The sequence below is a fragment of the Tubulanus polymorphus genome, chromosome 9, assembly GCF_964204645.1.
Source record: "Tubulanus polymorphus chromosome 9, tnTubPoly1.2, whole genome shotgun sequence".
Classification (NCBI taxonomy): Eukaryota; Metazoa; Nemertea; class Palaeonemertea; order Tubulaniformes; family Tubulanidae; genus Tubulanus; species Tubulanus polymorphus.
In genome coordinates, this window is record NC_134033.1 from 4,613,989 (window position 1) to 4,686,077 (window position 72,089).

At 36.4% G+C, this 72,089-nt stretch overlaps 2 protein-coding genes across 5 annotated transcripts; one reads left to right on the top strand and one right to left on the bottom strand.

Moving 5' to 3' along the window:
- Positions 1 to 28,737: 28,737 nt before the first annotated feature.
- LOC141911272 (uncharacterized) lies at positions 28,738 to 50,619 on the bottom strand. Of its 4 annotated transcripts, none has more exons than XM_074802266.1 (3): positions 50,508 to 50,619; positions 33,308 to 33,349; positions 28,738 to 30,769 (listed from the first exon to the last, which is right to left on the bottom strand). In XM_074802266.1, exons 2-3 carry the CDS (start codon positions 33,343 to 33,345, stop codon positions 30,262 to 30,264), a joined length of 546 nt encoding a protein of 181 aa, XP_074658367.1. In that variant the 5' UTR covers positions 33,346 to 33,349; positions 50,508 to 50,619; the 3' UTR covers positions 28,738 to 30,261. The 4 variants fall into 4 exon arrangements, with proteins under 4 accessions (XP_074658367.1, XP_074658365.1, XP_074658364.1 ...); XM_074802264.1 differs by lacking the exon at positions 50,508 to 50,619 and adding an exon at positions 50,037 to 50,127; XM_074802263.1 differs by lacking the exon at positions 50,508 to 50,619 and adding an exon at positions 47,328 to 47,462.
- Positions 50,620 to 68,047: 17,428 nt separating this feature from the next.
- On the top strand, positions 68,048 to 69,082 carry LOC141911256 (mu-type opioid receptor-like). The gene has a single exon (XM_074802244.1). It carries the CDS (start codon positions 68,048 to 68,050, stop codon positions 69,080 to 69,082), a length of 1,035 nt encoding a protein of 344 aa, XP_074658345.1.
- Positions 69,083 to 72,089: the final 3,007 nt, after the last annotated feature.

Genomic DNA, 72,089 nt, shown 5'->3' on the forward strand with positions numbered 1-72,089 from the left:
ATTAATAACAGGTTTATACCACTCTGTGTAGCTCAATGGTTTACCGTCAGTCCACGTGTAATAACCATCATTCTGTTTCGTGAAGAAAATTAAATATATCACTTCTTTAAAAATCTTTCGATTATAATTCATATTGGAATACATTAGTCTTACCTTCCATTTTAATCCAATCATCATTATGAGCGCTTTTAATGAGTACGCCATTCGGAGAAGTTCTGTAGCGAATAATCTTTTGATGGAAATCATTTCCTGTTCTGTGTTGATACTGAGTAGATGTCCCGCGTACTTCTGTCTGCAGTATATTTCAGCGTTCTCCCAATTCAGACGTTCATCTCTGATGAATTTGATGCAGGAAATTCCGGAATCCAGAAATTTTTGTTTACAGTAGATATCATCGAAATGTTTAATCGGTAACGACTCGTGTAAAGTGTATTGTATTTGGAAAGTAGGGACCTCATTCTTTACCTCAAAATGCAAACCATTATCTGTTAAACTATAATATACAAGTCCAAGAACCGCGTTATTTTCACATATCTTAAATTCATGTTGGGTACTTACAATATTCAAAAGTGCCTCATTAAGAAAGAGGTTGTAACTTCTGGATTGTATAAGAATTATTGGATCCGACTTGAATACGTTATTTGTCTCGCATGAAACTGTTTAGCAACGCTATTTTCTGTCCTATTCTCGAAGAATGGTCGACGTCGGAAATCCGGAACAGAGCGAAAGAGTAACGAGCGAACTATCAGTTTGGAATACCAAAACTGGAACTGACTTTATTTTTACACATAGCTATTTATATAACACAGATTCAGACAGGTTGAGACATGGAAAATGATACAAAAACAAAGGTGACGAGTAGTGACATGACAGTGAGACAAACAACAATTAACACATTCTGACACAGACAAACAGTCTCAGAGGACAATGAGTAATAAGATGGAGACATAAACAATAAAGAAATACGAAATATAGATGAAATATGTATAACAATTATCAGTGACATTTAGTGTTGTTAAAACTGATCCAATGAATTTGACAAGAAATCTGTAGTAATGGAATATACTTTTCTGTATCGGGTTTTTGAATTTATAGGAAATAAAGTTCAATCTATTGGCTGTCCGACCCGGGTGGTTCGGTGACTGCACGAGTCCACATTTATCTTTAGTCGCACTTTGGATAAGGGAATCAAAATTAGTTTCACCTGTTTTGACTCCTAGACATTTACGACGTATTTTAACTATTAGTGGTTTCTGCCAGAATCCAAACTCATTAACTCTGAAATCTACAGTGTTTAATACGAGACTGTTATTAAGAAACTGATAACTTAAACTCAGAAACTGATCACATGACAATGACATCTTGAGAAAACATCGGTCAATTTGATATTCGTGTTCTGATAATATGTGAATATTTTTCGAGCGAAGGCGTCGATTTTCAGGTGTAATCACGAGACAGAGTGACGTCATATTGATCTGACGTTCTTCATCCTGTAGAACGTAACCGTCACAATCAGTAGGAGCAAATCGAAGAGATGATCTGAAAGGATCACCATCTGTTAACTGATTGTTATAGTAATAAGCGTATGCTACTACAGTAACCGGTCCACCTGATGTAATCAGGCTGACGACAGATCGACCGTAGTATGAACCAGGACAATACGGACCATAGCGTCTACCTGTGAAATTACTACCATCAAATATATAAAAACCAGCTCGATCACAGTTTTCTGATAGCACTGTTAGTTTCAACTGTTCTTCATAGATGTTCACTTTCCAGTTTAGTTGTAATGTAGTAACACGATACAATGTATTCTTTGATCTCGGGAACAATAGATAAGCTGTCAGTGAGTTTGCGGTTGAATGCTGAAATATAAGAATTGATAACAGCATTGAACGTTTACGATACGACAATTTTAAACCACTCATAACCTGAAATTATCCATAAATCATCATAATTACTCCACGTAAACCACATGTGTTTTTGGTCACACATAACGTTGTTATTCCAAGTTTCTCGGTAAAGTTTCACTGGTCAAAATCGCCATCAAAATCATAGACTTTTACAGTGATTCTATTACACGAACCTAATTTATACAAATCGTTGTAATAACTTACCCGTGTCCTTAACTTGTTGACATTAATTCAATTACACGAACCAAATTTACAAATCTCTGTAATAAACTTACCCATATCCATGGTTTGTTGACGTAGACGTCTGATGTTGTGATTGATTTCACTCCGAATTCTATTTTCAAATTCGATCTTAAAAAATCCGATGTTGTTAAAACGCACAGAATCACGAGAAATTCGTCTGATTTTACACTCAGAGATTTACGATGGTTAAAACTGAGTAAAATATCAGTTCTCACAATACGTAACCCTTCCTGTTTATATACACCAACGAAAACTGGTGACGAGACGAGATCACGTGTCCAGTTGAAGACGACGTACTGCAGAACATCGACTGTGATAGACCAGCAGTATAAGTGTTTAGACTGAGTTACTATATGTGGTATTCCATCAATTGTAGTGAGCAGTCCTGATTTATTATAGACTTGAATTAACGGGTTAGAGATGTTCCAATCTGATATTTTGTAAACTTGCACGAGTAACAGCGCCTTAACTCTACTTGAAAAAAAATCAATACGAGCTTTATTAGTTTTAGTATAAAACGATGAAGGTGGATGTCCGGTTTGTTCTCGTATAAGAGCTATAGGTTCACTGGTGTTGTTCCATCTGTCGTAAATTTGAGGACGAGTTTTCATCGGATCCTCACCTGGTCTTAATCTGAAATCTATCTGTATAAACGTTAAATTCATTGCAAACCCGTCTGGCATCCCGATCCATTCTAACAACAATTTACATCGCCGGGTAGAAATCATGAATTCATAACCTGTTTGAGTTGGTAATTCTTTTACTGCATGCTTGTGACATGTATGTAAGATATTCAAGCGACTCTGTTCTTCAAAACGATATATGATATAAACCCGACTACCTCGCGCTCCATCGACGTTACTCCTAAACAACAACGAAATCAAATTGTTACTGCCGATATCTAGTTGTTTTCTTCCGGTAGCGCGGAGTTTGTTGCCGGACTCACCGACGAGAAGGTAGTTTTCGTTACAAAATATCGACGGCTCGATATCGTAGTAAACTTGAACGAGAAAACTTCCCGGTAAAGAGCTGTTGACGAACCAACGACATTCAACACCGCGCACTAACGACGGATAGTTCGGTGAAACGATGTAACCAGACGTAGAATCGACGGAGTATTGAGTGTTGTTACAAGATGAACTGACTGTAACAGACTCGGCTTCCTCGACAGAGTTTGCGCGATCAGCCCGCGTAAATATACAGTCTCCGCAAGCGATCAGTAAAACTACGAATAACGCTTTCATTCGCTGCATATTGAACACAATTCACGCTTCAAAACTAACACATTTTTCACTATTTCCAAGTTCGCGCGACATTTCTCGAATAGCTGCAAAGTAATGACGAATTCGCAAATGTCTGTAGTTGACGAATTGATCGAGTCCAATTATTTTGTAAAAAATCCGCCAATCAAACTGGCGCCAGTCTCGTATTTGTGAAACTTTCATCTGTTCTCGGTTTCGCTGTAATAACCGCGGTTTTTAAATTTAGACGTGTTTAAATATATCGTGTTTATAATCAGTGCAATTATTTCTCTAAATATATTTACTGTCGCTGCCGAATTGCGTTCAGTTTGTGATAATATTCGATGACATTTTCTATCTTTACCTCAAAATATTCTGCGTCTCTGTAAAACACTTCGTCAATATCTGTTTTGACAATTTACTCTACAGTCCCCTAAAATAACTGGTTTGAAGCTAACTGAAGCGCATTGATATCTGATTGTGACGAGTGAGAACTTGTTCGGTACTGACTTTTCGGAGAACCAACACCAACCAAGTAACGACGATGACAGCGGTAGAATTGAAACTGTACTTATAACGAGCCAACAAATGCAGCAAATACCGATAACGTATTTCGGAGTTATAATCGGACTTCTAGAAAACGGGTTGACGATATTTGAATATCTCTGACGCGTTAGAATTAAGTGAACAGTTAAGGGAGCTCAAATTAAGAAACGGAGAATAATCCCGGCGCGACTCGCGCACTCTGATTCGGACCGTTCTAAATTTGCCCTGTTCCGGACACGGACCCGTTTAAAACGGTTTAACTGGTTCGTAGTGTGAATGCGGCTATAGGTTAAACCAATAATGAATGAGGTAAATTGATAATTCCGAAACACCCGATCTTCACTTTCAAACTTTAGATTTGACTCAATAGAATATGTACATCGTAGTCCGTTAGGCATTGCTTTTGATTACTTGAAGAACGAATCCGCGCCAAGAATTCAGCAAAGTTCCTTACACTGAATTGTATTTTATTCCCCCTACGTTATTTGCAAAAACTATTTAAAAAAAATTTTCCCATTATTTGTATCAAATTCATCACAATTTTCAATCATTTTCGGTTCTTTTTTCTGCGGTCCTTTGAGGTTTCGTTTGTGTTAAATAAATCCGTTTTTTCTCCTGCCTCCTTCCGTTTTGGAACGCCTGCATAAATGATCGAAAATGATGATGATCTGATACGATCGGTCACCGATATTGGGGAGATGTTAGTGTGTTTTATAGATATGTTTTAATGAGAATAAGGTGGCGCCAGCTGGCGAACAAACAATTAAACACATAAATAACCGAAAACCAGCGATCAGTAATCAGCAATTGGTAAATGACATTTGGCAACGAGCAACTGTCATGGTGATCTGGGAATTCCGTAGAAAAGGAACATATTTCAATAATCGTCAATTAATCGGTTTTTAAACCGCTTGTTGTTTCTGATGAGATTCGTCTTTACAATCGTAAGGAATCATTTGAAGCAATCTCAGCGTCGAAAATCATATAGATTGGAAAAGAGCTAGAAAAGACATTTCGAAACGATGAAATAATATCTTTGCGAATGTCACTGTGAGAAGAAAAACGAATGTCGAAATTTCCAAATCATGAAATTAACAACAATAAAGTAGATTCTACTTTTAAGAATTTGATATAATTTGTTCTTCTACTACGAAATGGAGTCGAACCAAAAACTACGGATTGTTACATATTGCCCGTTTATTGTAAAATGACCAGCTGACAGTTGCTTTTAAATCACTAAATCACCCTAATTTCACTTTGAAATTATGCTGAGGGAAATATAAAATCCAAGGTAACATCACCAGCTTGCATCGAAGACTTCGGTTGAAATTGTGTCGAGTCTGCACTCTCTGATTCTCATGATTTGTATGGTTCGAATTTAGGTCTGAGAGGAAGTCATTGTCTTTTCCACAGAAAATGGAAACAGAAAATGAAAATGGAAACTATTATGTATTTATTGATTTCTGTAGAGCCGCGCAGTTTATAGAGCGAAGATGGATTATGACCAGTGACCCCGATAGTTAGATGATATCAAATATGAAGCTTCATTGTGTTCGACAATTCTTGTCGATCGCACAGATTATTACATTTGGTTGTCCGTGTATGCTCACACATAGAGGTTATCGCGATGGTATATGGTTTACCAGTATGGACAAAGGTGCTCAAACTGTCTCCTGTAATAAAGTAGACACCTCTTGTGAACATAGTAGGATTTATTCTGAATGAACGGAATGGCGCTGAAACGAAATCCAAGATAAACTGTTCTCAAAAGCTGAGCTGTTACTGGAAATTAAATGGAATTTGAATTGGCTTCTCGTTCAGGATACATTTGGAATGGAATCGCGCTTAAAGTAATTCCGGATTGATATAAACTGTGAAAAAAACTGAACTGTTATCAAAAACACAAGGATTCAAATTGACTCAATGATTATCATTGGATTCAGACATTACACGCACAGGATTGGATAAACTGTAAGTTAGAGGACATTAACAGCTGAAATTATAGGTTTAATTAGTTTAGGAACTTACTCGGTGAGTTAGTAAGTTATAGAAATGCATGAATATTAATACAGTTTTAAATGAAATGCGTTAGTTAGGAAATAGGGTGTTATTTACGTCAGGGTCCTGCGGGTCTCTGGGTCTACAGATAGAAATAGCAGGTTGTTTATTACTTATGTCTAATATCTTTATTTCAGGATCCTGTATTTCATGCTTCTTTTATTCCAGGGTTTCTCTCTACTTTCAGGTTTTTTACTTTTTTCCGAATTTCCGTTTCTTTCAAATTTATTGTTTTATAAGACAACGCCTATTATGTAAATATTTAACTTGAAATAAACGTGACAATTTCTCAGGGTCATCGCTGAGAAAAGAGCCCAGAAGACTAGGCCACAGAGTACGTGTCTTCACCCCCAGCACACAACAGAGTGACCCGATTCAGGTATGACCTGTATGTTCTACTTCAGTGAAAAGAACAAGACCCCCTAGTCACAGAAGATTGAACCTGAAGTTGAATGATGAGTGACTGAAGAATTCCGGTGTGACCTGTATAACATGTCTCTCTATTTCAGTATCCACCTCCTTACCCCCAAACCCTAGCCTGAATGGGTAGACCGAAAATATAGGTTAGGTTAGAATAGTTAGTTGATAGATCTGGGAATTAGAACATAATTTCAGCTGTTGATATAAAAAAACAGTTGTAATTTCAAGTGGAACTTTTTAACAGGAAAAGTTGCATTTATTTAAAATTAAACTTGATTTAAAATGTTTGACAGTTTGTGAGTTAAGTGTGATTTGAGTAAGATGAAGAGTTGAAGAGTTGAACTCTACTTCTTATAAAATACAAATGACATTTACTTACGTACAACTGGTTTCAGGTTCAGACAGCCGGTTTCGGTCGGGTCCTATTCCTGTGGAACCTAGATTTCTGGTTTTTTTATGGTTGAATTATTTTATTGATATTTGAGCTGATTTCGGGCGCGCGCTGTTTGTTTTGCTGTCGATATTTCTCGGGTATATTTATAGAAGATGCGGTTTTTTGATTGAAGATTCAAATTACTCGTTTCATGTTATTTCGAGGTCTCCTCTCAATTATATATAATCTCGTAACAGAAACGGTTGTTTTTCGTACCAGTGAACGTCAGTGTTTTATTGCGAACATAGAAATTCATAATGTAAAACAGAATTAGATTCAACAATTTATTACAATTATTCTTTCTACATGTAGATTATATTGGCTACGAACTTTTAAAGTCATCATTTTGAAGCCATTTCGTGCCGTCAAATTTTTTACATGGCGACTAAAATAGCGGTTTATACATAAACCACTATTTGAAAGAGGTTTTGAAACTACTGGGACTTAATTCGTGCGACCTAACGATTTCGCTACTTGTATCGAAGCGATTTATGCGAGGTTGACTACGTATTATCTGGACACACACAGGATGCCGCACGCGGTTAGCTGGAATCTGTAACTGGTGATTAGTTCCATACGTAGAACAGTTCTTATGTTACGTGTAGCATATTTTCTCCACGACATGTTCGCTAAATTCATCCCGTTTATTTGTCTGATAGTCAGCGTCGCGTCCGAGTTTCAAGAGTTCTATACGATGACGGTCGACGCGTCTGCAAAACCGTACAAGTCGACAGTCGGGTCGCGCGGTGAATGCGCGCTGCGCTGTTTGGGCGAAAGGTCGAATTGTCGGGGTTTCGACGTCGATCCGACGAAATCTCACGGCGTCGACGAATGTTACCTGTTCAACAACGAGCTGGTGAAATACATTGCATCGGGAAAAACGAAAATTGTCCTGTACAAACACGATAAAGGTATTTTTCTCGAGAACTTACAACGTATTTTTAATTCATAAGTGAATAAATGATTCGAGCTGTAAAGAGAAGCTCTAGAATATTGGCATAAATCATGTTAATCGGGCTATTTGAAATCGTCTTTTTGAGAATATCGGATATGTATATATATTATATATTCCTCTGTTTGTAGAACACGGATCTTGAAGATTTGGATTTTTCGTCGCGAATGGAATTTGCTATCACGTATTCCGATGGAACAGTAGTAATAGGGGTAATAGGCTTTCAAGCCAAAGGTCGAACGGTCGAGCTCATTAAAAAACAAAACATTAAAAGTAATTTAAAACTATAATATATTTTCATAACCGTGTGTATTTTATATTATAACTAAATATTTATTCTAAGATATTAATAATTTGAATTTTAAAATCATATTGTATAAAATCAATTGGTCGCTCCACTTCGCTACCGCTCCGCTCCACGACCAATTGATTTATTTACAATACACAAATTCATATAATCAAATTTATTCAAATAATAATAATTATTCTATTATTCAACTGAAATACACACGGTTATGAAAATATATTATAGTTTTAAATTACTTTTAATGTTTTGTTTTTAATGAACTCGACCATTCAACCTTTAACCTGAAAGCTTATTACCCCTATTACTCTTGAAATATTCATGTAAATAAATAACATTTAAATTGACAGATTATTCAATATAAAAGTGTAAGCTCTTATAGAATAGATATATAAATAGTTATTTTATAAATTTATATTCATATGGAAATTGTAGTCTCAGTAATAATTTTGAACCTTTATTATTCTTTAATTTATTCATATATTCATCATGTAATTCAGTGGGTATAATTTGATTTTCTTCCAATGATTGTTGCAAAGATTTTTTATCTTTGTTATAAAATAAAACTAGAAATCTTATATTCCCCCTGAAGTCTTTAACAATTGAATTATATTTTTGATTTAAAACCCAAGTTGTTATCCCACAATGTCTCCCAGAGAAAGCTAAATAACATAACTCACTTTCTCTCACTTTTGAATCATGTAAATTTGCGCAATCATCTACAATGAATAATGTCTTTGATCCTTTATAAGTATCAATTGCTATTTTAATACAATTATCTAAATTTTCTTTTACTGTTTTAGGATTTAATATAATAAACTTTTTTATCTTAACTATATCTCTATTATATGTTTTATTCATTTCATAAGTAGGACAAAATAATATTATATTATCAAAATGATTCTTATAAATCATAGTTTCTAACAAATCTAATATGAAATGTGTTTTACCACAGTTTGTTACTCCAGTAACTAACATATTATGCGGTTCAAATATAAATAAATCTTTATTCATTTATTCTTTAAATTTTACTAGATAAAATCCATTCATTAAATTTATCATCGTATCCTTTATATTTCACCAAAGAATACTTTTTTCCTTTAAGAGTTTTTGTTTTCAATACTTTTTCTATTTTGTATTCTATTTCATCTGGGTTTGGTACAAGTGATAATTCTTGTTCATAGAAATAACCTAATATTTCTTCATCTTTTAGATCTTCTAGTTTATAAACAAAAGGTTTAGTTAATATTATCTTTTTAATCTTAAATATTTCTTCTGTAAAATTTGGGGTATAACCTTTATAAAAGGTTTTTCTATATTTAGATATTCTTACGTGTTGTCCTATTTTGAATTTAGGTTCACCGAAATCGTGTGTAACAAATGCTCCATATAAATTATTCCAAACTATTTCCGAATTATCTTCTTTTCTAGCTTGTATAGGTTTCATATTTATAGAACTATGTTTAGAATTATTATAACCTTTCACTAAATCATCTAATACATCGATATATTTATATGTTTCATTAGCAGTAAAATATTTCCACATTCTAGTTTTCAATGTTTTATTAACTCTTTCTTAAATCTTTCTATAATAGATGCTTTTTTATCTGAGTGTGTTGAGAAATAAACTACATCGTTATCAGATAATAGTTTTTTAAAATGTTTGTTATAAAATTCCTTACCTTCATCAAATTGTATCTTATCTGGAATAGCTTCTTTAAATATAGATTTAAAAGCATTTGTTACTTCTATTCCAGTTTTATTTTTGATTGGAATTGACCATGCGTATCTACTGAATATGTCTATAACATTCAATATCCAGAAATATCCTTTGTTGTATTCCTCTAAGTTCTTCATATCAATTAAATCTGCTTGCCATTGTTGATCGATATATGAAACCATAACTTTTCTTGTTAAATAAGTTTTATCCATTTTCTTGTGAATTTGATATGTTGGTTGATTTTGTAACCATGATTTTAATTCACTATATTTTATATCACCATTATCAGATTTAACTTTATCCCATAATTCTGAAACGTTAGAATAAGATACTTCACTTTCTGGGTTATAATATAAATCTCTTAAATATTGTTCTTTTTTCATCTTATTTTATTAATCCATTAATAATAATCTTGGTTTATTTTCAATGACTTTATCATTTGACTTATTTTCTGGTATGATAGGTTTATTGTCATTGGAATCATCTTTATCATCAGATTTGAATTTTGATTTATATATTACACCGGATAATATAATAACTGTTACTAATCCAATTGTAATATATAATTTATAATTACTTCCAGCATTAGAAGAATCAGATGGATTATTACTTGAATCAATATCAGATAAAGTCTGTGATTCATTTATATCAGTTAATTTCTTTTTCTTAGCTTTTTTTAATTCTGCAGATCTTTTACCTAATTCTCTTGCCCATTTAATTTGTTTTTCAGATCTAACCTTTTTCTTAACTCCATCACTCATTTATTTTAGTTAATTTGTGTTCTGATTCATTTTCTGTTTCGCTGTTTGGTTGTAGTACATCTGTTTCGTTCTTACCTGATTTATATTCCATAGGTTTGATGTTTGAAAATGTTATGACGCCAGTAGAAATTAATGTCATAACCGATCCTAATTGAAATGAAGCATATCCAACCCATTTTTGTAATTCAGTCATAACTAAATAGTCATTTTTCAAATCACTATATAATTTATTTTCATCATCAATTGGTATTAACCGGTTACATAACTTAGAATAACATTTGACAATGCCATCTGAAATAGAATCATTTATTCTAGCTAATCTAGCTTCTTCATAAATCTTAAAATATTTTATTACTTTATCGGGTTTCATAGCATCTAGTTCTTGATAAGTTAAAATTTTTCCTAAGAAATCCTTAGATTTCCCGCCAGCAATTAATAATTGAAGATGATGCTTACAATATAAATAGTATTCATAATCAATATTGTTATTAACTTGAATAGAATTAGAAACAACTGGATCCTTATTATCACTAATACCCAAATCATCTAATGTTTTTTCAATATCAATACTATTCTTACTCGATTTCTTTGACATTTATATTAGAGAAATTTAATAAGAAAAATATTATGAGTATTCTGATACTAGATAGTTAAAGTTAAAGAATTCTAGTATTGACTACTGATACTAGCTATTTGAATTTAAAGAATTTCTATTTGAATCTATTCAAAATATAAAGTATTCTCTTTTGAAAAGAAAGTATTAAAAATATAATAGAATTCACTAGCTAGTTGAAGTTATTGTTTTTTTAAATACTTTTTATTTAAATTAGGATTTAGATTATCTCACTACTATTGTTTATCTATAGGAGCAGTAATTATAACTGTCCAGATAAGTCATTTCGGATTCTCGATAATAAATCCTAAAACTAAAAATAAATTCAAAGAAACGACTGGTGGAAATACTATTTCATAAACACATATATTTTATTCTACAATCATTATCGATTTCCACATTCCACGGTAAGGTATGCGCGGAATGCGGAAATCAATAAAGTTTAATATAACATCTGTCACTGTGTGTGACATTAACAACAGCTTAATGACGCAATTGAAATGCCGGCAAACGTAATGCATTGAAAGCATATACAGTATGACTAAACTGCTACAGTCTCATGAGTTGAAATAACCATAATTTCTGATTCCGCATCCATCTATCTTCACTTTCTTGATTCATTGGTCTTCATTTTGTTATCTAAAAGATAAATATCTAACGTAGAATAAAACTAACTTGGAGTTGTAGTTGTAAAATATTAATTACAGCACTTAAACATGACCATTTGTGGCGCATCTTACCAGGATAAGTTTTACATGTTTACATATTTACATGTTTACATATTTCGTTTCCCGAAGTCATAATAACAACAAAAACAGTACTTACATTTATAACTGTAAACTCCTAAAATTGTGTTTATAGAGAGAATATCCTATGCGTTCCTATGCTTATGTGCCGCGCCCTTATAACTGCCAGTTATTCACTAGCTAACACTGTCTGAGCAACATATGTTTCTTCCTTTGTGATGTAATTGATTAATCCCTTTCAACTGAAATAGCACATCAATATTCAAATGAGATACACCCCATTCAACTGAAGATAACGTGCGACGGATGCTTTTGTAAACAACCTAATACAATTACATATAGGCGGTTTGACATAGATCGAGAGTAACCCGTTTTCTAAGCGCTCAAGCTTCAACGTCTTTTTCATTATGTGTTGAGTTCCATAATTCAACAAATGTCTTTGCTTTATCCAGTTGATCTTAATATAACTGTAAATCTAGTTTGTTAGATTTAATTATGTTTTCCTTCTTTTCTAAAGGTCTTAGATTCTTCCAACTCCAAATAAGTTTTTTATTGTATTCATCATTCATGTTAAATTTAGATATTGGTAACACATGATCAATATGAAAGTATTCACCATAATTATCTATATTCATTTTATCATCGAATTGATATATTATCCATGATATGAAAAATTCATCTGTATTACCCAATAAATTAGATAGTGTTTCTGAATGTGTTTCTTTGTTGAATAATTGTGTTAATCTAGATCTTAAGCATTGTTTCAATCTAAAATTAAGATCTGTTTGATATCTTTCTCTCATATATTCTGTCATATAATCATTATAAGCTTCTCTATTATCTTCTCTGTATTGTTTGGTATATAGTTTAGTACAAGTTTTACAGCAATATTGAAAACCATCTTTGCTAATCTTACGCTTATTAAATTCTGTTATAGCTAATTTATCTAATTCACATTTAGAACACTTCTTGTAATATATATTTATAACACCAGTGTTATTTGTAATATTGATAATTTGTGGTTGTTCTGGTTCCATTTATTATACATATTTTTTTACTAAATTGATTTTAGAAGTTATTCATTTATATGTTATTCATGAATATACATGAATTATTTCAATAAAACTTTACTAACACTTTTAATGTTTAAAAATCTAACTCATACAAATATAAATATTGAAATATGTTTAAAATATACCTATGTATTAGATACCCTATTAGATACCCTAATACCTGATACCCTATTAGATACCCTATTAGATACCTTAAATACTTAAAACCCCCTTTTTAAAAATAAATATTATTTATACAATTTTCAACCAATTTATTTTTATTATTTCAACTAATATATGAATAAGTTTGAAAATAATAAAGGTTATTTATTATTACTGAGGTTTCAATTTCCATATGAATATCAGTTTATAAGATAAGATATTTTATGTATTAGATTGTATTAGATATGTATTAGATACCTTAAATACCTTAAATACTTAAAACCCCCTTTTTATTTACTATTATTTTATACAATTTTCAAACAATATTATTATTTGTGTTAAATATAATTAATATTTTAATCACTTTCACTATCAGACCCTAACAATTTATTCAAATTCTCTACCGAATTTTCTTTCTCAAATTCTTTATTATTTTTATACTTATTCTTCATCCTTTTTACCGCATCATCAATAGTTTCTTCTTTATGTTTCATAGAATCTTTATTATCAATATCTGTAACTATATCACCATGTGGGTGCCGTATGGCACCATTTTCATTATTATCTTTATTAGTGTTTGCTCCTAATATTTCATTTACAGTGTTTGGTTTTAATATTTCATTAGCATCGGTTAGATCTAATTCATCTTTATTAGGTGTTGCTAATAATAAATCTTCATATATTTTTTCACCATTTACTTTTTGATTTGAAACAAACTTTGTAACATATCTAAATGGGTGTTCTATAAATTCTTTTAAACCAACACGTTCTATAACATTATTTATATGTACCCTTGTATTCATATGTTTATTCCAATTTGATGTAGCGTTTGAAAATTCACTTTTACAATATCCACAATAATTTCTATTTTCACTAACATTTAATATTATTTCATTATTAGATGTAGAAGGTATTACATTATTAGATGTAGAAGGTATTGCATTATTAGATGTAGAAGGTATTACATTATTAGATGTAGGAGGTGTTACATTATTATCAATTACATTACTTAAATTATCAACAACTTCACTTTTATTATTATCTATTTCTATTAGTTTAGTTTTATAATTATTGAAAATAGGATCAAATATCAAAGCTATATTACAAGGTATTACATAATATAAACCATCATTATTTTCATGTGTATCGATGTATGGAATATGTTTATACACTTTACCTCCTTCCATTTATTATATAAATTTTTATTAAAGTTAAAATTTTAATACATAACACTATTTAATTGAGAATTTACAATATTTAATTGCGCGTCAGATATAATATAAATGTGCATTTTAAAATTTTTGATTCCTTTATTCTTTGTCATGAATAATTGTATTCCATCTTTAGTGTTTTGTAGTTTTTTCCCAGAACCATGTAATGAATTATCCTCTGTTGTTCTAAAATCTAACCATAATGCATATTTATTATCGGTATAATAATCAATTTGATTAATATTACAATTTTCAGATGATTTCACTTTTTCATTCATAAAATGTTTTCTAATTTCTGGCCATTGATCAATCATTCTCATTCCTTGACAAAATATTTTATTTGCTATTCCTTCGATAGTTATTTCTACTTTTGTTATTTCAGGATTATAATAATTATCAACATTTATTGCGCCATTAGTATATGTTGCAATGGTAAAAAATATTAATATACCTTTAATAGATCTTCTTGGGAAGTTAATATTCTCATTAATAATTTCATCATTTGCATTAATAGTTACGGTTTTAAATTTATCAATATAATCATGTTAGGCATAAGCCGTATTTACTATATATTTGTTAAGCTTCTTATAGTCTTAGTATTATAGTCATGGAGATGGTCAAACAGATTATGCGCGATTAGCATGATCAGGCAGTCGTTGACCAACTCCATGACTACACAGTATTTGTTTATACTTTCATTGAAATGTATAAAATGGATTTGTAATATGGTTTCGGGGTCACTCTCGATCTGACTCTCGATTCGACACTTTCACTCTCGTCAATAAACTGGAATCATCATCATACTCGTAAACTAACGTGTCTCTTTGCGGATCGATCTTGGTTGTTTGGAGGATTCAGGAATCTTAAAGTTTTACACTGGTGGAGAACCCTACTTCGCAAAGGTACGACAATAAGTTTCATCTCTATTTTCATTCGGGTTTATTCCATAAGTTAAGTCGAAGCTGACCCAGCCAAGTGCTGTAAAAATTGTTGATAATTTTCTTTTGCGGGTTCTTATCTTGCATTTTCTTTTGCTATTTTGCTGTTTTCAACCTTGTTTTGTTATTTCATTTATTGCTTTGCTCTACCATTTCCCCGTTGCATTATATTTTCCCCGTTGCATTTTATTGTCATTTAATACATTATGAGTACCCAAGCCAAATCTGGTAAATCATCTACCACTAATGCTACTGCAAAAACCAGGTCTGGGTTTCAACTGCCTGAGCGTAGAACTACTCGGTCTAGCGATCAGCCACCGACCCCAGTGGATTTAACACCATCTAGGCCGCAATTCGATACGCCGATTGGTACATCGCAACAGTTGGAAACTTCTCCAACAGTTTCGCGTGCACTTCCTATGGACAGAACCCTAGAGAATCAGGAAGACAACGATTATGTTGCAATTGTTCCTGAAAGCAATGACGACCGTTCTGAAATTAATGCTGCGTTAAACGTTGAACTGATTAATACTATTTCCGATTTTCAAAATTCTATGGAATCAAAATTTCAGGACGTTCTTAATTCTATTGAATGTCATTCAAAAGACATCAGTAACATCTATGACCAACTACATGAATTTAATCAGTTTAGGCTTGCCACCGAAAGTACACTGTCGAAATTATCTACGCATAACGAAACCATGAACGTGATATCAGAACAGTTAAAGTCCTTAGGACAAGAAATGGCTTTGATTAAATCTGTAGTTTTTCAAAATTCACCATCGCAGGCCCCTTTGCATATATCTTCTGACGCTCGTCTTACGGACCCCGTTGCCGAAAATCGAGCCTCTGATAATGTCACCGATACCCATAGTTCGTCTCATTTTCATTCACCATCTCATTCACTTAGATATCCTGAAGCACCACATCAATCTTTTAATGCACTCGCACATCCACCCCGTTCACAGACACCTCAGTCGCAAGTAAGTCAAGCAAGCGAATTTGAGCGGGCTGTGCGCCAAATGGCGTTTAGTAACGTAGTTTCCGAAGTTCCCACATTTGAGGGGGATACCAAATTATCAGTTAAGAAATTTTTCATGTATTGGGAAGACCACTGCGAGAATTTTGGTGTTCCAATTCAAGAGCGTCTGACACTGTTGTCAAGTCGCCTTAAAGGAGAAGCGAAAAGTTTTTATTTTAAATTGAAAGATTCGGAGACAATCAAGGGTCAGTGGACTTACCAAAACGTGAAAACAAGATTTCTCACTCATTTCCATGATGAGCGTGACGATTGTTTGTCGGGGGTTGATGTCCTAAAAAGAACGCAAAAGCCGGGAGAATCCGTCGATTCTTACCTAAAAGATTTGAAACGGTTGGCCCAAGATGCAAATTTTCCGGACCATGTAATCCGTGTTAGTTTTATAAACGGTCTTGAGAGTTGCATACAGGAGCACGTTATGGCTGCAAACCCAAAAACTCTTTCAGAAGCTATACGGTTAGCTCGAAATAAAGACAAAAGTCTTATACATCAGGCAGAAAGCGAACGCTCTTGGTCTTCGCACCAACATCCACCAATTGCTGTTGTTTCAAAACGAAATGCACCACTAACAATTCCCAACAACAATAGTAACAACACTAACACTTCTACGGAAAATCAGCAGATAATCGAGTTACTTAAATCAGTAACATCAAAACTCGATAACATACAAACTAACAAATCCGGTGTCAAATGTTACAATTGCCAAAAGTATGGTCATAATCAATCAAAATGCACTAATGAACCATATTGTAATCACTGTCGTTCTCGGGGACACCGCTGGGATAAATGCACCGTAAGGCCTCGTGTAAATAGTCAAAACACTCAAGATTCGGAAAACTAAAGCTCGCTCAGAAACACGTGTCGCTTTCTGGGTTTAACAATCTAACTAATAATGATCAAAAAATGACACATGAAACTAATGTTAATGCTGATTGTTTTTCGTCTGACTCTACTATTACCAATGATAGTTTTCTTAATGATGTTTTGAGTGGTCAGTCGCAAACTGTCCCACAGGAATCTGGCCATGTCGTGTTTTTGTCATCGAACGATGATTTTGTAAAACGAACTTCTGAGGGTGTTATTGCTTCTAATGGTAGTTTTTCTAATAGTTTTACCGAAGAATGTAGTTTTAATGTTTTACCGTCAGATTCCAGTGTTACAGGAAAGACAGACCCATTGATTAAAGCTGATGTTTGTTTGCCTCATCAAATTGTGAAAAGTAGAGTCAGTCGGAAAGATACTATGCACCATAAATCCACCCATGAGCGTTGTCACAGCAATAAAAATTATCTAGGCCGCTGTCACAACAAATTGCCAACCCAACAGCCGACGGAGACCGACAATAAGTCTAATTCTGAACTTCATCCTCCGTCGAGTCAATTTCCAATAGTTCTTGCTTCGATAGGTAACATGGTTTATTCGAAGGTCAATGGTTCTCAGGTTGGTACTCTTATTGACAGTGGTGCTGCTATTTCGGTTATCAATAAGCGATTTTTGGATCATAACCCAGGTCTTCAGGCACTTCCTATCCAAAGCAGTGACTACGCCTATGCAAATACAGCAAACGGCGGTAAATTATCTATTTTAGGTCGCATTAATTTACCTATCTTGATTGGAGAAGTCAGTGTGTCTCATCCGGTTTACATTGCTGATCCGTTGGAGTATGAACTCATTCTCGGTATAGATTTTATGATGCTGAATGGTGCTATTCTCGATTATAGTCAGGGTACTTTATGCATTCAAGGTAGCAAGCCTATCAAACTCCGGCGACAGGTACCATTGAATGGAGCAAAAGCCGTCTGCACAGTAAACAATATTAGCATTCCTCCTATGTCCCAACAACTAATTTATGCAAACGTGCACGGAAAAATAAAGAACGGTACTACAGCCCTCATTGAACCATCTCCTGTGTTACCTCTACACACAGATGGCCTCATTGCAGGGAGAGCAGTAGTCACTGTCACTGATGGCAAGGTACCTGTCCCAGTTATTGTTTCCTCTGTTACTAAGTCCTCGTCTACAGAAATGGCAGTTGCACACATTCATACCATCTCACATCTTGGTAGTATCTCAGCGCTTTCCGGAGGTAAACGTTTTCCTCAACAGAAACCTATAACCCCAACTCCGCTTATTACCACACAACCAACACCTATCTCTGATACTATAGATTCTAACCAAGCTCTAGACGATAATCAAAAGCACCAACTACAAAATCTTTTACACCGATACTCGGATATATTCGCTAGCAAAAACTCGGATTTAGGCAAAACCTCGATAGTCAAACATGAAATTCATGTTAACAACCATCCACCAATAAAGCACAGCCCTTATCGTAAATCGCCTCCAATGAGGAAAATTGAGCAGGAATTAGTATCAGAGATGTTGGAAGCAAATATTATCAGGCCTAGCAATAGCGCATGGGCATCACCAACGGTTTTGATTCCTAAACCCGACGGTACATATAGGTTTTGCGTTGATTACAGAAAATTGAACAACGCAACCGTAAAGGATTCCTATCCTATCCCTAGGATCGATGATACCTTGGATTCATTGGGCCAGAAAAAGGCAAAATATTTCACTACGCTCGATTTGATGTCCGGATATTGGAACATTGAGATGCATGAAAATTCTAAGGACAAAACGGCATTTGTAACTCATTCTGGTCTATATGAATTTAACAAGTTAAGCTTCGGTCTGTGCAATGCCCCTAGTACTTTTCAGCGTTTGATGGAAACCCTGCTCCGGACACAACAGTGGGAAATTTGTTTAATTTATTTAGATGACGTAATCATATTTTCTCCAACATTTGAGCAACATTTATTGGACATTGAATCAATCTTTCGGAAAATGCGGGCAGCTGGATTGAAACTCAAAATTTCAAAATGCAAATTCGCCCAATTCTCAGTTAAATATCTAGGTCATATTGTATCTGCAGATGGTATTAGGCCCGATCCCTCAAAAACTGCTATTATTAATAATTACCCTGGTCCTCGGACACTCTCCGAGCTACGTACATTTATGGGAATCTGTACATACTATCGCCGTTTTGTAAATAATTTTGCCAAAATTGCCGTGCCCTTATATCGGCTCACGAAAAAGGACGTTCCTTTTGATTTCAATTTCGAGTGTGTATCTGCTTTTAATCGCTTGAAAGAGGCCTTGATGAAGGAACCAGTTTTAGCTTTTCCCCGGTTTGATATCCCTTTTTCTATACATACTGATGCAAGTAATACTGGAATTGGCATGGTCCTTTCACAAACAATAGATGGCGAAGAACACCCCATATGTTTTGACGGCAGACCTTTAAATAAAGCAGAGTTGAACTATTCAACTACAGAAAAAGAATGCCTCGCTATTGTTCAAGGAATTCGTAAATTCAGACCCTATATACATGGCAATCGTTTCGAGATAATTACAGACCACCACGCCCTCTCATGGCTCAGGAGTAACAAAAATGCTCCTGGTCGAATCGGGCGTTGGGCTCTGGAATTACAGGATCTGGACTTTACGGTCACATACCGCAAGGGAAAAATCCACAACAATGCAGACACCCTTTCACGCTGTCCTTTCAACTCTGTTTGCACCATATCATTATATAACGAGGTCTCCTTAAAACAACCGGGTCGTAACGCACTGTCCGATTCTGATCATTGCAGTTTCACTGAGGTCTGTACAATTTGTGATCCGATTGTCGACGTAACGGATATTCGGAGACAACAAGAAAAGGATGATTGGGCGGGAAAAATGTTATCGTATCTCGAGTCAAAAACCCTCCCCATCGATGAGAAAGAGGCTCGAGATATCGCCCTCCATTCTGACCATTATTTTGTCGGCAATGGAAAGCTGCTCTATCATGTGTGGAACCACAAAAAGACCAAGGAGCCAAAGGCTATTCAACTGTACCTTCCTGAGACCCTTATTCCGGATGTACTCACTGCATGTCACGATTCATCAATTGGTGGTCATTATTGTTTCAAGAAAACCTTGGGTGTCATTCAAAAACGATATTTCTGGTTAGGAATGACACGGGATATATGCAATTGGATTGAAACGTGCAGTGAGTGCAACAGCAAGAAGGTTCCCACTAGGTCCACGCGGCCACCACTCGTCCCTATGCCCATCGCCGAAAGACCTTTTGACCGATTAGGGGTTGATTGTGTCGGTCCGCTTCCAGAGACGTCATCAGGTCAAAAGTATATCGTCGTTTTCATGGATTATCTAACTCATTGGCCCGAAGCTTTCGCAACGAAATCCATCGAAGCCCCAGAGGTTGCAAATCTCCTATTTAACGAGATTCTTTGCAGGCATGGATGTCCACGAGTTTTGCATTCTGACCGAGGCACCAATTTTCTATCTGAAGTGGTTAAATCTGTTTGTAAACAAATGGGTACATCTCAAACCCATACTAGCAGTTTTCATCCCCAATGTGATGGTCTTGTGGAAAAGTTTAATGGTACACTGGTTACTCGGCTAGCATTTCAGGCTAATGTCCGTCAGACCGACTGGGACAAATTTATACCGGCAGCTTTATTTTCCTATCGAGTTAGCCCCAGTATGTCTACAAAAATTTCGCCGTTCCAGATGCTCTATGGCCGTAAACCAGTCCTACCTATCGATTCAGCCCTCTTACTCCCAGCTTCTAAACTCGTAGCGCACAGCCATGAAGAATATTTACAGACCTTACAACAAAAATTCCAATTAATCCACACAGAAGCCATTGCTAACCAACTTACTAGTCAGGATAAAATGAAAGCCCAGTATGACAAGAAATCACGTGATATCAGTTTTGAAATTGGCGAAAAAGTTTATTTGTATAAGCCTAAGATCAGTCGTAACGGCCTATCTAAAAAGTTAATGCACCCCTACACGGGACCGTACATTATACATGATAAAATTCCAGCCGGAAATTTAAAACCCGTTACGTATAAGTTACAAACATTGGACGGTAAACTCTTGTCATCGTCTGAGCATGCCAGTAAATTAAAGAAATTTTTAGGGCCTGAGTCAAGACTGATAAAAGATCATCCTAAACCTGCAACACTGGAACCAGATCAGTTTCTCGTGGAGAAAATACTAGCAAAAAGGAGTTATGCCAAGAAAACATACTATCTGATTCGCTGGCTGGGCTTTCCTCCGTCAGAAGATAGTTGGGAACCAGAAGAAAACATCGATGACCCCAACCTCATCAGGCAATTTAATGCTACTCACAATCCGCGGGCTCGATATATTCATTAGCTCTTTGTTTCGATATACTGTTCCGTTGAATTACACAACAACGCCCAGCTCGGACAAATCTACTCACGATCTGTTAATAGAGATAATTAAGACCGATCATTTCATCCTTGCATTTTCAATTGTATTATTTTTATTCGTAATAAGAACTGTTGCTTGCGACATAGCAAAATGTGTCGTGACGGTAAAAAGGCTTTGCAAAATCAAATTATTCGCGCATGGTACCGAGATCACGAGATTACGAGCATCAAAAATGGACCAACAAGTGCATGTGAAATTACAAACCTTGCCTGGTTGTGTCCATAGTTATAAGTTAGTCGGAGAAACTGCGCCAATCGAAATAAGTAATGTCGTCTATTGCCCACGTCCGAAGATCGATTGTAACTGGGGAAGTCTACGCGTCGTTCACGTGGAATCGGATCTAGAAATGGAGCTCCCACGACAAATACCCGTTTCCTGGATACAAGCGCTATCGTTTCGGTCCTTGACGGCCACACCAAAAATGGACGTTCAATTAGACATACGCGACATTAATACACGAGATATACAAGTGGTGTGACCGCGGTTTCAGTTATTTTTAATCACGCCATATTCAACTTACATATTATACGTTTTGTATTTTCATATTTTTCTTCTTATTGTGTATCATTAATAATTTTTTTGTTTCCTCGTAATCGGTTATTGTAACTTTAATAGTGTATGATTGGTAAAATTCAGTTTTAATTTAATAAAGGATATTCAATCTAGTATCGATCACCAGCCGTAAGTGGATGTAGAGGTTATGGACGTGAACGGCGAGAGTATAGGAATCGTTGAAAGGCATTTGGTATCAGTTATACTGGGTTATATTTTATTTATGCATTATTCTATTTGTTGATAATCTATGATAATTGTAATTTACTTATTTCGTTAATTTACTTCATCCGTCTTTGGGTACTCAGTTTCTTTTATATTTGGCATATTCGTTATCTTTATCTACATATGTATTTTATATTATTACCTTTTTTTGTTTATGTAAATTGTTTTTTTTTTTTGTATTTAAAATTCTTTTTTTAACCACCCTTTCCTCAACTATAAAACTTGTATAATGTATATTTCATTTTAATGTAATTTTTTTATTTGTAAGTTCGAGTCGAACTTTTAAGAAAGGGGAGGGCTATGTTAGGCATAAGCCGTATTTACTATATATTTGTTAAGCTTCTTATAGTCTTAGTATTATAGTCATGGAGATGGTCAAACAGATTATGCGCGATTAGCATGATCAGGCAGTCGTTGACCAACTCCATGACTACACAGTATTTGTTTATACTTTCATTGAAATGTATAAAATGGATTTGTAATATGGTTTCGGGGTCACTCTCGATCTGACTCTCGATTCGACACTTTCACTATCGTCAATAAACTGGAATCATCATCATACTCGTAAACTAACGTGTCTCTTTGCGGATCGATCTTGGTTGTTTGGAGGATTCAGGAATCTTAAAGTTTTACAATCATATAATAATTAAAATCCTTGATTGTATTGAGTTTGAATTATACTTGAAATATTTTCATCAGTTACTGTATCATATTCTAAACATATATTCGATAATTTATAACTCCTATCTTTATTAACGCTAGATATTACAATTTCATTTACAGGAGCAAATGTTATTTCGAATATAACATCTTCTTGAATTGCATATTTATATAAAGGTGCATTGTTATTTATCAATTCAAAGTCTAATGGAATTTTATATTTGCTTCCATATATACTTTTTATCAATTTATCTACAGCATTAGTTAATATTGCATTATGCGCTTCTGATCTTAATTTATTTTGGTTTTCTGATTGGATTCCTTGAAATATCATATTATTTCTATTTTCTTTAGTTAACCATAAATCTTTATAATGCATAAATAAATTATAATCATCTAATGTTTCTGGACCAATCTTTATTGTTAACTTTTTAATCAAATACCTTCCAACATTATCAACAACATTATTATTATTATTACCGATTACTTTTATATCGGCTGATAAATAAATACTATTTGGAACATAAAAAGTATTTTGTGTTAATCTCGGAATTCTAACATATAAAGTTTCATCGGGATTAATATTAGAAGGGTTATGAGTAATTATATGATGTGATCTTTCTGATTTAATAGCATTAGATATTCTATGATTCTTAGAAGGATTGATATAACTCCCACTCATTTATTTATTTAACAAAAAAATTAATTATTTATTTTTTATCATGTTTACTAGCCCAAAAATAATAGCACTTACAACTGTAATTAAAAATAAAATAATATGTTCAGCAGCAAAGTTAATAATGTTTCCTGTTTTTTTATATAAAACCAACAATTGATGCAATAATTCCGGGTAATGCTGCAGCAGATTTTTTAGATAGTTCTCATAAATATTTTGCTAATTTCTTTAAACCATCCTTAACTTTAGCTTGTATAGAATTATTATCTGGAGGTTTATGCGGTTTATTGGGAGTAGGAGTAGATTTCAAAGCATTTCATATAGCTAAACCAATTGTTGTAAATAACATAGTTACAGCTGTTAGAATTGAAAGAATTGTTATTCCTTCAAACTGGAATAATAATTTTATTCAATCTTTCAATAATATTTTAGAATCTGGTTTTATCAACAAATCTTTAAAAACATATTTTAATCTTTTAAATTTACTACCATATTCTTTTAATAATATATCTCTTTCACCTTTCAGTACTTCTAAATTATCTTTTAAATTATAAATTTCTTTTTCTAAATATGTATTTCTTTTTTTGAATTCGATTTCTTCAATAACTTTATTATCTCTATCTAATTTTAATTGTTCTATTTCTTTATTTTTATCAGTTAATTCTTTTTCTAAAGTTCTAATTTTAAAATCTCTTATACTTTTATCATGCGCAATTTTATCAGATGCAAGTCTTATACTAATAATTTCTCTAATTGCTTTATCAGAAAATATATCTAAATCTTCTAATTCTTGATCTGTTGCATCAATTAATTTATTCGGTAAAAGTTTTTCAATTGGAACTTTATTTGATTTAAGTTTACTAGTTTTGGAAGTTATATTTTGTTCGGAAGTTGTTTCTGTTTCTTGATTATCATCGATTATTTTAAATAAGTCATCAATTTTTTGACTAAATACTCTTATATTATCCTTTCTTTCTTCTTGTGTAACATCAGTTATTTCATTACTATTACTTAATTTTATCTGGTTTTAACTTAAGCAAAGTTGATTCCGCTAATATTTTATTTAGTCTTGCTCTTTGATCAGTGATATCAATATAATAATCACCATCCAAATGATAATAATATTTACCTTTAAAAAGTTTTAAATCTTTTACTAAAAGTCTGGCGCCTCTGTTATTCATATTATATCCAGATCTTTCAAATGCAGGTTGGAATTTATGTGTAAATTCTTTATATTCTAAATCTTGTTTTGATAAACCTTGATTTTCATTTTCAGGAGCTATTCTCGATCTAGTTCTGTTATCATGTTCATCTGTTGATGGGGCGGCAACAACTCCAGGCGGAGGAACTGCGGCATCAATTGGAATTGATGCAGCATTGTTTGCTAGAGATCTTCACAATATGGAAGCTGTCGAATTTCATGTATAAGCTGATTACAGTCAACCCCCAATATACCGCCCTCCGATTAGGCGGCACCCCTGCTTAAGGCCATGTTTTTCTCTCGGATATTTTTAATTAAATACATGAAAATCATCCCCGATATAACACCATACTGTCTATACCGCCAAAAGCGTTAAGTACCAATGTGGGTGTTATAGCGAGGGTTGACTGTATAATCAATGTTGTGTAAGAACAAAGAAAACATAAATAGTAAATCTGCTTTACGATTGCTGGATTTGGACTTGTTTAATTAGTACTCCTTAATATTTGGATAATTCGCCTCTTCTCTCTGTTTAGAATGTGTGATTTTATTTTCATATATACGTTTCCATGGTTACTGTTGTCCTAATACATGGTGATAGGCGTAATTGCTGTTGTATTTCAATAATTTCTGAGATAGAAATGTTAAAGGGGAGGTCCCAGGAACCAGGGTAGAATTTGGTCATGTCATGGATTTTTATTTTCTTGATTTTGAATGAAACCCTAGGGGCCGTCCATAAAGTACGTACGCATGAAAATGGCAGAAATTTAGTGGTCCTTCCTTTTGTACGCATGACGTACGAATCTGTTTTGTGCTCCTACCTTACGTACGTGAAAAATTAAAAAATCATTGGAGTACGTTAGATATTATGAATCACTGCAGTTTACTCCAAAACGTAAGACATCGATCTTTGCAACGTTTCTTTATCAGCGAATAAACTTAAGACATGATTGTAGAAAGAAAAGGTAGAACATTTATTCAAATAAACGTTAAACACTATTATGCATGTACCCGGTATCGTAGGCGGGAAATTCCCAGTACCGCGTTGCGTCGCTCTATAAAGAATGTGTAACTGTACTGAGATAATAAACTATTGGTTTAAAACAATTTATGGCCTATTTTTTTCAGTTGTATAGGGTCCATTGGTTCTGTAATGCATCAGATACATTTCGGTAGACACGGACATCAGTGTCTGTCTCTTAACTTCTGAAGTATCTCCTGAATCCGGATGATCCTCTCCTGATTAAGGCTCATCGTCATCGATACGTTCTAGAGGGATATCGTCATCCGGGGACTCCTCGTCATTGTTTTCAACTAAGGGAGGCTCTATCCTGTGAATTACCTTATGCCGATTAACGGCTGCATGACTCGGGAAATAAACACCACATTTCTGGCAAATGCGGTCCTGTAGATTTTTGGCTGCCGGGCAATACAAGTCGTATGGAATTTCCCAACCCTTTTCTATGTACTTTTCTGCCGACTCGGGATTGACCTTGATTGCATTACGTTGCCACTAATTCGCAAAATTCATTTTGTTGCTGACAGTAATATCCTCAGGATTAGGGACTTCTATCCCGGAATTCACCTGGACCATGGGGTAGGGAGGTGGGAAGAAGCGAGTGGGCATTACATCCAGCCAGTTAGTGCGCCAGACACAACATTCGGGGTTTTGACATTTTACAATTTGTAACATGTACTGGCTTACACGCATGTGTTTTACAAGCCAATCTTGAGATAGAGCTAGGGGATCAATATCTAGTGTACCAGTACCAGGGTTTATGTACTCTGCCGTCACAGGGTGCTTGTCAATCACCAATTTTGACCAAACCTCGCCCAACGTGGTACCAGCTTTTTGAAATTGGCTTTTTCAAGGTGTTCGTCTATGTTTTACCATTGTTCAAATGTGAGCCATAATGATCATGTGGTAGAACCAGACCCGATAGTTCTTTGGATAGACAAGCCATTCGACGTTCAACGGGATTGTAGGCTGAGCGGCCAGATGCAAATGTAGCAACCACGTAAACATCTAAATTGTACTCAATAAATCTGCCCACAGCTAAAATATGGGCTTTGGGAAAACGTGGATTTTCATCCGGCCCACCATCGCACGAAATGACAAATATTGGTTTCAATTGCCCATCTGAATTGATAATAGTAGATTTGAATTCATTAGATTTGATCACTGTTTTCAAATCAAAACCATGGGTATATGCAGAGGAGCTGTCATGTTTTCCACTACGGATCGCAATGTAAGTTGGACCAGAATATGTTACAGCATTTTTGTCTTGCAAATTTGGGGCTATGGTACACCCTGCATATACCGATGGTATCAATTTATGTTTCTCCGCGACTACAAAATCGTGGTCTGGTAGGCAAACCCGATATTCCATGGACATTAACAGGGCCCTTTTTTATTGGCAGCGGTAATTCCTGTAGGTACCCTCGCCTTGTCATCCATGCTAAGCCATGTAGCTGAATTAGGCCCCATCATTGCACAGGCTTCCCGAATATGGTTAATGAAAGTCCAGGAAAAGTTTGCTGCAACATGTTTTTTAGGTTCGTTGCCCTGCGCTTTCGCCAATTTTACAGGCACAGTCTCCACATGGCGCTCCCCTTCAGATGTTACACTTGACCGTGGTTGAAGACGGAGATATGCAGCTGCACGATATATTGTGTATCCTGATTTGTGTAACTCGAGCGTAAGGTCATCGAGCGTTCTACAAGAGCTTAAAACCTCACACCTGCGCCGAGAATCAGCTGCACCAGGCTGAGAAGCAATTGAAATGATTGTGCCCAATAAGCCAGGCTGGTCACGTTCAACACGTGGCCTGCCAAACTCGGGACGGTTGAACTTTTTTTAACTTTGCCCCTGCTTCAGGATGTTTGTTTGTGATATCGTCCATTACACTTTTTTCTCACTCCGGAATTTCCTCATACGCTCTGCTTCTAGCTGTAGACGACGTAGATTAGTTTTTTTTTCTCAAGGTCAGACTTAAGTGTTTTTTTTCTGCCGTCATCAGGTAAAATACCAGCATCCCCAAGTGTGTATAGAGCTACCAATTGACCCTGCATGTCATCAATTTGGCCTTGCAGTTCATCTTGTTTAGGCTTTTCCCGGACCACCCGATCATCTAAAAAATCCAAATTTTTTACCCATTTTTGAAAATTGTTCAATGGTTTAATACTTGCAACCTTTGCCCGTAAAAATATAGCTCTTAAACACTCCGACAGTCACGTTCAATGATGGGCGTACTTTACTTTCAAAGAAATTACAGCATTAAACATGGCTTGCTATTCATATACAAGACTTTATCTCAGCCTCCCTCCCACCTATGATGTAGCAAAAAACTCACCTTTTTTGTCATCAGATGCCTGCGGAGATGCTTGAACCGTCGGTAGATCTACCCTCGGAACTTTTGCTGGAGGTTCCGCTGATGAGGGTGCAATGTGACCGGCTGCTGACGTAGTACTGCTCGTTTTTGGTACCGACGTAGTTGGTCCGGCACCCCAGAAAGTGATTGCTTTAAATTTGCGTTTACTGATAATCCCCTTCATATCTTTTACGTGTTGCTTTCTGCTATTATCGTCACTTAAAGACCTCCATAAATTCTGTCCATCGGACAGTTTTTTTGAGGGATAAGCCTCTTTGAAGACGGCTATGAAGTCGTTATACTTCTGAAGGGCAGCCATTACCACAGTTGAAAGTATGCATAAACAACAAACGAAAATTAATCAATAATATTTTATTTTGACGGTCTGTTTATTTTTGCTTCTACTTGTACACACATCGATTTAATTTATTGATTGAGTCATTTCGCAGCTGACTTGGTAGTGCTACAACAAGATATATGTATTTCTATCTGTATTATTATACGGGATTTGGGTGAAATATACAACATATTTTGTCCATTAAGTACGACGTACAGATTTGATAGCTGCCTGCTACCTATCGTACGCACTTCGTACGATCTGCTCCACAGGTCCTAGCTAGACCATGCGTACGTACTATATGGACGGCCCCCTACATAATTTTGAGTAGATCCTGCAATTATCAGCTCTATAAATATAATTAAAGTACCTAAATTTGTTGGGGAATCCCCCTAAAACACGGATTTGGCTACTCGCTAAGATTTGGTTATCAATTAAAATACTTAAGGGCACTGCTGGTGTCTGAAAATCTCAGGATCCACTCACTATTCACTTAGCTTCATTTCAATGCAAAGAAGTTTAAAATCCATGAGATAAAAATTTTCGATCCCACTCCTGGGACACCCCCTTTAAAGTCTATGATTTTCCGACAAAAGGAAGTAGGTACAATGATTTAAGATCATTTAACAAAAGGAAATAACCGTCTTCTTCATTCCGCCACGGTCAGCAGTCCGCCACGGTCCGCCTTTAGACAATAGCCGAAAAAATCTGATACAAATTGTAATTATCTCTACACTTATACAGCTATCATAAACCGCCTGTCACCATCGTTCCTAAATATTTTTGTCAGATTTTGATTTTTCTAAAATCATAACAATCTGTTACACTTCGTCTATCAATTTTCACAACAGAAACTAGTTTTTCAATATAGCTATCATGTATTGCAATAAAAAACACAAACAAATTGATGTGACTCTTGCTTGCCTTATGTTTGTGTTAGGGTTGAGATGGTTTGCAGGTAATTTCTACGTTACAGTCTTTTAACATGGCGCCAATCAAACCAAAAATGGGAAATAAGTCTTCCAAATAATAAGTTCAGTTCATCATATTTCAAAGTTGTGAATTAACATAACTCTTTACATCTGTATTCGTTAATACATTACGATATAAAAACACAAGGCTAATTTATGTTGATGTAATTATAACAATAATCACATTTAGAAGGAAATCAGTAATCATTTACTGTCACGCTAAAGCTAACTTATTGGCTCAAACAATGGCGATCCCTTAAAAGCTAAATTCAAAATTACTAAAAACATGCTAGGACCGAATAAACATTAAATCGTATAGTAAAGTAAAGGTAAAGTAACACTTAGATGAGCATTTATCTTGTTTTACATCCTTTTCAGCTTTGGTTAAAATACATCTGATTACACATGGTTGTAGAGTGTCACAATTTATTTACATGACTGTCCTAGGGAAAAATATGAATTCCGGCCAATTCTATACATCATTATAAGGCCTTTCTATAGATGACAATAAATGTTTACTCTCATTGTCCAATGTCGAATTCACAGTCATCACATCTTTATCTAAAACCGGACTTCAGACGAGAAATGACACTATTAGGGTGACTAATGACTACTAGAACTAGTAGAACTTCCACTACTAACCAATGCACCAGAAGCAATATCAACAATATAACGTCCAGATGCACTCTTTTCCCTGCTGCTTATTTGAACTGACTGAGCGTGTCCTATCTTACAAAAAGATGCAAAGTGCTCGCAGTTGCATGTTTTCAGGTTATATGTTCGCCATCGTATTGGGTTTTGCAATTCGGCTTTGGCTGTCATAACGACATCTTCTGCGGTTCTGTGAGACTTGTAGTCAACTCGGTAAATTTGATCGGAACCGGTGCCGCGTAACATACCCAACCTTCGTTTCAGAATGAATAATTGCTCGCCCCCAACTGCTTTGAAATCACTGATGCTCTTATATTCCACGACGCCTCTTGTGTCTAGAGGAACCCCAACCAGGTCAATCACTCCGTTCCGGTGGCTGATAAATATTCCATGGTGATAGTACGCAGATATGCCAAAAATACCGCACGAAACAGCAATTTGGTCACCTGGATTTAGCTCACTGTAAATTAAATTTGAATATATTTCCATATGCCATAAATTGTGAATCACTTTATCCAACAAGCAATAAATGCAAGAGTTGTGTTATAGTATGGGAGATGAGGACCCGAAATCGGCAATTCCATTAAATCCACAAGCCATACAAGTTTTATTATCAATGGATAGGTAACATCATCCCGGCGCAGAATCCAACAATGGTTATTTGGACAACTGGTCCACATCTCCAATAATATTACTGCAGCTACAGCATTAAGGCGAAGCTGCGATAGTTTGTCTTTTAATTATGACCATAGGAGGACAGTGATTATTACCATTAATGAAACATTGTGTTCATAATTAGTCCCCTTTTTGGTATTTTGATCATTGGTTTATTAAAATTTGTAAGGATGCCTGTGAGCAAAATTACGTATAATCAATACATGTTCTGGGGTTAAGAAATATAGAATCTCCACCGAGTATGTGGGGTGAATCTAAAATCTACAACGAGTGAAGGTTTTCTCATTCACGAGGCTTTGCTACAATTCTTAACCTGAAACGAGTTGTAGTTTTTAGATTTTAGGCTGGGGATTTTATTTCTACCCCACTAGTTTGATTTCATTCACAAAGCGGTGATTTTGACCAAAACAGCTGTTTACGTAATGTAAAAAACAGATCACGATGTTGTATTTATGCCTCCGCGTTTTCGCAAATTCATAATTACAAAAGGGCACTATTGCAGGAGCAGATGCAAAATCTAACCCACCCGAAAACACCGTCAAATTGTCCTAGTCTTGTTTCGAGGAATTTTTAAAATCGACACATTTTCCAAAAACTATTTTTGGTTAACCCTTTAGAGCCCTAGCGATTGTAAAAAATTATGCAATTTTTTCCAAATAGTCGAATCTCTTTTGGATTATTCTCGAAAGGTAAGGGGTCCACCGTTAGAAAGTCACGTGTATTATTGTGCCAAAGGGTATTTTAATGCATGACTAATTCTTAGAAATCTTGTTTTTAGAGACCATGCAGCTTTTGAATTCATATTTCATATAAATTAAGAATATATTATGAATCGATTTGATTTTCACCAAAAGCAAAGATGTTTCAACTTCCTGATACATTTTTTTTATACAACAAATTTTATCAGAGCCATAATCATACAAATACAAATATATTACACTTATAAATGGCCCTGGATGGGCATTACCAGGGGCGGATCCAGACCGTATTAGCCGTATTGCCCAATACGGTCTAGAATTTTTAAGTGCCCTTCGAAATTTCACCGGCAATATTTTTGACGGCATTATTTCAGCAACCGCTAATTCCGTGTCCGTAATCCGGGCATAATTATAAAATTAATCGGTATATACTGCTGCCAAGAAAGTGAGGAGAGATAATCATATTTGTAAAGACTTTAATCATGATAAATTAAAAAGGGCACTTTCCTTTTGCAAGGGGCACTCATGCTTTAGATGAGGGCACCTTGTCCTTCCTTGCCTTTTCAGGGAGGGCTAAAGGGGCACTCGTACTTTAGAAGAGGGCACTATACGCGGAAAATGTTGACGAAAAGGGCACTTTTTTGCCTAATTTTTAAAATTTTAGGGGCACTTTTGGTTTGGAAGATGGCACACGACATAAGGATAAATGTGAAGACGAGGCAATTTTTGCCGATTGTTAACAATGAAGGGGCACTTAGCCGTATTCTGTATGATTGTTAAGGGGCACTTTTAAAGATTATAGGGGCACTAGGCGAAGTTGGCGACAACCATTCTTTCATGGGTTCGCCAGCTTCATTTTTTATCCGCATGTGTTGAAATCTTGTCTCGAATTCATTTATTCTGGATTGCTCTGCTAGCCTCTAGAAGCCCTCTAAAAGCCTTTAAATGGTACCATATTTTCAAACCCCCCTCTAAGGACTTCGCGCCTTAGGCGCTCGCATTGACCTGGATACTGGCTGTGCCCTAAGATCAGAAAGGTGCCCTTAAATTTCCTTCCAATACTGTCTACCCATCCCCCTGGATCCGCCCGTGATTACATATAAGCAACAGGGATACAATATAACAGTATAAGTAATGGCATTGAAGGCATATACATAACAATATGGTGTTAGAAATGGAGGGTGAGGGTTAAATGGTTTTTAATATAGACGCCTGTATGTATTGTTTATAAAAGAGGATGTCTGTTTAATCAATGCTTCATTATTGAGTCAAGAAAGGCTTAAAATAACCATTTATCAAAAGACGAGTATAGGTTACAAAGATACATTAAGTCTTCTTTGGCAGTTGTTTTTATGTTGATTAGATGAATAGCTTTTTGAGATATAAGCAATATTTATATAAAAAGGTCTGATGTATTGTTGGTAAGCATTGCTGCTAGTTTGCAATTTCGCCTTAACACATGTACGAATTTGAATGAACCCCATATTCGGTTGAAAGCTAACTACCATTCATTCCATGTTTATAGCATATTAATTATCAATGTTTATCAATTCAAATAACCATAGTTAAAAGTATTCATCATACAATTAGAAATAACAAGGTTAAGAAATTTTACTATGACTTACCTGTCTTTTACAGAAACAAGTTTGTATTCTGCCATCATCTTTCTATGAATAACAAATATTGGAAAAAATTACTTAGGGAAGCATTCAAAATAAAATCAATAACCCAGCTATACCAGAGTCAGAGAAAATCTCGGCCGAGGTAATTGGCTGCGTCTTTACTCTAAAGTGTCTGACCTATAATTCATACTCATAAGTTTTACCTCCATTTACAGTCGGTGTAGGATTATGTCTCTTTGCATTAAAACATATAGGGATACAGTGTACGTGTGATAGCTCATTACATCTAGTTTTGGGAACCAATGATATTTTATCGTATAGAGTGGGACTTCATACAACAATAGGTCTCCATAGCACCCAATCACTTCATATTTCGCATTTATAATTTGCATTTTAAAAGTTAAATTGTGAAAATACTAATCAAGATTATCTAGACGATTTTAGTTGGACGCACATATTTTCAAAAACATGCTAAAATATGAAACATCCCTGAGTTCCATATAGGTGCAATAATGGCCTCCTTTCCGAACTATGTTTGGTTACCCTGACAAATCATTCAGATCATTAGAAAATAAGTCGCCAATGTTACAGTATTTCAACAACACGTTTTGTGGCATATCTCAGGAGCGGATTGGTGTATTTAAATGATTTAAACGGCGTATTGTAGGTAATCAATTGGTGTCCCCATATATTGCTAAAGGGTGGTGCACACACATTCGTACGCGACTGTCGTAGGTACCACGATCATCTTATCCGACGGGTACATCCGCCGCTCTTTCACCGCACTTTACTATGCGATAAATTGTTAACGGTTAATCGTAGTTCGTTGGCATCAAATAAGACATTGGCGGAATTCCGGAAAGTATCCGAAAATTTGTTTGGAATATAACATGTTTTGTTTGCAATAAAACCTGATGCATGGTTTAGCCCCCATATTTCCTAGCAAAATTCAATATAATTACGTGGAATTTTGTGCTGGTATTGTACCAGGTTGAGTTTTCTTGCAAAAAAATCACTCGACTGGAAATAAGACTGAATGCATTTTGTTTGATTCTTGGTCTAAACGATGGACCAATGGGCGGGAATGATCAAATTTTATCATTGAGCCTAGGTTCAGTGGTTAGAATAAATACGAAAGACATGCAGAAATTGGAAATAAACTGTGAGCCTTCCGAAAAGAAAATACTAGAATCAGACGTAAAGATTACCATTTTGAAACTAAAAGGACAGTTACACGTTTCAAATTATATCAAGACTAAAAAACAAATAATTAGCTCGAAACCCAATGCTTAATTAGACGTTTAATAGTTAAAAGTCAAGACCAATTAAAAGTCCAAGACAAGCCAAAAATGCATAATAAGTGAATCGACCCTAAAATAATCGGATTTTTAATTAAAAAGCCTAGACATCCTGAAAAGATATAATATATATAAGCAGCATATTACCAATACCGGATTGCCACGTATCTTGGTGGTCTCTGGATTTAAAATCCAAAACCAAGTAGTTACTTGTTCTCCAGTGAGTTCTTCTCTTGATGGCGGTGAAGGTGAATTTGACAAGGACCACTCGTTCTTTTATGTAAAATCCAGCTCACTAAGGTTCAACGAACAAACAATTCGAAGAAAGATCATGTTTAGATAAGTAAGTTGGATGCTGGTACTTCCTGATTTTGATAACGGTGAAATTAATGACAGAATCAAATGACACCTTGTTGAATCAGCCTTCATAGTTAATCATGCCAAGGAAAAACTGATTGCAAATCTAAATAACGGTTTTAGTCCTCATAACGACATTTTATCCGCAGTTAAATATTCATTTGATATAATTACTAAATTATGTGTTTGGAATTTGTTGTCTGAAATCGCTTGGATTTCTTCTCTTTATTTACTTAGTTCAGTTAATATTTATCAGTTTGATCTTCTTTCATTCTCATTGTGTGCAATCACAGCGTATCAATGTTCTTGGAATAGGTAATTAGGTAATTTCACTTCCTCTAATCTTTAAGTACAAATCTGGTACGTGTCCTGAATCTGTGTCATTTTATCTTACCAAGTTTACTTGGATTTTGTAAAAAAAAATATTGTCAGTTTGAAAGTGACAATAAATGGAATTAAGGACGAACGTTATTATTATGAAAATCCAAACGAAACCTATTTTCTATCAACATCTCAAACCGCGTTTTCCATTGATTATCTTAAAAATGTTTCCGTCTCAATAAATCATTTCGGTGCCTCTTTCAGCGCTCGCGGACGCCTACAACGAAGAACACGAAAATGCGAACAAAACAAGACCGCACTGTTCATCGGTCTTTTCGCGTACTCCAACAAGTGATTGTCAAAATGATTCCATAAATTGGTACCTGAATGAACTCAGACTCGAAGAAGCGTGGTTTTTGTACAGAATAACTAGGTCATCAAAACTGAACTACCCAAACCTGAAGACGCCAATATCAAATTTCAAATACTTAAATTTGCAATTTGCAAACAAGCGTGGCCGGTGAGTCTTTGAAAATCGTTCCACAATGTTAACAAGAAAGATATAGGCTACTGATCTCCTGCTACATTTCACGGTGTTGTCATATCGCGGAAAGACGGAATCGCGGAATTTTCCAAAAACGCGGAATTTCTTCATTTTTACTTTAAATAGAAAACGGGTTTTCCCACGGGGATACCCACTGTCGGACCGGGCACCGGACCGATCGATGCAACGAGTTAGGTGCGAGTCCCATTATTTGCAGGCAATTTTATATGGAATTATCATATTACGATACCGTTGACTGGCTGCCACCTGTAGAAGAAGTCAGAATCAAGTGGGGTGAAAGAGACCAGGCACCTAACGGTTCCTGAACTTCGCTGAAAAAGCTGAATCACTGAAACGCTGAAACGCTGAAATAAAAACGCCGAAATTTCAGGGAATTTCTGAAAAACGCCGAAATTTCAGGGAATTCCCGAAAAACGCTGAAATCGTGCTAGGTACCAACAATACACGTTTTGAAATATTTTCCGGGCTGGTGTCCGCTGCTGAGTCCTGAACCGTGTTTTAGTCTCTACCTTCGGTTACAGAGACATGCATGGACAGTATGTGTTGAGTATACTTCTAGAGGGCCACTTGTTGGACAAATTAATTCGCTTGAAATCCGGATTTTTAATGCATACAGGCAGCATAATGAGGAAAACCCATTCACAAACCGTGCAAGCCAACTTAAACATTATGCTCAATATTCCCTGCAAGACGCAAAATATCTTATTTGAATGTTCATGTATAAAACATGGAGCAACTTTTCTTTTGTCAATACGTTGATGGGCGACGGACTATATGGTATTCTCTGAAGCAGGTAAATTAAATTTGACAGCTAGTTATATAAATGATGCAACTTTTGGACAAAAGGGATCTAACTAAATTTCTTTTTAATTCACTGTGGAATGGAATGGATTGACGCCAATGGCATGCAGTAGACCCCTACGTATGGGTCATACTGATTAGCGTCAACCAATTAATCTAAATCGGGCAAACCATTCAACAACTGTGAATAATTTATTTGCTGTGGCGTGATAATAATTAGTTTTTGAATGAAAGAAAGAAATGACATACCAACTATTAGGAAATGTACCGATTCTTATTTTTAGACTACTACTGAATCTATAAAAGGAGGAGTCATAGACAAAGTTGATTTGCTTAGCTGGAGACACTTCTTGTCAAGTACATCATCTCAAGTACTGGGTGTTTTGTAAGTTTAATTTCAGTATTTATTTATTAAGTGCTGTTCCCTCGGACCGCAGTGCTTTCAAACTAGGCCCACCCCATAGGCTATATCGTCCAGGGTGTATTAGCTATTATTCTTTTATATCCTACTAAAATGCACCTTTTTCTATTTTTAGATTCAGGCTTAGAATGTGCAAATTCTTTGAGATACTGAAAAATCAGATGGCACCAGTAAACTTCAACTGCGAAATTTGCAGCAGGATAGCTGAACGACACAATTTTTAAAAATAAAATGGCTATTCGAATGCTATTTCGATAATAACTCTATTCAACCAGAGAGAAATAAGTCAATTGTGGATGTACAGTACACGCACTTTTCTTCCCTGTTTCCTGGTACCTAATTTTTAGTCTTAAGCTAAGCGATATTCTAAGGTATGCTAGTGGATTTCATTAGAATATGAAGCAATGGAACCAGAATTCTAGCCAGGGTTAAACGAACTATTGATTCTGATATAATGTAAGAACTGATTTCCTTTGTGTAATCTTGCAGAATGTGTTATGTATTATTTCAAGCTGTTAAATAATATAGTTAGACAAACGTCCAATTATTGGATCTTTCTTGTTGACTCGTTTAATTTTGTGAGTTAAGAGTTCCAGTCAATCCACAATGTGCAGTGCCTAGCCTTCATCTACACTAAAGCCAAGCCTGTGTATGGGAAAATATCGTTCGACTCCTATAGGCCAGACAAGTCAAAGCATGCAATACATTGCAGATGATAGTCTCCGGCAAGTCGAAAGAGAAAGTAAACCAGGTTTTACCCCGTACCCTACCCGGGAACAAAGACACTTAAAGACTCCTTCGTCCTGGTAGAAATTGTTGAAATATGGCACCCAATCGTAGCAATGCTAAGTACAGGATACTATGACGGTTGAACCTTTATCAACGAATTTCAATGACACCGAAAATAGAATCAAAATAATCATTAGTTCCATGCTAGCACTTAATTTGGGTTATCAGGTTCAGCCTAACTGTACTTTCATTCAGCTACTACTTGTTTGAGACTTGGCAATGATAAGTTGCAAGAAATTACCAAACATAAGAAAAAATATTGTGAATTAATATTATTTTAAATAAGAATTTATTCAAATGAAGTGATAACTTCATTGTTAGATCGTACCGGTATATGCACATAAAACTATGGCAAAAAACACATCTAACAATCCACGCAATCCGCAATCGATCAAGTCGATCATGACGACGACCTTAAGGCATGTCTCTGTAACCGAAGATAGAGCATAAAACACGGTTCAGGACTCGTCAGCGGACACCGGCCCAGAATAATTTTCAAAACGTGTATTGTCGGTACCTAGCACGATTTCAGCGTTTTTCGGGAATTCCCTGAAATTTCGGCGTTTTTCGGAAATTCCCTGAAATTTCAGCGTTTTTATTTCAGCTTTTCAGTGTTTCAGCTTTTTCAGCGAAGTTCAGGAACCGAGGCACCTAATGTCTATTTCTACTAGGCAAACTTCGGTTATCGAAGTTCATCGACTTTTTGAGAACTTCAGAAACGAATATTATTAGATAAATATTGAGCACGTTCGCGCTGTCGGACCGTAGTTGTAGATGGTTGCAAACATGAAATCCTACGACCAAACAAGTACCGGTTCAAATTTCTTCGTCAAATTCGTCCAGTACCGGTACCAATAAGATTCTTTTGATCCAAATAATCAGCATAGGAACATATGTTATAGCAGTCACACAGTAAACATTAAAAAAAACAAAACCATTTTATAATCTTTCATATCATTTAATTCTAAAAGATAAACCACATTCCCTTATAACAACAATGTAGACACACAACACGCATGAACAATCCTAAGCCAGAATGAAATATACATAATGTCTATTTATTTTCGTCTGACATCGATCCAGTTCCACAGTTGTGAGTTAACTCTGAGTTACTTAGAATCAATAGAGTCAAATCTTAACTCGGAACTGAGTCCTGGAGAATCCCATGGTGTCATCACAAATCCTACATTTACGTACCATCGATTTGTATTCCTTCAGTTAATGCAGCGATACTCTGTATCACTGAATTCGCAAAGCACGTATTGCCTGGGTTCTACATTATTTGGAACAGTATCGTTAAGTTGTTGACTGGCGATAAAATAAATTATCAAATACTAATTCCCGGTGTTGAAAACCTGGGTCCGATGCCCTGTCCGACAGTGGGTATCCGCGTGGGAAAACCCGTTTACTATTTATAGTAAAAATGAAGAAATTCCGCGTTTTTGGAAAATTCAGCAATTCCGTCTTTCCGCGATATGACAACACCGTACATTTCACATTGAGTCCATGTTAACACTACATATACTTATGAGAAACCCACATAACAGAAACGAACTAGGATTCTAACCATCTTAACCCTAACCTTAAAAACTATGGTACTCTCAAGCATAACCACCCACCGAAAAGAACCTAACCCTGTAAACTCTAACTCTCTAAACACTAAACCCTCTAATTTCTCTCTAAAACCTTATTCCTAACCCCCCTCCCCCCATTAAAACCTAACTCTCTAAAGACTAAACCCTAACCCCCTAAACCCTAACCCTCTAAACCCTAACCCTCTGAACACTAGAACCCTCTAAAATCTAACTCTCTAAACCCTGAACCCTCTAAATTCTCTCTAATTCTCCGAACCCTGAACCCTCTAAACACTAAACCCTAATCCTCTGAACCCTATAAACCCTAAACTCCTAAAACCTAACCCTCTAAAACCTAAACAATAAACCCTAACCCTCGAAAACCTAACCCTCCGAACACTAAAACCCTCTAAATTTTAACTCTCTTAACCCTGAACCCTCTAATTTCTCTCTTACCCTCTAAACCCTAACCCTCTAAACACTAAACCCCCTAAACCCTAACCCTCTAAACACTAAACCCCCTAAACCCTAACCCTCTAAACCCTTACCCTCTAAACACTAAAACCTAACCCTCTAAACACTAAACCCTAGCCCTCTAAACACTAAAAGCTAACCCTCTAAACCCTAACCCTCTAAACCCTAAACCCTAACCCCTTAACCACTAAACCCTAACCCCCTAAACCCCTAAACCCTAACTCTCTAAAACCTAACCCCCTAACCTCGTAAACACTTACCCTCTAAACACTAAACCCTGACCCCGTAAACAATAAACCCTAACCCATTTAAAACTAACCCTCTAAACCCTAACTCGCTAAAACCTAACCCCCTAACCCCGTAAACACTTACCCTCTAAACACTAAACCCTGGCCCCTATACAATAAACCATAACCCCTTTAAAACTAACCCTCTAAACACTAACCCTCTAAAACCCTCTTAAACCTAAACACTAAACCCCTTAACCCTCTAAACCCAAACCCCTTTAAAACCTAAAACTCTAAAACCTAATCCTTTAAAAACTAAACCCTAACCCCGTAAACCCTTAGCCTATAAAACCTAACGCTCTTAGACCTAACCCCCAAACACCACTCCTATAAACCCTAACCCCTTAAAACTATCTTCAAATAAACCAATTGCCGTCTTGATATTCAAATGCTGATTGTTTAATAATGGGAAATGGTTCAAGAATCGCAGACAATAACGCGATTCTTTGCGATCTAATTTTAAAATAAGCTTAGCAGTTTTTAACTCGTTATATTAAAGGTAGGCTTATTTGAAGAAAAAGAACAAAAGTGGATTAAACATGTGTGCGAAACGAAGGGGTGTAGGGAGGGGTACGTCACTATCGATGGCAATGAAAAGCTTCATCGGGCAGTGTGTGCAGCGGATAGTGAAGTACATTTTAACGATACAAACTCATCAATCAAAATCAGAACCATCATAACATGTCAGGATGACCCTTCTTATGGCGGGAAACACAAAGAATAGAATTTTCCGGAAAATTTGGGAATTATTTCGGAATTGTCGCGGGTGACAAAACCAAAATATTGAATTGTCGCGGGCGACAAAACGTTTTAATCAGACGCCTACAAGCGCATTTAGGTCACGATTTAGGGATAGCAATACCAACTACGAGGTATATGTTGCGTAGAATACGCAAATGCAACACAGTATTTTCTACTTTTTAAAATAAAATAAAATCAATGTAACGTTAGAAGAAAAAGTGTATCCAAATTTTTCAAGCTGGAATATCACATGAAATTAGATCACAACCGTTTACGAGATATTTATTCCGCAACCGTTTACGAGATATTTATTCCGCAACATTTATAAACGCAACAAATTTACGCAACATTTATCATTCTGTACAGCCGCTTCGTAACAGATTAACGTAACATTTCGCTCATCTCGCGTGCGCATTATAATTGACTCGAATTGAATCTACACAATGTCTCTTTCCAAAAAACGTCGTCTGACGCTAGCCGAAAAACTTAACGTCATCGATGGTGAAAATGTGAACTTCAAATCGGTGAGTCTAAATTTTGTGCATATCCGTAATAAATGAATGAATCCCTAAAAATCTACAAATATTATAATTTATAGGCTTTATGTTCTCTGTCGTTTTAGGTTTGCTATCACTACCAGCAACTTCATGATCATGATATAGACTCAGTGAACAACAAAAGCGAGATAATGAAGTGCCATGTCATTATCAAATATGGGCATGATGTGGTCACTAGATCTATTCTACGCCATAATGTAATACCTTTTTGGTTTTCGGAGACAATTCGAAAATCACTTCCACAGATGAACGGAGAACAACTTATTCCCTATGAAATGTTGAAGAATATCTTTCATGATTATCATGATCAAAAGTCAAGTCATTTAGCTGTCCTTGGACCTCCAGTTGGTATGTATAACAATTTTCTTGTACTCCAATTAGTATTGCTCTAGCACATGTTGAATCTGTAATATTTTTTGTACATAGGAAAGTGTTTTGAGTGTTATTGTACACTGCAACTGCACAACAAAGTGATTGATGTTCTCTTTGTTACTCATGGAAAAGTCATTTCTAAAAATAAGGTAGGCTATGTTGTCCTTAAGTGGTAGGCCCTTAAACATGAAAAATGTAGATTTTATTTCATTAATTCAGATATCTTTATTCCAGATCAATTTACGCTGTAAGAATTGTCAGATTAATTACGGCTTTGATAAATATGGCTCCACTGAAAAAGGATATTCATTTTATCACGAAATGAGAGACTCAATTGTTGCAACTGATGGGATAATTATTGACCGCAGTCTTTACAATTTTCAGAGATCGTTATCGTAAGTCAACTTAAATTTGAACAAAAATTTCATGGCTTGAACTAGGAGAATGATATATGTTATTAGATTAATTTGTAATCTTTCATCATTTTAGCCTCCATTCTTGGGTTTCGTTTCAAGGTTTCGCCGAAAGCTTTAATGATGCTTATATTTTAGAGAAAAGTGAGTTTTAGAGGTATTAAATTCGTGAAATACTCACTCAGTTTATCTGTCATTATTTTGTTGCTTTAGATATTGATCGGCGTTTGTGGGCTGAAGCTTTCTGGTGGGCGGAACTTGAAACAGAATTGCGCGACCTAGACCTACACACTAAATTCAAGTTCACCAAAGATGCAGACCGTGAAGATTGTATGGTCATCATAATCTTCGAAAGAGGACAACATACGCTCACCCACCAAGCGACTGTACAAGTGCTTGCAAAATGCGAGGTACAGTAATTCCAGTGATTGATGTACACACGCTTTTGTATCTTATTTGGTAGTGTGTATCTTTTTTCCAAAATAATTGTTTCAGGCTGTGGAAAACTTTGGGCAACAGATGGAATATGGAAAACGCAATTTTCTCATTGCATGTTTTCAGTTAAAGTAAGGGTATTGCTAATACCGGTAGATTCTTTCTGTAGAAAAGGGAATTCGGTGTGACTTTAACTGTTTTTCGTGTTTTTTCAAAACCAAGTATCCGGCATACCAATGGTCGATTTACCGGATGTCTGCACAAATCAGCCTCTTCACAGAAAGGCGTTTTGTGCAGCACATTGTAACTTTTGTGAGCAACAGAATCCACCTACCGTCCAAAATATCAAAGCAATCCAAAGGATGATGGTCATCGTCGTGTAAGAATGAATTATCTTGATTTGCGCTACGATTTTTGAAACAGTGTCCAGTTTTTCAAGCCACGCCCGACAGTTTTGATGCGGTACACGACGCCTTGGACGCCTTCCGTAACGGCATAATGAAGAAAAACCGATACGGGTCGCCAGTCTCCCGACGCCCAAAGGAACCAATACCGCTATGCTGCGTTCGAGAGCAAAACACGACAGAATCCACGAAGAGGTTTTGATTCCAAAATTGTTGAGCACTATTCCAAATCTACAGGTGAATTCGTTCACGGTGTAGAACACGTACACACCGTACGTGGTGCCGACCACGGTGTTTTTTTTCAGTTATAAAGATGTTTATTCCGAATATTAATATACATTATAATATAAGTTCCAGTGCCAAGGTACAAGTACATTATAGGCAAAATGGTTAAGTTAAACATTTACAAGTTACAATTCGGCGTAAACCAGACATAAATTTAGAAATGTTACACGATGGTTTATATGAGATGGCTAACAGAGCAGGTACTGTACAGTGTAGGTGTCTAATGTTGGAATTGTTGGTAGTTACTAAGAATAAATTTTGAAACATTTTTTAGCATTTGAGTGTTAGTGCGAATTCACGGTGTGAATTCGTTCGAGAGATTTCATAAAGAGTGACGACATAAATCGAATCGGAGAAACCTAGCGGTACCAGATACTGGAAGGTGCACGCATCTAACGTGCGACGCAGACGAGACATGACGACTACAGACAGTAAACTCCTGGTAACACCGGTCACCATCCAGAAACAGATGTAAATATTGAACGCTACTTGGAAAACCCAACCCAGATCAACAATCACGGGTAGAGATTCGCCAACAAATATTGGCGGAGAACCACAGCACTGGTGGTAACAGCCATCATAACATTAGTGGAGATCAAGGTCAAAAACAGTAACATAACATTTCAGCGACCATATCATTACATTTTTTACTGTATGTTACAGAGAATGGTGCCTCCGAAATATTAATGTAATATTTATAAGTTAATCTATAAGTGAATTCGTGTGATGGATTAGTAATTAGAAGGGTGTCTTCTTTACCATGCTATGGATAATAAATCATGTAGACCACACACAGCTAGGGTTTAAAGACTAATCATGAAGCAACCCAGGTGTGGTCTGTACACAAAAATTCACTTATTAATTTATATTAACTTGGGAGGAATAATTTTTTTCTAGGACACGCTGTATGTACTGACATCATGGATCATTGTATTCAGGGGTGGATTTAGATGGTCCAGAGGTTCCACCCTCTTCTGCTAAGACAACATTTTCATAACCAGCCAAAAGAAAGTTACACTAACTTTGGTAAATTATTCCAAATAATTCGTTCTAGAATCTCTCAGATGCTTAGAAAATACACAACGCTCTTTACCGCTACCCCTCTCCCCATTAAAGATTCTTGGATCCGCCCCTGCATACATTATAAATAGTCCATGTGTAAACCTCCAAACAGATTGGAATGGTTCTGCTTTGTACCCTAAAAATATAGTTTTGGTATCAAAGAGGACGCAGGACTTTTCTTTTACCTGATCCCCTAACCCCACTGTCTAATAAGAATCGCGATCTGTTCAAACGCAATTCTGCTTCCAAAAATGACTACAATATCTAGAATGTTTAGATAACTTACCTCTTGATGTTACAGAAACTATAAGGTGAATATACACTAAGTCTACTGCACAATAAGTATTCTGCTGAGCCACTGGACTGCGATAGTTGAAAATTCCCCGACGACGTTTAACCCGACCCCGGTCACATGATATATTTTATAGTTAGATATTAGGTAATAATCGTCACGTGTCCTGTGAACCCCGTACATCGCCTGACATAACGCCGTCTGATCAGAATTAGACGCTAAGGTTATTTTTAGACGCCGCAGAGACTTAGCCGTTGCTTCGGGCTACCCATTAGAAAATATTTGTGTAAAATAGTTATTTTCTGCAGGCAAAGTGTGATCAACTCTAGTTGATTTCAGCGTCCAATGAAATCAATTTTTAGGTCCTGAAAACTACTATTACCTGAAAAGAAATTATTCTGAGTAAGGTATGAACCCAAGATAATTGCAAAGTTTAAAATGTACCTAGATTCAGATCACCCGGTATGAAATACTAGTAATTAAAAGTGGATAAGATCATGGTATTTCTGTTTATTTGAAGTAATTAAAAGTGGATAAGATCATGGTATTTCTGTTTATTTGAATTCCTCGTTATTTTAGGCAGATGTATTTTCATTGTCTGAGATTTGATGTTTGAACTGTTGATCTTGTCAATGAATAAAGAGACCTGATTGAAAAGTTATCCTGTTTACAAGTTATTGATTAGGACTTGGGGTAATCCTCCAATGATAGGATTGAGTTTCCATCACATGGGCTCGTATTTGAGGTTTGGGGGTGAACTGTAGCTGTTAAATTTATTGATTATTCTATATTTTACGTTATGTTATACAATCGTAAATACTTCTTGATGTCCCTCTGTATACCTCTCGTTTCATTTCAATTTCATTTCATTTCATGTTGTTAATTGACAACTCTGGAAATGAAAGGGTTAACATATAATAAATTAATCAGGTGTTTTATCTTATTTTTATTAGATTGCAAGTTAGGATATTTGATAAAACACTAGATAAACTAAGTGATAAAATATGCTGGGTTGCTTCGATTGTGAGGGCTAGATACCTGCAACGATGAGTTGAAATAGCAATCTAATATCTATTTGAATATAGAATTTAATCTGTTACTACCAGCTGAATGACTACCATAGGTATTATGGTAATACATCTATAAACAAGTCGACTATCTTTCTATCCGTTTTGTCAACTGTTGTAAAACGAAATTATTCACTGCCAAATTAACAGTGAACCGCCGAAACTAAGCACTTTCATAACATTTTATAATACGGTTCTCGATACTGAAACCTATGTTTCGTTTAACTTTAGTCTCTGTCGGCAATAGCCGAAGTATTCTTTGAAGTAGTCTTTGAACCGCAGCTGTCAAGATGATGGAGCTATGTAATTACTTGACCACATGTACTCTTTTTAGTGTAGTTTATATTATGGGAAATAAAGTTAGTTGTCTTATGATGCTGATACAGTAAAGACGCGTTCGCCCGGTTTACTCTCTTCTTCTCTTACGGACCTGGTCCTCATAAGTGGCAGTGCAGCCCACAGTCTCTTCCAATTATTTTTGGCCAGGTCTAGGGCCAGGGGGTCATGGATTTTTGTATCCGTTCATATTTATCTTCGTAGTATCCAAATATGATCAGCCTAGTTGCGTACTGGCGCACTTACCATAGACATTGGAATCGGTCGATTTAGAAATATCAAATAGGAAAAAATAGACCCTATACAGCGTGGAATCAGAAATTGTCTTCATTGTTCACCCGCTGTATGACCCACAAAGATAAATTCTTTTATCGACAACTGAGCTAATTGACCAACAATGCGCTTAGAAATTATGACTTGAAGAATGAGAAATTCATATATATTGAATGCAACAAATTGTCAAACGGAAGTCAGCGCCTGACCTTGTATTCTGAACCTTAATAATTTGTTACTCCATAATTATGTAATGATGTATTAGCCCACGTTTAAACAGCCTCGCCACTGAAAAATTCCTTCCGACGCCTCTGTAACAGAGGAAGGAATTTTTCAGTGGCGAGGCTTATTTCTGAAGGATGGTCTGGGGGGCTCCCCTGGAAAAATTTTGATTATTCAATCGCCGGAGATGCGTTTTGGGGGCATTTCACGGTCTCATTCACAGAAGCAAGAGAAGTCGTGAGCCAACCACCTAGTACGTTGAACGACGAGCTGCTACGCGGTACAGCGTGCTTTTGAAAAAAATTTTGTTAAGCAAAAAAGTAGGGCGGCTTTGGCCGCCCCTGCCGCCCCTGTTCCGACGGCCCTGTTAAAATAATTATTGCAAGTAAATGAACTCGTTAACTGTGGGTTTTGCTCATTAACTCTGAAATGCTGAGATCAATATAAATCTATACCAGTTATTTTGATATAAGCCTTAGATCAGTTTATAAACCAACCACCAATGATTATGGAAACTCATACAATATCAATTTCCGATGCAAAAGTTTAAGATCTGTATTATGAACCGACGCCCCTCCCCCTAATCAGAATCGCCTTCTGTTCAAACACAATTCCGCGTTCACAAAGTTGACTAGAATATTTCTACAGTAAATTATAGATATATGAATAATATTTACCTCTTGATCTCAAAGACGATTGTAAAGAAGAGTGTACAGGTTCAGCACAGACACTAAACTCTTAAAGTCTAATTATTGCTGATACAGAGAACCAAACTAATCACCTCGGAATATTTATCACATATGCACCGCGATGATGCGTATGAATTGTTTTTCATTCTAGTTCGTGTTAAAAACATTTCATATGAAGCATTCTATTGGCCAACATTCATCATCCGTTTAGATTACCAAATAAGGTAATAAATACCATCATCGTCAACCCGGGCGATAAATTATCATAATCATTGTGACCATATCCAATCATTTTTTAGTTTAGTTGAAATAACCAAATGAGGTAATAAATACCATCATCCACAGCCCGGATCAATTGATATGTATGGACCCGAGCTTTGAAGTATGACAAATGAAGAACATAAAATAGAGTTTAATTGAAGAAGTCCCACAATTCGAATTTTAAATGATATAATTAATCAAAACGAATTCGGATTGTTCTTCTGGAAATTGGTCAACCTTAAAAATCCCGCTAACAAATAGTCTCCAAGCATCAACATGGATGAGTGGTACAATCATTTCAAGTCACTTAGTTCTCCTGACATTAAGGCTGGATCTACGTCGTCTTGTCTCAAAGAATACCTTAAACATCTTGAAGAAAGACCATCAACATTCGATTATCTGGATTTAAAAATTACAGAGGATGAAATTTTACGAGCTTCGAGAAAACTGAAACCTAATAAAGCATCTGGTTTGGATTCTATTTTGAATGAATTTTAATGCCATATTAACTTTTGGAAAATATCCGGAGGAATGGCTGAGAGGGATTATAATTCCGCTATTTAAAAAGGGTAATAAAGACGATGTGTCTTGTTATAGAGGTATAACTATAACAAGTAATCTAAGTAAACTTTTTTGTATCATTTTGAAAGATCGTCTGACATCCTATGTAAAAGATAATGGTATCCTTTCGGTGAACCATATAGGTTTTCAAAAAAATCCAGAACTTCAGATCACCCTTTACCCTAAAGCATTTGATTGATAAAAATACCCAGAAACGTAAACAGAAATTTTTGTGCATTTATTGATTTCCGGCGTACTTTGATAGCGTTATTCACGATGCTCTTATGATTAAATTGATGAAATGTGGTATAAGTGGTCGTTTTTATGATGTAATCAAAGATGCGAGTGCGATAAAGGTTTCTCAAGAATTTCCTGTTGAATTGGTGTTCACCAAGGCAATATTTTAACTCCTTTACTTTTTAACATATTTATAAATGATATAAACCAGCTTTTCGTGGACTGTGACGTTCCTGTTTTATATGATCATATTGTACCCTGTCTCACGTATGCCGATGATCTTATTTTAATTTCCCACTCGAGCAAAGGCCTAACAAAGTCTTTTGCTAAACTTGAGCTTTACTGTAAATTCTGGGGGCTGGAAGTAAATATCCCTAAATCGTGTGTTGTTGAATTTAACAAAGCAGGTAAATTAGACTGCACAAATAGCTACATTTTTAATGATGATGTCATAGATTGTGTTAGAAGTTGCAATTATCTGGATGTCAACATCCATTGTAATGGCAAATTTAATCTGCTACAAGATTTACTGTTGAGTAAGGGTTTAAGAGGGCTTTTCAATCTAGATAAATTCCTGGGTTCAAGGATTCATGTATTGTACAACAACTACAGCTTTTTAATTGTTTGCTCAAACCAATAGTTATGTATGGTAGTGAAGTTTGGGGAGTGTTGCCCTATGTGTCATTTCTAAAGAAGTCAAATGGGTCACTCACGGATATGGGTTTACCATATAACAAATGGGTAGTTCAAAAGCTGCGGTCAAGATTTTTCAGGTTCATGATGGGGCTCCAATTTCACCAATTTTTGGTGATTTGGGAGTGGTTCCACTTTATATTGATATTACTATGTCAGCTTTGAAGTACTGGATGTAAGTTTTGTCGTCGGATTAATTGATGTACTTGTCCTTTTTATATATCATATAGGTGATGGATAGGGTTGATGCCAAATGTACTTAAATTGCATCTCAGAGCCTTAAAAATTCAAAATACGAACAACCTCCTCAACGGGCCATGGCATGTATGGTGAAAATGTCTCAAAAGGACACAAAAGGATGTATTACATTTGTACAATTGGGTAATAATGTGTCTCATGTGGTCATTGAATATGACGAAATTTTGTGAAAAACCGATTCGATAGGCATATGACCTCTCTTCAGGCACAACTAGGATTGATTAACCGTAATTTCGTTCTGAACAACACCAGACAATATAAAAGGCATTGATTAGTAGTAAATTACAACGACAAATAAGCGTTATCTGACTGAAAATAAATTATTAGTCTAGGAATGAAGTCTCTGGTTACTATTTTGCGATGATCCGAGAATACAACTGACATTCAGTCTCCAGATTTAGAAATATACCAAAATTACATCATTCGCCCAGATTGTCAAAACTTATAGATGATAGTAAAATAAAACAGCAAAATCACAATAAACAAAATCTGGAGTAACACTTTATAGATCTACGCGCCATATAAAAGGCATATCGACAGGCATTCAATAAAGGCGGGGCAAGCTAACTTTAACTTTAACGGTGAATATCACGTAATTACACATCAAGAACAGGAAAATTTACCAAAATACTTCTTCATTTATCTACACAGTGAATACGGAGTAGAATGTTTAATTCGATTACTCACGTTGTTATTTGTTAGTTGTTAGTTCTGTCTCTTTCTCTATCTCTCTCTAGTTACATTTATTCTCTTCCTGTAGACCGTCTCTTAACGTTCAGTTATAGGCGTCAACAACGAGCTGCAACAGCCTCAGAGTATCAGATGTTACCGTTTTACACGCATGCGCACAGTAAGTGTTGCACGTCCACAGCTTGTTATTGGATAATAACAATCATTCGATGTTGCGCAACCCCGTAATCTGTGCCCAATGGGAGAACTCTTGATTATAACCGCAGTACTCAAGTATTCCTTAACTAAATCCTCAACTCATCTTTAACTGTTTCGAAAGTAAGCTTCTATTGGTTACTATAGGTCGATGTGCTGCTCCCACAAACATCGTGTGATTATATTGCGAATATATCATCAAAAAGGTGTTTAGAGTTAATTGCAAGTGTTTTGAATGAATTAATAACTTATAAGAGACTTTTCTGACTTTACCTTTCTCGTTTTATTGTGGGATTTTTGATACATAGTCTCAGCAGCAGTGGTTGTTATGTTCACGATGATTCATCAGCTAGAGGTCTGTGTATACATAATACTGTGTTTACATATATCTATTTTCACAATTATTGCGCGCTTCCTTGTTGACTCCGATCTTATCTATATCTAAGAAACCCTCATAAACGCTACAAATGCTCGTACTTGATAAAAAAAAGTTTAGCCACAAATGACTATTATTTTGAATTCATGCTTACTCATTAAAATTAACGATCTTAAAGTTTAATTTTTTAGATTAATTTTTGGAATTTCTGTTTACAGTTTGGATACAATTCGACCAAAGTATACATTTGCTAAAAATTACCAGTTTTTTGTGATGCCCTACATAAAGATTGAATGTACATGAAGACAGCGCACTGCGTCAGTAGCGTGGGGTTGCAGTGACCTATAGCCGTCTGCTGCACTACTTTCATTATAATTTCGACTGGCTAATTCTAACATCGCTTTGTCTCGTTACAGTAACATTCGAAAAACAATGTATTGTTTAGTTCAAAATGATTACTTGACTTGTTCAATCTATATCTTCCTCGACACAGCGATGTGGGGAAAATCAGAAGTAATGCTTTACAGTAAAAATCAGATCATATCCTGTAACTAAATACTGCGACCACCCGTAATATTAGCAATGAACCGTTTACTCTATAGAAGCTCATTCGCATTGTTAATATAATACAGCATTTAGTTGAAAAATTAAAAGATCCAATTATATAGAGTTGAAAAGGAAGAGTTGTGTTTTTTTGAAATAGTAGTCGTGTTTCTTAAGACGAACCAGCCGGATCGTAAGATCACACACAGATTGTTTCAAATGGTTCATTAAGCAACAAGAGAAATCCCGCTATAGATTCGGCCAAAAATAAAAAGCTCTATTTATTTCGACTATTAGCCATCGTCGGGTGTACTGACGATTCAATAAGTAAAGTCTATCTCTACTGGTAAAAATACGTTTCAAGTTGCAAGTTGTTTTTAACGAAAACAACAGAAATTGATAAACGCGCTATTGAAATTCCCCCGGCACATAAGGTTGTCACGATAGCTGGGGACGATCGTTTAAAAAAATTATCAGCTGAATCTATTTTGTCAATATTGTTGTGCTTTACTGATACAAGTTTGTTTTAGAGACAGAATTAGGATAAGCATTGCTATTGAAAGTATATTCGGTAACTATAAGCCTGCATCAGGTTGAGTAAGAAATATCAGAATCTTCAGTGTTGAAAACTCCGAGTATATCACGTGGTTTATTTCAGGAATTTTAATATCGGGCGCAGTTTATATGATATTATAGAGGAGTAGAGGGATGTATATATATTTCGTGTGAAAACTCGCATCAAAAATTAGATAGTAACGAAACCTATAAAACATGTTATTACAGCTTACAATATTTGTTCCTACCTTACAGATTCTACGACTCCTATATGTGTGTATTAATCCAGTGAGGATCCTTAAAGTCAATTTGAATCCATGCGTTCTACATAAAAGTTAGGTTTCTGAAGACAATCGTGAATAAGTTTGAGTTGATTTAATCGATTATCAGTGATTGGATGCATAATCGGTCAATCATCATTGTCGATTGGATAAAATAGTGCATTATAAGCATATCTAATCGACAGTGAAACTGGATGATGGCGGTTTTGATGTGACCCGCGCGCGCGTAACGTAGACATTTGTATTTTATTGTACGAGAACAATAGACAATTACATTTGATACATTTTACTATAAATCATCATCTTCTTTAAATTATAAACTCAACGCAGGAGAAACTGAAACTAATCTCGCACTTTTTAATTCTAGGCTGTTGTTTTTTTGTTGATAATTATCAAATTATTTTGTATGTCGAACGGAAGAACGCCAAACGCATGCGCAACGCTTACGAACAAAGTTCCCGTGGCAGATCACGTGTTTATGAGGAGAGAATGAGTCACTGGACCTCACAACCTGTCGTATCATCAACCCCCTAGTAAAGTGTCTTACCTACAGCGCCTCCTAGTGGAGGAGAATATCCATCATATTACGTAATGATCATCCGCCATCTTATGAGGAAGCCATGAGTAGCACGTGATCTCTTCAAACTTGAAAGAAGTGAATTAAATCATAGTTCAAACTTGTGTTAAGTCATTTCATTTGGATAAGTCGTTATATTTACATTGAAGAAGTCATCTCTATTTCTGAGTCCCAATTTGAAAGCCTATTTCTAATTCAATTCATTTGAAGTCGTCATTTGGTTGAGTTTATCGTCACAATTATAACGACTTCAACAGTGAATTTTAAAACTTTTTAATTCATTAATTCAATCTTATTGACAACGAGAGAGTTGTGAAATTGGAGGAACTGACTCCGCGAAATTACAATAGACAGAGACCTACCTACCTAGAGTCGCCGTGACAAAAATAAAACAGCACTAAATGGCTTCAAAATGATGACTGATGTTCACTGGTACGAAAACGACCGCTCCTATTACGATATTATATAACATTGAGAGGAGACCTCAAAATAACAAGAAACGAGTGATTTGAATCAACCATTAAAAAACCGCATCTTCTTAAAATATACCCGAGGAATATCGACAGCAAAACAAACAGCGCGCACCCAAAATCAGCTCAAATATCAAAAAAATCATTCAACCAAATAAACCAGAAACCCAGGTACCACAGGAATAGGGCCCGACCGGGTGGGGTGCGGTGGGCGCTGCCTGAACCTGAAACCAGTTGTACGTAAGAAAAGAAGTAGTACTTTATAAGAAGTAGAGTTCAGTACTGTTCAACTCTTCATCTTACTCAAATCACACTTAACTCACAAACTGTCAAACATTTCCAGTCCAGTTCAATTGTAAATAAATGCAACTTTTACTTTTAAAAAGTTTCACTCGAAATTACAACTGTGATATCAACAGCTGAAATTATATTCTAATTCAAAGACCTATCAACTAACTATTCTAACCAAATCTATATATTCGGTCTACCCATTCAGGCTCGGGTTTGGGGGTAGGGAGGAGGATACTGAAATAGAGAGACATGTTATACAGGTCACACCGGAATTCTTCAGTCACTCTGTCATCATCATTCAACTTCAGGTTCAATTTTCTGTGACTAGGGGGTCTTGCTCTTCTCACTGAAGTAGAACATACAGGCCGTACCTGAATCGGGCCACTCTGTTGTGTGCTGGGGGTTAAGACACGTACTCGGTGGCCTAGTCTTCTGGGGTCTTGTCTCAGCGATGACTCTGAAATTGTCATGTTTATTTCAAGTAAAATATTTACATAAAAGGCGTTGTCTTATAAAACAATGAATTTGAAAAATCGGAAATGCTGAAAAAATAAGAAAAAAAACTGAAAATAGAGAGAAACCCTGGAATAAAAGAAGCATGAAATACAGGATCCTGAAATAAAGATATAAGGCATAAGTAATAAACAAACTGCTATTTCTATATGTAGACCCAGAGACCCACAGGACCCTCACGTAAATAGCAACCTATTTACTAATTAACGCATTTTATTTAAAATTGTATTAATATTCATGCATTTCTATAACTTACTAACTCACCGAGTAAGTTCCTAAACTAATTAAACCTACAAAACATAAATTCAGCTGTTAATGTTTTTCTCACTTACAGTTTATCCAATCCTGTGTGTGTAATGTATAAATCCAATGATAATCCTTGAGTCAATTTGAATCCTTGTGTTTTTGATAACAGTTTTTTAGCACAGTTTATATCAATCCGGAATAGGTTTGAGCGCGATTTCATTCCAAATAAATCCTGAACAAGAAAACAATTCAAATTCCATTTAATTTCCAGTAACAGCTAAGTTTTTGAGAACAGTTTATCTTAAACGGTTTATCTTAAATTCGTTTCAGCGCGATTCCATACATGTCCACAAGAGGTGTCTACTTTTTTACGGGAGACAGTTTGAGCACCTCTGTCCAGACTGGTAAACCATATACCATCGAGATAACCTCTAGGTGCGAACATATACAAGACACCCAAATGTAATAATCTGTGCGAACGACAAGAATTGTCGAATACAATGAAGTTTCATATTTCATATTATCTAACTATCGGGGTCACTGGTCATAATCCATCTTCGCTCTATAAACTGCGCGGCTCTACAGAAATCAAACCTTTCTGAACTGCATGAAATATTTATCAATATAGTACGAATCATATACTAGAAATATCTAATAGCAATTGATTTGATTTGAAAATTTAATAATCAAATTTGATGATCCCGCTAACACCAGGTCGTGCTGACAAAACATTCTCATCTGTGATCGGACGCATAATTAGTCATACTCGTCGATGATTTGCTAATTGGTACGAAATATACATAATGTAAACTGGATGAAACCGGTTTCGATGCGACCCGCGCGCCACGTGGGCATTTGACACATTTCACGTGACTTCTCTCATTTTCTACTGACGGTCATTGAATCTGTATCGGAATCTGTTCATTTCAGATATACAGTAAACCCCGAATCCTGGGTACAACAAAAATCATTTTCTGATTTCCTGATATATTTTACGACCTTTATCTCGGACGGCGCTTACCTCGGAGCGAAGAACTGATAAAAGAAGAAATGAAATGCATATCAGTGTTGTTTATTGTTTCGTGAAATCGTTTTATTTTCAAATTCGTGATTTTATCGATTTCGTTGCGCGACACGTTCATTGAGAGCTGTGTTTATGGACGGGTTAGAACTGGACGCGCGCCGGACAGACACATAGCTGATTTCAGCACAAACGATCGGTTTAATTGTGTTATACTATGTAACTTTATTCAAACATCGTCAACCCGTTTTCTAGAAGACTAATTATAACTCCGAAATACATTATCGGTATTTGCTGCATTTGTTGGCTCGTTATGAGCACAGTTCCTATTCTACCGCTGTCATCGTCGTCTTACTTGGTTGGTGTTGGTTCTGCGAAAAGTCAATAGCGAACAAGTCCATGCCCGCTACAACACGAAGTGTTTTATAGAATATTTTGAGGTATAGATAGAAAATGTCATCGAATATTATCAAAAACTGAACGAAGTTCGGGATCGACAGTAAATATATTTTTAGAGAAATAATTGCGCATGTTTATAAACCCGATATATTGAAACACGTCTTAATTTAGAAACCGCGGTAGTTACAGCGAAACCGAGAACAGAAGATAGTTTCACAAATACGAGACTTGCGTCAGTTTGATGGGAGATCTTTTTAACAAAATAATTAGACTCTGATCCATTCGTCAACTTTTCATATTAGCAAATTCGTCATTACATTGCAGCTACTCTTTGAAACAATGTCGTGAAAACTTTGGTAATAGTTAGAAATGTGTTTGTCTTGAAGCGTAAATTGTGTTCAATATGCAGCGAATGAAAGCGTTGTTCGTAGTTTTACTGATCGCTTGCGGAGACTGTATATTTACGCGGGCTGATCGCACAAACTCTGTCGAGGAAGCCGCGTCTGTTACAGTCAGTTCATCTTGTAACAACACTCAATACTCCGTCGATTCTACGTCTGGTTACATCGTTTCACCGAATTATCCGTCGTTAGTGCGCGGTGTTGAATGTCGTTGTTTCGTCAACAGCTCTTTACCGGGAAGTTTTCTCGTTGAAGTTTACTACGACATCGAGCCGTCGATATTCTGTAACGAAAACTACCTTCTCGTCGGTGAGTCCGACAACAAACTCTGCGCTACCGGAAGAAAACGACTAGATATCCGCAGTAACGATTTGATTTCGTTGTTGTTTAGGAGTAACGTCGATGGAGCGCGAGGTAGTCGGGTTTATATCATATATCGTTTTGAAGGACAGAGTCGTTTGAAAATCGAATGTAAATGCATTTATAACGGTGGAGTAAAGGAATTACCAACTCAAACAGGTCATGAATTCAGGATTTCTACTGACCGATGTAAATTGTTGTTAGAATGGATCGGGATGCCAGACGGGTTTGCAATGAATTTAACGTTCATTCAGATAGTTTTCAGATTATATCCAGGTGACGATCCAATGAAAACTCGTCCTCAAATTTACGACGGATGGAACAGCACCAGTGAACCTATAGCTCTTATACGAGAACAAACCGGACATCCACCTTCATCGTTTTATACTAAAACTTATAAAGCACGTATTGAATTTATTTCAAGTAAACTGTCGTTTAAGTCGCAGTTACTCGTGCAAGTTTACAAAATATCAGATTGGATCATCTCTAACCCGTTAATTCAAGTCTATAATAAATCAGGACTGCTCACTACAATTGATGGAATACCACATATAGTAACTAAGTCTAAACACTTATACTGCTGGTCTATCACAGTTGATGTTCTGCAGTACGTCGTCTTCAACTGGACACGTGATCTCGTCTCGTCACCAGGTGTCGTTGGTGTATATAAACAGGAAGGGTTCCGTATTGTGAGAACTGATATTTTACTCAGTTTTAATCATCTTAAATCTCTGAGTGTAAAATCAGACGGATTTCTTGTGATTTTGTGCGTTTTGACGACATCGGATTTTTTAAGATCGAATTTGAAAATAGAATTCGAAGTGAAATCAATGACAATATCAGATGTCTACATCAACAAGCCAAGGACACGGGTAAGTTTATTACAGTGATTTGTAAATTTGGTTTTTCTAACATTGCATTTGACTGCAATACTTAATACCATTATCAATATCGTTATGTGTTTCAGGCAATAAAGATTATGAAATCATTGATAATTGCTCACATGTTCCCGAGATCAAAGAATACATTGTATCGTGTAACTACATTACAACTAAACTGGAAAGTGAACATCTATGAATCACAACAGTTGAAACTAACAGTACTATCTGAAAACTGTGATCGAGCTGGTTTTTATATTTTTGATGGTAGTAATTTCACAGCTAGACGCCATGGTCCGTATTGTCCTGGTTCATTCTATGGTCGATCTGTCGTCAGCCTGATTACATCAGGTGGACCGGTTACTGTAGTAGCATACGCTTATTACTATAACAATCAGTTAACAGTTGGTGATCCCAGCAGGTCATCTATTAGATTAGCTCCTACTGATTGTGATGGTTATGTTCTACGCGGTGAAGAACGTCAGATCAATATGACGTTACACTCTCTCGTGATTACACCTGAAAATCGACGCCTTCGCTTGAAAAATATTCACATATTTTCAGAACACGAATATCAAATTGACCGATGTTTTATCAAGATGTCATTATTATGTGAACAGTTTCTGAGTTTGAGTAATCAGTTTCTTAATAACAGTCTCGTATTAAACACTGTAGATTTCACAGGCGATGAGTTTGGATTCTGGCAGGAACCATTAATTGTTAAAGTACGTCGTAAATGTTTAGGAGTGAAAAAATCGGATAGTTTAGGATTTGTCGGTTCCCGTCTTCCAGTTACTACTAAAGATAAATGTGGACTCGTGCAGTCACCGAACTACCCTGGTGATGCAGGACGTACATCGGAATCGATTTCATATGAATTTGAAAACCCGATAAAACAAAATATATTTCAATATTACAGATTTATTGTCAAATCTATTGGATCAGTTTCATGCGACACAGACGGATTTGGTCGAAATGATCCGATCATTTTAATGCAGCGTATGATTGTCAACCTTTTCCTAAATGGAAAAATATCTATAATTATTAGTACCCAACACGAAACTAAAATATGTGAAAATAACGCGGTTCGTGGACTTATATTTCATAGTTTAACAGATAATACTCTGCGTTTTGAAGTAAAGAATAAAATCCCCATCTTTCAAATACAATACACTTTACACGAGTCGTTACCGATTGAACATTTCGATGATTTCTACTGTAAACAAGGATTTCTGGATTCTGGAATTTCCTGCATCAAATTCATCAGAGATGAACGTCTGAATTGGGAGAACGCTGAAATATACTGCAGACAGAAGCACGCGGGACATCTACTCACTGTCAACTCAGAACAGGAAATGATTTCCATCAAAAGAGTATTCGCTACAGAACTTCTCCGAATGGCGTACTCATTAAAAGCGCTGATAATGATGATTGGATTGAAATGGCAGGTAAGACAAATGTTTACAAATATATATTAGAGTAAGATTTTTAATGAAAAATGGTTTAACAATTTATCATTTTCTTCACGAAAAAGAATGACGGTTATTACACGTGGACTGACGGTAAACCAATGAGCTACACGGAGTGGTATAAACCTGTTATAAATGAAACGATACCAGAAGTTATTCGAGGATTGATATCTCCGCTAAGAAAACAACCGATAAATGACGTCAATATGCCGTGTACGGCGATGATACTGAATAATCCACGAGGATCGACGAACTGGGTTCGATTCCCGTGTCAAATCGAGGAGACGCACACGACATTCATTTTTGAATCTGAGAGAATCGACATCAAACACAAACACAATTCAACGATAAACGATGCGAACAATTCAACAAATACAGACTTAAATAAAACCATAGATCAAATGATTTCCGATGATACTTTGATAAATTCAACCTGTTCAAGAGGTTGGGTAACTATTTCCGGACAATGTTATCAAATACTAACCGACTGGAAAAACAATCGAGGTTTGAATATTCGGAGTGCTAGAGAAATGTGTCACAGCATCCGCGCCGAAATAGTAAGAATCTTTTCAAATACAGGAAGCGATATGAACTATCTGGTCGGCAAATTCCAATATCGACATCAATATGGCGCTATACTGACAATTGACCGCGACGGTTTTAAAGTTATCAAACCATTGGTGACCAGAAATGAAATTACTTATATTCAATCAGTTAAATGGTTATTGAAACCTTTCGATAATGCAAAAGATAAAGTGCATTCCGTGATGTGTACCTATAATGTAACTGCTAAAGAGTTAGCTTCTATAAGCGGTTGTAAATCGTGGCAGTTTGAATGTAACGATCAAAGATGTATCAGCGACCATCGCGTATGTGATACCAGACACGACTGTCAACACGGTGAAGATGAACTCAATTGTACGGATATCAATTTACACAGTCAGTTCCGCTGTAACGATGGACAGGTTATATCGATTAGCGGTTTCTGTGACTTTATGAGAGATTGCGTCGATGGCTCGGATGAGAACTCGTGCTATCATCCACCGTGTTTATCTACGCAATATCGCTGTTCCAATCACCAATGTATGGATAGTTATAAACGATGTGACGGACTAGCCAACTGTAAAGACGGTTCCGATGAGATGGGATGCACTGCCGAACTTTGTCAGGGGTTCTCGTGCTCGGACGGTGATTGTATTAGTTCCCAGTTGTATCGGGATGGTGTCGTGGATTGTAGCGGAAGTCTCGAAGAAGACGAATTGATCACTAATATGACAGTGAATCCTGAGGTTTACTGTAATAATGACAATCACTGTACGACTCGTTTCACAGATCTGTGTAAGGAATCGGATGAACAAAGATGTTCGTTCAATTCTCCTCGCTGTTATTCCCGACACGAAAGATGTATATTAGAAAGGATGCCGATTGGTTTCCCGGTATGTAGAAATCTTGAACATATACTGGCGTGTAATGACTTCGAGTGCGCGGTTGGTACTGTAAAATGTCCGTTATCTTACTGTATACCGATCAGACACGTTTGTGACGGTCGATCCGATTGTCCTAATTCAGAAGATGAACGCAACTGCGAGACTTGGTCGTGTCCGGGAATGTTTAAATGTGGCCAGGGAAATCGATGTATTCCGCAATCTGAAGTTTGCGACGGTGTCGTTAATTGTAAATATAACTCGGATGACGAGTCATACTGTAAGGTCACGTGTCCTGAACGTTGTAATTGCCGGGGTCATTTCATCGATTGTGAAAATGCTCTTTTATCGGATATTACTGGTCGTTTTATAGAATCAACTCGGGTTTTGATTTTATCGAATAACCGAGTCGTATTTAACGAGTCGACATTCAACTCTTTCATTTATCTTCGTTTTCTCGATATTTCGGGCAATAATTTGTCTTACATCGTTCCCTACGCGTTTTCTAATCTAAACAATCTTTACAGATTAGACCTTACACACAACCGCATAACATCATTATCTGCTAATACATTCGCAGGTTTGATCGGTTTGAAAGAACTATTTCTTATCGGAAATCCGCTGCAACACTTAGAAGACGGTAGTTTCCGAGGTCTGACGTCACTTACTGTCCTCGATCTTCACGGACTTTCTATATCGGTTCTCGGTGAAAATGTATTTAAAGGTTTATCCGCATTACAGTCGTTAAATATCAGCAGTAACAGAATACATTATTAACAGAATACATTATATTTCCAGTTCCGCTTTTTCTGCACTGGCTAAACTAGAAACGCTAGACCATGTCAACAATTCCGAAGTGATATTCGTAAAAAGAAACGTTCTAAGCGATCTTACATCATTGAAATACCTCGCTTCGGATGCTTACAAATTTTGCTGCATGGCACCGAATGTTGACCGATGTCTTCCCGAAGCTGACGAATTTTCGACCTGCTCTGACCTGATGGGTAACGCTGTACTGAGAGCCATCATCTGGATGATCGCATCTTTCAGTTTTCTCGCTAACAGTATCGTTATTTTAATTCGCGTTCAAGCTTTGCGGGTCGAATCCTCCGGAACACGTAACACATCTTCTGATATCCTCATCATAAATATTGCCGGTTGTGATTTTCTGATGTCGGTCTATTTGTTTTTGATCGCAGGAGCTGACCACGCGTTCAAGGGTATTTATTATCTGAATTCTGAAACCTGGACGAATAGCTCATTATGCCGTCTCGCCGGGGTTATTGTCACCGTTTCGTGCGAAGGTTCCTTAACTTTTCTCTTAATTCTAACGCGTTATAGATATTCAAATATCGTCAACCCGTTTTCTGGAAGTCCAATTATAACTCCAAAATACGTTATCGGTATTTGCTGCATTTGTTGGCTCGTTATTGGCACAGTTTCTATTATACCGCTGTCATCGTCGTCTTACTTCGGAGACAATTTCTACGGTACAACCGGAGTTTGTTTGCCTATGAATTTACTGACGATCGACGTCAATGGCTGGCACTATTCATTCGCTATTTTTGCCTTGCTTAATGCGGCAATATTGGCTACGATTATGACGACGTACGTTCAGATGTATAGACTCGTAGAAGGAGTTTAGTAATCAATCTTTGTAATTTATTTTGCTGGCTACCGATAATAATCGTTCAGTTTTGCGCCGTATTTTCGGTCGAGATACCGAACCAGGTGGCCGCTTGGCTGGCCGTTCTATTTTTACCGATCAACTCGTCTCTGAATCCGCTTCTTTATACAATACTAACTATCGATATGAAATCTATTCGTGAACGCAACAAAAGACGACTAGGATTGATGACATCCAGTAAATAATCAATGTAAAGCTATATCTATGTTCAATATTTGATATCTCACGAACGAATCCGATTCAATGAAACGTTTTCTTATTCCAAAACGTTACGATTCAAATTTCCCGAATCGAATTTTTTTAATGATATTTTGAAATAGAATTGATTTCGAGCAATGAGTATTCAAAGTAAACTTGTAAAGTTGACTTTCATCTGGTGTAGTTACTGTTTTTTCCACTCAAGAAAAATACCACCTGATATCTCTACTTTTAATCGTTCACATAATGGGAGTTATTTGACATCGTAAATAGAAGTTTAATTGAAAATAAATTATAAATTATTCCGATTTCGAGAGTTAATTTGGTATATTTTTGGTGTAGCCCTTTAAAATTGCAGATTTAGCGGAAAATTGTCGAGAAAATATTTTTTCCCGCCCTGAACGACACTTCAAGGCCGAAATGTGCTTAACTACGCTTTTGGGCCGATATGTGCTTTCAAGGCGATTTGAGCATTAAGTGCAAACTATTCCAACAAGATGTTTCACTAAAAGATATTTCATCTATTCCACTTTATTCTCGTACAACGATGTATATTTATATATTTAATATTGACCAATGACGTTCATTATCTACAATTTTTGCAACATCACGGTCTATTGTGACCTTATTCCTGATAATTGTTTTTCCTTTTCAGTGTGAACAATAAATTTAGAGCTTCAAAAATGATTTATGGCTTTAAGTTGTATAAAGTCAGTCCACAATGCCAAGGGCTAATTATCTTGAATCATGAATGCAACTCAAATTCTGATTGGCCGAACGTACAGCAGTAACATCGTTCTGATGTATGTGGTGAACAGGTCTGGAAGCTACCGTGCCGTAGCGCTAGCCATTCTGCCTGTCTTGTTCTCTTCGGAGCTTTCGGAAATTCGGCTACTTTCTTGATCATGATAAGTCGCAGATTCCGCAGTTTATCTTGCGCTAACTATCTTATCGTTTTATCTCTCAGCGATTTCCTCTACTATTCAGATTACACACTTATGCCTGTTTTACAGTTTGTTCTCTTTCATATGAACACTGGTCCTATATTCATGTTGAATTCACTGATCAGTTGTAATATCTATGAGTTCATAATGGTACTAGCATCCTGCAATAGTTCGTGGTTGATAGTAGCTATTTCTCTAGAACGGACAGCAGTTGTGCTCTTCCCGTTCACATCTCGTTTCTTATGTACACCGAGATTCGCTAGGATTGTTATGTTGATAATTACTGCAGCAAATGTACTGCTTCTATTTATCACACTAACTTTAACGATTCATTTTTCCGACCAGTTTCTCGAATGTTACTATAAATTATCTGACCAAATAATATTTTTTACCATAATCGTCGTCTATGCTAACCTTATACCGTTAATTTTGATCATTACATCGAATTCTATTATCCTAATTCAGTTATTCTCAAGTTCAAAAATACTGTCGTCTGATCAGAAAACTACAAAATCAATACGTACAACATTAATGCTTGTAACAGTTTCACTCGCATTTGCGATGTTTACACTTCCAACAACTATTGCGATATTGTTACCGATTTCATCGGGACAACAAGTTTTTCTTTTGGACATTTTTACACAATTCCATGTTTGCAACTTTGTGGTAAATTTCTACATATATCTTTTACTGGGACGAGAAATTCGCGAATATTTCTGTATGAAAATCTGCTGCAGAAATAATTCATAATAACAACTACGTAATGATGTCAAGTTTAGTTCACGTGGTACATGCCGGAAGAATATATAATCCGAGGAGGGGGTGGCGTAGCCAGAATTCCGGAAGATTCTGGCCGAACATGTAATCCCCAGCCATCTAAACTGTAACCTTGTTACCACGAACAAACAAATACAACGAACAGCCTTATATAAATTTATACAAGTTATTTAATAACAGGTATACTTAACTCATGTACAATTTATATGCGGTTGATATGATTCGAGGTGGCGTTCATCGCAGGAGGTTTTCTGGGATCCTTTCCGACAGCAGCGAACAGTTCGTTACTCGAGATTCTTTTCCATCCAACAGTTTACCGTTCGTCGCACGGGGTTCCTTTCAGCAGCAGTGTGCAGCAGTTCGTCGCACGTGTGCAGTATTGCAGTTCGCTGTGGTTCAACCAGTCTTTTTTCTTTAACAGCTCAGAAGGCTACTTATACACATTTGGTGCTCACACCATGAAAATGATAAGAAGACCGCGAAGAGCATTGTTCCACGACCAAGGAAATAAACTTATATTCATTAAACTAAAAGGTTCACAGTCTGTTGATAAGCTTTTATAAAACTTAATACAACTATGAAAATTGCGTTCCGTTGACTACACTATTATCTATATACACTAATACATTAATACGTTACATAACCCCCCGCTCTTAAACTTTGTTTCTTGAACTAAGTTAAACTATACTAAATACACTTTGGATTTAATTGTATCCTCCACATCGGCTTCAGTAATCGGCTGTAACGTCCTCGGTTCCCTTTACTACTTTTATCCTGAATTGTAACTGTTGTAATTCAAGTGCCCACTGTAATACACGATCATTATCAATTCTCGCTCTATATAAGAATCAGAGAGGTTGGTGATCCACTTCAAGAATGAATTCACACCCAATTAGGTATCTCCGTAATCATCTGATTGCCCAAATAAGAGCTAGACCCTCTTTCTCAATCGTAGAGTATCGCGTCTCAGGAGGTTGTAATTTCCTACTCACGTAAACTATTGGCAACTTTTCCCCTTCAAAGATTTGCATTATCGCCCCTCCCCCCCCCTAATGCCAGTACTGGAAGCATCCGTACACAGTACAACATCTTTTGAGAAATCGGGTAACATTAGAATAGGATATCTCCCCAACCTGATCTTTATACCATCAAATGCCTTGATTGCTTCATCTGACCAATTCGAAGTTAAGCGGGTGACCTTTGACGGGCATATCGGTGAGCGGCTTTATGACAGTCGCACAGTTTTCGCTGAATGTCGATTGAAACCCTGCTGCCCCTAAGATTGAACGTATTTTCGTCTTATTTCGAGGTTTTTCTGCCGATAATACACTCTCGACTTAATCTTTTTGGCATCTAATTATACCGTTTCCGATATCACTACCTACAAAATCCATTTTGTCGTATCCGAATTTACACTTTGATGGACGCGCTTTGATATTGTGTTCTTGTTTTCGGATAGAAATTTGCTGAAGAGTTCCAAGATGTCCATCCCAATTCAGATTACCGATTATCATCCAATCATCTATGAAGTTTTCGACATCTTCAATATCCTTTAGCAATTTTTGCGTCATTCTACAAAACACAGTTTCATTGTACAAAATAATATTTTTGTTTGAGATCTTGGAATGACTGCCAAATCCACATCCATTAATCCCTTCACTTGGTGCCCAATTTGGATTTGGTTCAGCTAACCTACAAGCCCCAATTATGTTGCCGATAACTATATCGTATACTGGATTATTCATACATAACGCTAGGGTTTCACCCGTAAATTATGGACTATCTGTGTGAATTTTGGCAACTGATGCTTCTACTACACTATCATCCGGTAGTGTAGTAGAACATACACGGTTTCTTGTCTCCCGCATATTGATCCCGAGTGCTGAACAACCCGTGTCTCGTAAAGCATCGACCTCTTCTGACCCAACATATGCGGTGACTACTGGCATGTCTATTGCTACACTTGAAAAAGTGAAAACAAAGAATTTAAAACCATTGAGGATAGCTCAAACAAATATCCATTGTGGGATTCTCTCTTCATCGCTTCAACACGGATATCATGTTTTATCAATCGTGAGCCAGTGTCAATACAGACATCTAAACCTGTAATCGACGTGTGTCCGCCATAATACGGCGGAATATACAAATCGGGAGAGCGGACGCAAACGACTTCCTGCTATGTTCATTTTGCAGACATGTCGTATACTGGGAGCGGATGTTTGCTGAGTGGATCCGAAAAGAAGATAACCGAATGCGACGAAATCGGCGTCGGAGGCGACAGCAACGACACACAAGATATAATAACGCCGATCCAACCTCGACGATAACGACAAGCACAACCGCCACCCCACACACAAAAAAGTCCTTGTCAGGACTACTTTGATTTCCAAGAAAGAGACAGTGTTACCACATCTCGCCTCACCTCGCTTTTTGCTTCAGTTTTTCCTCAAGTTTTTAAACAAAAATTTTTACCTCAGTGAGTTTGTAGAGCTTTAATTTAAAGACCGACCAGATTCATATACACAATAGTTTTATTTCATATTAATATAGAGAAATAAGGGGAGCAAACCCTATGCACGGATACAGACTCCATTATTTGTAGCGTGAAACCTGGTGAATGGGATCCGCCTAACCGGGAATTTTTGGGTCATATGAGCGATGAATTGTTAGATAAATACGGTGATGGGGCGTATATTTCAGAATATGTTTCGGCTGGACCCAAAAAGTATGCTCATTTTGTCCTAGAGATAATACATTTTCGACTGAATGTAAAGTTAAGGGGGATAAATTTGAATTTTCGAAATAAACAAATTGTTAACTTGGTAGATATCATTTTCGGTGAAAATTACGACCATCTTTATATAATAAATCCCGACAAAATTAATAGAAAAATCAAGGAATGCTAAATTTACAATGAAGACGAACGCAAAAAAAATATCGCGCCGTTTAAACTAAACGAGCTTTTGACCCCGCAGATCGGTATAACACGCTTCCGTATGGCTATTAATATAGCAGATAACGTCGTGTATATGATGATTTATTTGTACCATTTATTCTACTTATTGCGTATTGATTATGTATTTTATCTTATTTATTCAATGTATTCTAAATAAAAACGAAAGAATAACCAAAACGTTAGTTTTTTTTATCTCTTAATCTGTGGTTTCCTTGTCACGATATCTTTTGCCCGTACTCGTGATTTACGGAAAAGAAAGCGCCACCTAGGATTCAACTTCACCCCAACTCCCCTCTACACACACACGCACAGGATCTCGTAATAGTGGCGCCATCTTGGAATTAATTGTACCGATAGATAAATTTGGATTTAACACCGCCAATAATTGAATGTGGATTTGATTTAGTTTGATTTGTATTCAACGGAAAAATTGAATATTTCCCGCCAAAAAATTGAATTTGAATTTTCCTACTAGAAGATTTTTAAATTTGAATTTCTCGCCAAAAATTTAACTTTTTTTTCCCACCATTTTAACGGTACCTTCCGGTCACCATTTTGGATGTCGTTACTTCCGGTATGACGTCACTTCTAGTCGGTTGTGCCAAGGAAATGTCATAACAAGGTACGTACTGTACTATAACTGCCAGATATTTCGATTTAGAAATCAAACTCGACTGCATTATGTTGTTCGATATTTTCTGGAGTTAATCCATAGCCTGGACTCAAAAGCCCTAACGCAAATTCTTTTTCGGGCCATCGTTCCAATTTACCATTCCCGGCACATGAAATAATTCGCCACAAAAGGAAACGGCTCTCCAACATTGCAGAAACATGGGGCCATTAAACGAGGCCATGAAAAGATGCATTTCGGTCAAAATACTTAATTGTGCAAGTTCACTGCTTTGACCGTTAGAAAACTGCGAAACCGTTTATCATTTGGTTTACAGTTAAAACCTATCAGTATAGAACCCTACAACCAAGAAATAAGCGGTTTCTTTAGGAGATATGGTGATATTCCCTTGTAATTATGAGATTTCGATTTTCTACAGGGGAGGATAAATTATGACCGACCCTCACTATATTCTCACATCTCGAATTTGTAAGTTTTTTCAAAGCTTTTGTGATCTGTACAGAGCGCATACGGATAAAGGAATTTCACACATCAGTATTTTATATGAATGCGCGCTGTTTTTGAAGTACGCTGTTTTGCTGAGCATAGCGTATTGGTATAGAAAATTATACCTCTAGGTGTGAGGATGATAACAAACTAGGAATGGGTGCCAATAGACGTCGAGCGAAGAGAATTGGTAGAGGATTATACGCTCAATGTAAACGCACGAAGGCAAAGCAACTGTAGACCATAAGATGTAGGCCTACAACATAACTCATGCGCGGCATCGTTCTGAATTTATCTTTCTTGTTGCGAAGAAAACTACGATACACCGCGATGGTAAATGAAACGGTCATATGTTGCGGAAAATCATGTGACGGTGCTGAAGGTACGTACACGTACGCTACCATAATGACAATGATTTGTGCGATTCTTTACATCATTGGTGGAATCGCCAACAGTCTCGCCTTCGTAGTTCTCCGCTTGATGAAAATTCGAGGAAGCAGTATTCTGTATTTGGAGGTGCTTGCTATTGCCGATATGATAAATTGTCTAACTGCGGGAATGTTTGGGCGTGGTTTGCTGATTCTTTCTGAGGATTATCCGTTCGAATATGTTCGGTATAATCGCATTTATCAACTGTATTTTCGTCGCCTTTATCTTTACGTTGATTTCATATTCCAGATGACTATGACTACAAGTCCGTGGCTACTTTTCGCATTAAGTATTGACCGCTATATAGCGATTAGGTTTCCTCTTTCTGCCATACAGATATGTACAACTCAAAATGCGTTACGTGTTTCGATATCCATTTGGATTCTCACTTTTATCTTCGAGATACCGACGTTATGGGACAAGGAGACTTATGCAGTGGCGCCCAACCATCCATGCGCATACGTTTATCTTAGAAATTTACTCCTTCTAAACAAACAATATGCCATGTATTACGACTTTTTATTTGCTAAAGTTCTGCTTTTATTTGTTCCAGGTATCATCGTTTTAGCGTGTAACGCTCATATGTATTTATTGGTGCAGGATGCCGCTCGTATGCGACGGAAACTTCAACAAATCGACGATGATGATAAATCGAATTCTACCGATAGTAAACAAGGCCGACAAATAACAATGACAATACTAGTTTTAAACATAATATTTACGGTTGAATACATGATGAGTGTTATAAACACGTTTTTGCCAGCGCTTCTGCCGGAAGACGGTAGCAAGACTTGGTATCGGCCGTATCATTCCAAACAGTTATTACACGCTATCAATTCGATGATAAATCTATTCGTATATTTGGGTATCCGAAAAGGTTTTGGAAAAACGCTTGTCTGGTTTATGAGCTGTCATCGACTAGGAAAAGTAATGTAGAACAATAACGCAAATATCGAAGAGAATGAATATTTAAACTAGAGACCCAGGGGTCTTGTAAAGTCCGAGATCTTCATGTGGTTTACCCGTTGCCAACTAGAATCTTTATTCAATCAGCATTTTACGTTCATCTCGTCTTATTATTTACGCTGTAGCCACTGAAAACTATCAATTAAGTTCACGATTATTCTGTATTCAGCGCTAATGCTGAGAGACTCGGGAGTGCTCCGGACACAACTACACAGTGAACTATAGAACTTTTGGAATTCGGATAAGGCCGGAGCATTCTTTGTAGTTCAGACAGTCGCTATTCTTTACCGTAAAAAAACAGCGTAAATTAATTGGCCAGCTGAGATTTCCGCCCCGATTATACCACTCGAATTTACTGAGCACGGGAGCTTCAATCACAGTCGCAAGAAATATTGATGACAAAGTTGAAGTTTAATGATATATTCCACAAAACAAACGAGGCATTTTGATGAATAGATTTTATGTTCTTTGGAAAAAACATCATTTAAACACAGGAATATCGGCGCACCAGGTAGCGTGCATCCACTATTTTCCGCAGTGATAACATCACACGCAGTATACGCCCGAGATCCGTATTTTGAGCAACGATGAGAAGTGATCTTAAGTAATTAAAGATGGCATTAAGTGTCATCAATATTGAACCCGTCATTTTTATGCCCCCATGTTAGGAATCGTTGGAGCCCGGCTATCTTGTATTTAGTTTGCAACACTGATGATTTTGATATTTTTAATACTTGGTGCACGGCGAGAGTTGATTGCATTGTCAGCAAAAACGTGTTAACCGTTAACCATTATGTATCAATTACGTCTAGTAATAGACAACGCTTCCCACGGAGCAGACTAGTGTTTTACCGCGTGCACACAGATGTGCATCAACAGACCCACGACTTTAAAAGTTCGTAACCACTATAATCTATGGGATAATATATACCCATGGGAATAATATAGAATCCAGGAACATCGGACTCGGGGAATAAATAGAACCCCTTTATCTAGGTTTCCCCTGGGGGAACATAGAACCCGTGGGAAATATAGAACCCGGGGAACATAGGTATGGATCGTATTATTTTCAAGTTTCGTCATCTTGCAAGTAAATCCAGTCACAATCTGTCCCTGGATTAATCCGTAAAGAATAAACAATCTCTTAATCAATTATTTTGAATAACACAGATAACTGATGAGTAATACTTGTTTTGCTTTTTTCCTGAAGCTGTCGTTCGTTGCGCAATAAACGAAGAAATTTACTGATGAATCAAAAGCACTGAGCAGAATTCCAACTTTGCTCAGGACCATTAGTTCATCTCCGGATAAACTGTGGCGTATTCCTAACTCGATTCTGAAGAAATGTAACAATCGCTCTACAGATGCCGGAATTTCGAACACAAAGTACAATAACACAATCAAGAGAACCATTTTTAATATTTTCAATTCAGCGGATGTGTTTTTACTTTTCTCACTGATCGCCGCTAAGTTAAATTGTTTCTTCTCATCTATTTTTCTAAATATCATGACTCCGAACAAAGTTAGATTTAACATTATTAGAATAATGAACGGTAAGAGTACCGTCATGAAGATGTAGGTAATGAATGTGAAGTAATACCCATAATCATACCGATAATGAAAAGGTGTTCGAGTTGTTTGGCCACCAAAGGCTCCCAATGTAAATACACCTGGAACACAAGGATCGGTCGTCCTTCCGGGTAAACGTAGTGGAAAATAATGCGGCCAATGACAAACTGCTGAGAAAAACGCGTTGAAAAATGATAAGAATATTATTTGTTTTTTGTTCCAGAATCTTCTAAAATACAGCGGACTCGCGACGACCAAAAGTCTCTCAAAACTTACTATCACAACCGCCCAGTTTCTAGCAGTTTGAAATGTAAAGAACAGCGGCATCGCCCATGTAATGATTTCGTGTCCAAAATACCAATCATCATAGTGCATAAGCAGGTTAGTTTTAGTGGTTCTGCTGAAATCGATGATAATAAGACGAAATGGGTAAAGTACGAATACTGACAACAGAAATAGTATTTCAAACCAGGCAAGAATTATAATAGTTTGATAAGTGGTACGACCGATCTTTCTGAATACTACAATAGAAACAGAGTTCAGTATCACTCCCAGAACTGAAACCGACGAATATCCGAAACGGTACAGATTGACACTGAACACATGGTTCCATCGTGTAGGTGGATGTACACAGTGAGGAGACTCAGCCGTCGTCGATGTGAATTGTGATGTAAAATTCATATTTCAATAGCAGTAATCAGCTGGCTGTTTAATAGCGAGAGACACGCAGCCTCCCGTTATCTATACTCGTGTCATACATAACCTGCAATCATCTGCACGACTGTATCGTATCGCTCATCTCCATCATGCAGTGCCAGAAATTACTTGCTGAAATACGTTTTATTCGATATCTCCGATGGAATATGTTTTTTGCGAAAATAGCGGAACTCTATAAAACTACCAGAACAAGTCGTGGCTTTCCTCGACTGTTTGATAGGACAGTAATATTACTAGAGTTTGGAAAAGAAGGCGTAACTAGGTCATAACTAGGTGTCTAATGAAGACGGGACATGCATTTAGAAAAAGGGGACAATATATTCTGTTTTTATTTCATTTTTCAAATCGAGAAGCCATGTGGTGACCCGACGTCCGGCGTCATTTGGCACACTGTGAACAATATACTTCGGTCAAAATATGTGCAAGAGTTGAACGCGGATATTTCCGACATATCTTCCGACGAATATTTTTCCGAGATAATTCGGTCTTCAACGAAAGTGACACAGGTTAATGGGATCGGCAGATCCCGACACAAGTAGGATATTTCCTGCGCTCGATTGCTGTTGTAAAGCGATTTACATCGGATATAATCGAATATGAGCGGTTGTGTCCGACCAGTAACGATCGGGATTATTCAAATCCGAATTTTGCCATTCCATGGCGTAGGCGTTTTCCGATTATCGCAGGGAAA

What these genes read in the sequence shown, in the direction of transcription:
- LOC141911272 (XM_074802266.1), bottom strand. Translation starts at nt 33,345, where the DNA reads ATGATGGCAGAATACAAACTTGTTTCTGTAAAAGACAG. An exon ending in CTTGTTTCTGTAAAAGACAG is followed by an intron (nt 30,770 to 33,307) that starts GTAAGTCATAGT and finishes TTTAATTTACAG; the next exon opens with TGAGCTAAATCCAGGTGACC.
- LOC141911256 (XM_074802244.1), top strand. Translation starts at nt 68,048, where the DNA reads ATGGTAAATGAAACGGTCATATGTTGCGGAAAATCATGTGACGGTGCT.